The sequence below is a fragment of the Schistocerca americana genome, chromosome X (genome assembly GCF_021461395.2).
Source record: "Schistocerca americana isolate TAMUIC-IGC-003095 chromosome X, iqSchAmer2.1, whole genome shotgun sequence".
Classification (NCBI taxonomy): Eukaryota; Metazoa; Arthropoda; class Insecta; order Orthoptera; family Acrididae; genus Schistocerca; species Schistocerca americana.
The window spans coordinates 645,555,170-645,627,258 of record NC_060130.1 but is presented as its reverse complement, the minus strand read 5'-3'; the positions used below and the strand labels follow the sequence as shown (position 1 = coordinate 645,627,258).

The following is a 72,089-nucleotide window of genomic DNA, read 5'->3' as shown; positions in this document are numbered from 1 at the left end:
AATAATCACACTTTTATCCATTACGAATTTCTGGAAACGTTTAAAAGAATAGTCTGCTACTCATCCAATGTTGGTACATTTACACATATTTCGGTCGTTTAACTCGCTATCGTTCAGATTTTCTTATCGCTTTTTCACGGATCGGCAGGAAGAATTTGATTCAGAGTTACTTGATAAGGAGGAAATTCCAGGAACATCACCTGATAACTCTGTCTCAAAAGTTCCATCGTCACAAGCAAAACAGAGAAGTGGACGTCAAGCAATAATGACTCTTACGTGTGTTCTTATAATTTGCATAAATATAGGTTCAACGAAAGGGAAGCAGTTAACATCCTGATAGATACTATCAAAGAATTAGGTCAAAATATCAAAGATTTTACAGTTGACAGGAATTCTATTCACAATTCTCTAGAAAAACTAAAATAAAAATAATAATACACTTCAGGCTGCTATCGTGAATTACAGTGGCAAATTGCTCCCAGCATAAACATAGGCAGACGGTCTGTACATGACTGCTTCCAACTGTGCTCCTAAGGAACTTCTCTGAGTGCCAGCACTGAGCAGGGTAACAACTGACTATGAAACTCCCACTTAATCGGGTCATCAGTCCTGTGTTAGTTGTTAACACAACAACATCAATTCAGACAATTTCAGAGATGCGTGAAAACTTTTTGGAAAAAGATTTCTTACTTTTATCTCGCAGGTTTCACATACGGCGTGGTCAGAAACAGTCTGAAAAGCTTGTAAGGACGTTTCAGGGTAGATTGTGCTGAGAAATAACTGTTAAGAAAAAAGTTAGGTAGGTTGCGCCGTTTTTGAATTAATTAGCTTTGAAGTTAGTTAATCAGGGTGTCGCCAAACGTGCACTTCGTTTGGTTTCCTAAGTAAATTCATGGCCCTCGCTGAGGGAGTGATGATATTATTCGAGAAATTTAATAAACCCCCGTAGGTACACAAATCTCAAAATCTTAACCTCTAACGCTAATGGCGTAAAAACGGAAAAACAAGTGCTGGAAGAATTTCTAGACCGGCATGCGATCGATATTGTGTGTCTGACGCAAACTCATCTTCATCCCAAGGACAACTTTTCCATATGAAACTAAACGCTGCAATGAGTTGACCGTGTAGGTCGCGAAAGGGGCAGAGTAGCGATCCTCGCAAAAGGCAGAAGGTGTTTCCGCACAATAGACTTATCGCACACACACGGTATCGGGGTAGACGGTGTGAGACCAAAATTTTGCAAGTTGCTCAGGAGACGCTAGATGATGTCAACAACGAGCAACACAAAAATTGTACATGGGACGACAGTAAAGATCGAAACCCAGCTAAAGTCTGAGCAGTCACGCGCGCTATCGCCTACGCTATGAGAACAATTGGCAGTAATTGAGTCTGGCGAGCCGCTTGCGCGTGCAACGACCTGACTGGCTAACTTCAACGCTAATTGACTCGGAAACGGTGCAACGATTGGAATTTTTTCTTCATAATATTTCTCAGCACAACCTACTCTGCAACTCCTTTACTAGCTTTTCAGACTGTTTCTAACAACTCTGCATACGGAATCATTTTAAGAAGCGTTTTTGAGGAAAATATGAGTTGTAGAAGCACGTCTACATCTATACCAATCTAAAAATTCAGAACCTTGGTCTCGAATCAGTATTAATAACCACCAAACTTGAATTCAGAACGGAATTAATAAGATGTGCCTCTAAATCCTCGGTTTTGCTTAATATACGTTGAAAGAACAGCAAATTAAGAAGGTTTATAGAGTAGCTTTAGAATTAACTGCCATCTTTCTTAGCGAAGCACCACCTCACCTAAAATCTTACTGTGTTTCAGGGCTATCCGTCTTAAAAGGTGGATAGTGGAAGCCACTTATTACTTGAAAATGTGATGAATTTGAATTATAGCCACAAGAAGAGAAAGACATTTGTGATATCTCTAAGAGGTGTGTTTTAGAAGTAATGTTAAGTATAAAAATGGATCAGAGGGTTTGTTTTAAAATTTACTGTAGTAACAGAATAAAGTGCAACATTGTTTCAGAAGTGTTATATCTCGATTTCTGTGAGTCTGCAATGAGAAAAAAAATCATTTCGAAGAAGGCCGTGAACACACTGAAAGCGGTGAGCGCCCTGAGCGCCCGGGCACATCATCAAATGATGAAATAGTGGGAAAAGCGAAGGAAATTATCACAATCGGAGAATCGCTGATAACCTGGCATATCAGTTGGCTCATGCTATGGAATTTTTTGGGTGTTTTAGTTAGAAACGTGTGACAGTAAAATTTATTCCAAAATTGTTGAATTTCGAATATAAACGGCGACGAATGCAAGCTGCTCAGGAGACGCTAGATGATGTCAACAACGATGCAGCACTACTGAAACGTGACGTAACAGGTAATTAAATATGGGATTACCGAAAGTACATCGAAACAATTAATTAAAATGTAAATATCACGCAGATAATGTTGTGCGAGAGGCAAACCAAGGACTTCGTTTTATTGGCAGAACACGTAGAAGATGCAACAAGTCTACTTAAGAGACTGCCTACACTACGTTTGTCCGTCCTCTGCTGACCGGGAGAGGTGGCGCAGTGGTTAGCACACTGGACTCGCATTCGGGAGGACGACGGTTCAATCCCGCGTCCGGCCATCCTGATTTGGGTTTTTCGTGATTTCCCTAAATCACTCCAGGCAAATGCTGGGATGGTTCCATTGAAAGGGCACGGCCGACTTCCTTTCACATCCTTCCCTAATCCGATGAGACGGATGACCTCGCTGTTCGGTCTCTTCCCCCCAAAACAACCCAACCCAACGTCCTCTGCTAGAGTACTGTTGTGTGGTCTGATATCCTTCCCACATAGACTGACGGAGGATATCGAAAAAGTCGAAAGAAGGGCAGCTCGTTTTATATTAACACGAAAGAGGTGACAGAGTGTCACGGATATGATAAGCGATTTGGGGTAACAATCATTAAAACAAAGACTTTTCCGTTGCGGTAATATCTTTTCGCGAAATTTCAATCACCGACTTCCTCCTCCGAATATGAAAATATTTTACTGTTGTCAACATACATATGGAAAAATTATCATCGTAAAAAAATAAGGGAAATTAGAGCTCGTACAGAAAGATTTAAGTGATCATTTTTCCTAGGCGCTGTTAGAGAATGGATCGGCAGAGAAATAATCTGAAGGCGACTCGAAGAACCCTCTGTCAGGCATTTAGGTGTGAAATGCAGAGTGATCACGTTAACGCAGATGTAATCATCCCAGTGAAAGCATTCGTAATCGCCAAGACCAAAAAAAGGCCAACAAGTGCCGTCAAATGTGATGGTTATTGCACTGTGTTCTTTCATTTTAACGGTATAGTGAACTATGAGTTCTTGTTATAAGGTCGTGAGACCAATAAGAAGTACTGCTTTCCAAGTTCAACGCCGTTTGCGTGAAACAGTCTGAGAAAAAAAAATCCGCCGCGAAACAGTTCATGGCTTTTGCACCACAATAATGCACCTACTCACACTTCGTAGCTTGTTCGTGACTTTTTGGCCAAAAACAATACTGTAAAGTTGCACAAGTCCCCATAATCATCATAAATGGCCCCGTGTGCTTTTTCTGTTGCCCAAAATAAAGACAACTTTAAAGGACCGTTGTTTTAGAAGAATAAATGAGATTAAAAGCTCATCGTTGAGAGGGCTAAGAGCTGTCCCAAAGGACGAGTTCCAGAAGCGTTTCAGGGACTGAAAAAAACACTGTCATAAGTGTATACTATACAATGGGGATTAGTTTGTAGGGGATAACATTTTTGTAGACGAATAAAAAAAATTATTTCTAAAATTACAAGATTTCTTTTTTGAACACTTCTAGTATATTCCTCGTAGGTGAGTATGTCGAAACAATTTCTCATGCCCCTTCTACAGCTGAAGCACCATGTTTGGATGCCAACAGTCTTTCAAATCTTTGTAAATTTCAGGAGTGGCTGCATAAAAACGAAAAAAGCCTTTAAGGTACCTCTATTCCCCACAGTTATATTTAGGATCAAAGTTTTCATTTAGCTTTCAGGAAACGGAATCGACGGCGCTTCAGTCTGGAACCGCGCGACCGCTATGGTCGCAGGTTCGAATCCTGCCTCGGGCATGGATGTGTGTGATGTCCTTAGTTTAGTTAGGTTTAAGTAGTTCTGAGTTCTAGGGGACTGATGACCTCAGCAGTTAAGTCCCATAGTGATCAGAGCCATTTGAACCATCTTCCTTGGCAGCAAGCAACACTTTCCGCAATAGTCCACCAATGAGAGCATTGCAGTCTGCTCATAAGAGTGATTAACTGAAAGGTCGCAACTTTTAAAACTTTTCCTGGGAGTTTTGAGGACCTCGCGAAATCGAGGAGTCAGTTAGCAGCCCTGGACGACTGGAAACGAGTGATTTGGAGTGATGGTTCACGCTGTACCCTGTGGCAACCCGATTGAATCTTTTAGTTTGTGGAATGCGTGGATGACGTTACCTACCATATGTTTAGTGCCAACAGAAGAGTGCTGCACAGAGGAAGCGATGTTACAGTTTGGGGGTATTTCTCGATACCAGTGTGTAGTTCCCTTGTGCTTAAGAAAACGCTAAATATGCAAGTATGTAAAGTCATTTTACAGCATTGTATACTGAGAACAGTAGAGAAACAGTTCAAAGGCGATAACTGTTTGCATCAGAATGGCAATGCACCCTCTCATAAAGTAGCATCTGTCAAGCGATGGTTTGTGGACAGTAAAATTCCTGAAAAGGATTAGCTTGCTCAGAGTCCCAGCCTGGACCCAAATGGAACACCTTCGGAAAGAGTTAGAACGTCGACTTCGCTCAAGACCCCAGCATCCAATATCACTACCTTTTCTAGTTTCGGCTGCTGAGAAAAAATAGGATCCCATTCCTCCACAGATGTTGAAATATCTCACTGAAAGTGTTCCCAGCGGAGTTCAAGCTGTCACAAAGGTAAAAGGTGGACACACCCTATGCTAGTGTCCGCTAACAGTTCTCCAGATACTTTTGATCACATAGTGAAGCAAATTTCTTAAGTCGGCAGTTATTGATCCCATATCATCAAAAAAGTTATTTTTTCAACACAAAAATCTTACAAGACTTCGAAAGCGCTTTCCTCTGCGCAGACGTCGACTTGATGTGTAGTCGTTTTCTGGTTTTCTAGACGAACTTAGTGAGTGCGCGCATGCTCAATAGGACCATTCCTCTTGTGTGTGTCTTTTGAATTATTGACCTTGAACGGTTATCCTGTTGTATCTTTGTGAAGAAGTTGCTAGGGAACAGCCGGAGGCAGTGTATTGACAGTTGTCGGAGTTAGTTTTCCAGAACGGTGGACGAATCTCAGAATCTTGCTGAATGCTATCTATAGCTACAGGGCATTAATAATTGGTTTTGGAGTTTCTTAGGAGTAACAATTTTAGCCGTGTCTCGCGGGTCAGAGCGAGACACGCAGCCTTCATTTAGACTGGTTCAAAAATTGTTCAAATGGCTCCAAACACTATGGGACTTAACATCTGAGGTCATCAGTCCCCTAGACTTAGAACTACTTAAACTTAACTAACCTAAGGATATCACACACATCCATGCCCGAGGCAGGATTCGAACCTGCGACCGTAGCAGCAGCGCGGTTCCGGACTGAAGCGCCTAGAACCGCTCGGCCACAGAGACCGGCATTTAGACGGGTTCCAGTAGTGTGACAATATACAAAATTAATTTGCGCCTTCCAATAAAGTTTTCCTAGTAAATCTTGGGATTAACACATCGTGTAATTTTCTCGCATGCCACACATTGCTGCTAACTTGGGTAGAAACCTGTGACAAACTTCCTAGAGTACGGCTCCTGGTTCTCTATGCTCACACGTTTATACGCACCTCAAGAAAGTGGCTTTTCGCCGTGGCCACGAGTGGGTGTTGGAGCGATGCCATGATCTCTCCCAGGACGATATGAAAGGAACATTTCAGATAATCCACAATGGACACATATGGTGATATGAGATTTGTATTAGTGAATTGCAGAAACGCGTAAATTGCAATAGCGTACAACTGAAATAAGACACTATAAGCGTAACAAGACGTTCTCTTTAACAAATTAAAAAACTTAACGGCAAGCTTTTAAGAAAGCGCACCATCTGTACTCTTTCCGTAATAACCCGTCGGGTGAGCTGTCAGTGGTCTGAATCATTGTTCTGCTACAATAAGAAGAAAACAATCTAATTGGAAAATGACTTACTGAAGAGAAATTCCACCTTATTCAAGACACCGTTTGTAAATTTTTGCTTTATCCAAACAAGTTTCAGCACTTTCTGTGCTATCTTTAGCGTTTTTTTGGTTTATTGTTCCGCTGTACATGAGGATAGCAGTTTTTTGTGCTGGTACCATACATTCAGCAGTTTTCCTTGTTTGGCTTACCGTTGTTTTATATGTTAAAATACATTCTTCGCTATTTATCAGTTACACGCACGTTGTATTTTTTTTTTTTTTTTTTTTTTTTTTTTGTCACAAAAGCTCAAGGTACATGCCGTCAGCCCCCGTGTTATTGTAGCGATATACTAGTGAAACATTTCTAGGTAAAGCAAAAATAAACAAACTATGTCTTTTATAAGACGGAAAGTTCTCCCCAATTGTTATTTGTAATCATGGTAAGTAAAAAGAGTTAAAACTACCGAAGGAGAAAAATTACTTGCAGGTGCTGATCATTTATATGTAACTCATAAACTTCAGAGTTTTGGACGATTACGTTAATCAAAGAGCTCGTGGTTTCCTACATAACTGTTGCCTTTCCTCTTACTGTCAAGGAAGAAGGGGCTTCACCAATTTAGAAATGTCGTATTCATCTTCCATATCTTATTCATGGTTATGGGGAGTACCTACCTGATAGCATGTCGTTCCTGTTATTTGCTAAGCTTTATCGTTATCGGCTTTCATATTTTATCGGTCCCCAACACTACACTGGCCAGACGGAGCGACAAGACTTGCGCCAGACATACGAGGCACTGCTGTTTGAAAGTTATTCTGGCAACGGCTGAGAACCTGCAGCTCTCACTTTTTTTCGTTGTCGATATTGTCTAGTTTACAGAGTAGATAATTCATACATATAAAACTGTAACAAAATACGAAGTTACGCGCAATGACGTAAAGCAACCTTTGTTCTTGAGACAACGTATGAAATTAACTATTTATTTTTTATATATGCACGCTTTAGATGATGTCATTCACGATATTAAATTTTATGCAGACGAAGCTGTCTCCCGGCCGTCATATATATACATACAACCATGTTTGTCCACATTGCACCACTGTAAATGAATGATTACAGAAACCAGAGACAAGAAATTTACCTTACAAGTAATAGTGTCACGAATAAATCAATTAAACTTCAGACCTGCACAATCATGTTATTAAACCAAAATTAGAGTTTTCTTCCAAGCAGCTGAAAACTGCAACAAGAGTTTCTGCACACTTTGGAGACAAACATGTTGGCGACGTTTTTTGGGTATAGCGCCGGCCAGGGTGGCCGAGCGGTTCTAGGCGCTACAGTCTGGAACCGCGCGACCGCTACGGTCGCAGGCTTGAATCCTGCCTCGGGCATGGGTGTGTGTGATGTCCTTAGGTTAGTTAGGTTTAAGTAGTTCTAAGTTCTATGGGACTGATAACCTCAGAAGTTAAATTCCATTGTGCTCAGAGCCATTTGACCCATTTGGGTATAGCTTGCTCGATTAATTCATAACCTACAGTCGGTGAACGCTGAAGTGACCATGTCGTGTACACATATAACCTACGATACATCTAAGGAATCTCTAAGCCAGAGAAGAAGCAATATCTGTACGATCAACTGCAATTTAATGACTGTTCTGAAATAAAGACACAACTTCAGACTGCGTAAGTTTACTTGATGTTGCGATAGATATTGAGAATATCCACAGCTCTCATTAGGTGAGGTTGCATACCACAGCTGTTTTTTTTTTTTTTAACTATAAGGTGCACGGCAGAGGGTACGTTTTCTTGACATCATGCAAAAGTCTTCTTCCCTTTATGCAGGGTGTAATAAAAGCTACGGCCAAACTTTCGGAACATATTGCTCACAAGACGAAGAAAGTATATTACGAAGCATGGACCGCGAAATGCTTGATTTCTATGTCAGAACATATACTCCAAAGCTCTTCATCGCGCATTAATCATTGGAAGTAAACAAGAAAAGAAAGCAGCAAAATACTAAAGGAAACTCTGTCTTGTGTGAAATGGTCAAAATATTCTCCGTTAGCATTGATGTGTGCACCAGCCCGTCATCGCACTGTTTCCCAGATGCACTGATGTATCTCTGGAATATTGCGTGTAGCTTCGCAGCCATGCATATTTACCTCTTCTTTCTTGAAGAAGAAAATGTAGTGTCTAGCTTTGTGATAAAAAAATGTAGTATAATACAGTCATAAATAATGTCACCGTGTGTTCCGAAATTTGCAGGTTACAGTGTCTTTCTTTCTTTTTCTACTGCCTTTATCCCGCAGTATGCGCAGAGTCGGCAGGATTAAGTACGGATTTGGCATGCTTAATTTTAGGGGGTGGCCAGATGCCCTTCCTGCCGCCACCCCATACCCCCCGGGATAGAATTAGTGTACCCCAGCTGTCTGTGTCTAGTGTAAATCGTGTGAAAGTGTTTCAAATGTCTTCGAGTCATGTAACTGAGGCGGGACGTGGGGATCATGCCAGTATTCACCTAGTAGGATGTGGAAAACCACCTAAAAACCACATCCAGGCTGGCCGGCACACCGGCCGTCGTCGTTAAACCTCAGGGCGGATTCGATCCGGTGCCGACGCGCCTACCCAAGTCCAGGAAGCAGCGCGTTAGCGCTCTCAGCTATCCTGACGGGTCATTGCGGGTTACAGTGTATCCTGGTATTATTTTCAGGATGAAGAAATTCAAAAATGAAGGAAACTGTCTTCCTTTCCAGAAGATATTTTGTAAAATCTTTTACACAAATATATATTGTTGTCTGACAGACAAACAGTATCTCCACCCGGAATCACGGGCGGGAAGAGACAGATACTTGAAGGGGGGAAAATTTGATATCGGCTTAAGGACACATTAGAATACAGATATGTGTTCATCTTTCTTTTCGTTGATTCTTTTTGGCGCTGGCATGTTTATATTGCGTCTTTGCCGCGCACAGTGTTCCGATACATATTAAATGACATATGTTTTACAGCTAAACCAAAATAAGGTCTATCACAACATGCAGGTAACGGGTTATAGTTTGTTCATCACGAATTCAGCTGCAATTTAAACCAATACCAGTTCATTACACTCAGTACAGCTACACCAGGTGTTGTGACCATTAGAAATAAACGCTATTTACGCATTAATTATTTCGTTGCTGTTCTGGCATGAAAGACACAATGAGGCACGCTAAAACATTCAAAGTCTTTACTATTTTTGTCAGTCACTGTGTTAAATTTTTAACTCGTATAGCTCTTGTTTCAAAATTCCTGCACAGTCGCTTTCTCTATTCGACAGTCGTTTCCAAGTAGACTTGCTGTTCCTACGCGCTGTGAAAAGGTGTGAAAGTTGCTTCATGTTCTGTAGTGAGACATAGGCATGTAAAACCCAAAACAGCAAGAAAGAGATTGTACTTAACGTCTTCAGGTTATTTATAGAAGAAAAGTCTTTAGAAAAAAATCCGTCCCTAGCGATATAGCAAATTTCAGAAATAACAGCTGAGTTTACCGGAGTTTCTGACGGTTGTATTAGGTGTGCGGAAAGAAAAGTAAAAGACTGGTAAGTATTTTGTTGCAAAATGTGGAAGTGTTGTGCAGTCAATGTGCATGTATTGGAATTGGATGGCTTCATGGATGCTGTTGTTGATCGGTTCCTGATCAATACAGCAGATACAGCAGTCTTTGTCTACAGATAAACGATTAACTGCTGTCACGATTCCGTTGTGCAGCAGGAGGCACCCTTCTGAGGACATGGAGGACAGATGATGAGCACCTACAGGTATACTGCTGCCATGTTTATGATGCGCTGGGAATCCTTGCGCCTGAGTGCTGGACCACTACCTTCCTGCATGTCAACAACGGCTGTGTCAGGATTGAGTGATAAAAGACTGGAGATACAATTGAAGTACTGTTCTGTTTGAAAATACTATTATTGCGTAAGTCACAGTCGTGCTCATTAGATTTGCACTTCAGTGGATTCACCGACAGTCGTTGCTGTAAATATATGAGAATTTCGTCACAAATTCCGGGAGATTCCTATGGCTTCAACAGGACCACAATGCAGATCTATGCAAGAACGAAAAAGCTCGAGGATCAATAAGAGGGGCAAAAATTTTCAGTTTCTGGCAGCTCCTGCGATACCTTTTTTATTCAACAATGTCTCCATCCATTCCTAAACAGATTTGTCAAGTAGCTTATTTCAATTTAATTTATATGTTTACGGTTTGATTTGCCACAAACCAGCATCAAAATTAGGATTCATGTAATTCTGTGATGAAGTGACAACATATCAAGATCCCCAAGAAATTTGTGCCTTTTAGTAAAATACAACAAAACAAGAGTGCTATCCACAAAATGTGCTGCAATGTACAGTGGTGCCTTTACAGGGCAACAGAGGAATTGGAAAATAGCCATGACATTAATGGAACTTGTTCTAAATGAAAAGAATAACACTGAAATCATGGACACAAAGTACATGAAAAGTGACTATTCATATCTCCCCAATTATGGTGATTTTCCTTCAGTAGCAAACTGCAGTCACAGTAAGTGGTACAATATTATTGCCAAATGTAGGGAAAAAAATTTCTTTATATAACTATAATGACAATGGCTCCTTCTCTGTGGAAATCTTGCTGCAGTCAGTCAACCAAAAGAAAGCTGATACTTAAAAAATCCATTGTCATGACTATAGATGCAGTGGATTCAGTACCAAAAGAGTGAACGACTCACAATCTGTTTGCAGGAAAATATTTCAGTGGATATGAAATTTTACAAATCGGACTTCAGCCAGGGATCTAAAACTGGATGCTAAGGTTCTATGACTCACATACCTCAGCTGTACACAGGACAATAGGCTGTTACAAAAGAGAAGAAACAGAACATGGGAGACCCTTTGCCCCTCATCTCCCCCATTTATCACCTCTACTTTCAAAGCTTTCTTCCTTCTGACAATGCTGAAGACATTGGGGCTCTGCATGGAAATTGTAGTATTGATTATAGTTAGCAAAGTTTATGTAAAATTGAGGTGTTGGTGACTGCCATGTATATTTTTGTAGTAAATAAAATCCTTTACATGTTTGTACCACAAGTGGCCTAACTTCATTTGAGCCCTCAGATCAAGTCTGTGAATACATAAAATTTATTGAAGTTGGTAATTTCGAGCAGAATAAAGCCATTCAGATATCATATATTGTAAAAAAGTAATTTCAAAGTGCTGCTGACATATGTATAATAATCCTCAAAATCCATTAAACATCTCAAAACAAGAATAATGTGAGTTACATCACTTGGGATTTAAGAGGCTCACTTATAAACAGAACTGACAGCATTGTTAGTGCCTCATTCAAGGTCAGTTCACACTAGACTTCAACAGAATGAGACTAAACGTCAGGCAACTTAAATGTCAATGGTGGAGTGTTCAAATTAGATGTAATATCACTATAAGATCAATCTCATAGCCAACTACTCAACAGTGAAAGTGAGGTTATAACACAGAATTAAGGACCTAAGAAAGACAAAGTTTATTGATGGCAAAAGCAACTTCATAATGGATGTTCTTGAGCAATTTTGTATGGTAAACTGCGTAGATGTGAAATGAAATTTCAAAATATCACCATTTATTTGCTAGTGAAAATATACGCAACTCATACAATCACTTCAAACAGTATTTACAAGGGAATACATATAGTCTGTTTACCTTATCCATTGTGTTTTCTTCGTCTATGTAACAAATAACATCCAAAACAACTGTATTTCTCTCCATCAATAGAGGTAACTTTTTCAATTAAAAAATGTTTTAATGAAAATAGTTTTATCAATTTATGTTCTTGTTTCTACACTGTATAGCGCTCAGCTCTGTTAAGTAGCTGTAAAATATAAATAATTTATCATTTTCAGACATCTGGGCTCTCTTCTGGAACAACACACAATGTAAAAAATATTCAAGTCGACACTATAATACACCGTCCAGTCACATAACTAAAAAAGCATGCCAAATTTAAAAGAACGCTAAATCTGCAAGATTGGCAAAGTTTTACAGAAGTTCGAAATATGGCGCGTACTTCAATGAGAGATGCTTTTAATAATTTCCACAACGAAATTCTGTCTCGAAATCTGGCAGAAAACCCAAAGAGATTCTGGTCATACATAAAGCACGCCAGTGGCAAGACCCAATCAATACCTTCACTGAGCGGTAATAACGGTGAAGTCACTGATGACAGTGCCACTAAAGCAGTTTTTAAACACGGATTTCCTAAACTCCTTCACCAAAGAAAACAAAGTAAATATTCCTGAATTCCAATCAGAAACAACTGCCAAGTGGAGAAACATAGAAGTAGATACCCTCGGAGTAACGAATCAGCTTAAATCACTTAATAAAGGCAAGGCCTCCGGTCCAGATTGTATACCAGTCAGGTTCCTCTCAGAGTATGCTGATAAAATAGCTCCATATTTAGCAATTATATACAACCAGTGGCTCAAAGAAAGATCTGTAGCTATATACTGGAAAATTGCTCAAGTCACACCAATACAAAAAAGGAACGTAGGAGTAATCCGCTGAATTACAGGCCTATATCACTAACGTGGATTTGCAGTAGGGTTTTGGAACATATACTGTATTCGAACATAATGAAGTACCTCGAAGAAAATGATTTATTGACACATAGTCAGCACGGTTTCAGAAAATATCGTTCTTGTGAAACACAACTAGCTCTTTATATTCATGAAGTAATAAGTGCTATCGGCAAGGGATGTCAAACTGATTCCGTATTTTTAGATTTCCAGCAGGTTTTTGATACCGTTCCTCACAGGCGTCTTCTAACCAAACTGCATGCCTATGGAGTATCGCCTGAGTGATTTCGTGTCAGGAAGGTCACAGTTAGTAGTAATAGATGGAAAGTCATCGAGTAAAACAGATGTAATGTCCGGCGTTCCCCAAAGAAGTGTTATAGGCAATCTACTGTTCCTCATCTATATTAACGACATAGGAGACAATCTGAGTAACCGTCTTAGATTGTTTGCAGATGATGCTGTCATTTACCGTCTTGTAAAGTCATCAGATGATCAACACGACTTGCAAAATGATTTAGATAAGATATCTGTATGGTGCGAAAAGTGGCAATTGACCCTAAATAAGGAAAAGTGCGAAGTTATTCACATGAGTACTAAAAGAAATCAGCTAAATTTCGATTACGCGATGAGTCACACAAATCTGAAGGCTGTAAATTCAACTAAATACTTAGGGATTACAATTACAAATAACCTAAATTGGAACGAACATATAGGTAATATTGTGGGTAGAGCTAACCAAAGACTGCGATTCATTGGCAGAACACTTATAAGATGCAACAGGTCTACTAAAGAGACTGCTTGCACCGCGCTTGTCCGCCCTATTCTGAAGTATTGCTGTGTGGTGTGGGATCCGCATCAGGTGGGACTGACAGATGACATTGAAAAAGTACAAAGAAGGGCAGCTCGTTTTTTGCATTATCTCGAAATAAAGGGAGATAGTGTCACAGACATGATATATGAATTGGAGTGGCAATCATTAGAACAAAGGCATTTTTCGATGCGACGGGATCTTCTCATGAAATTTCAATCACCAGTTTTCTCGTCCGATTGCGAAAACATTCTGTTGGCACCCACCTACATAGGGAGAAATGATCTTCACGATAAAATAAGAGAAATCAGGGCTAGCACAGAAAAATTTAAGTGCTCGTTTTTCTGGCGTGCTGTCCGAGAGTGGAATGGTAGAGAGACAGCTTGAAGGTGGTTCATTGGACCCTCTGCCCGGCACTTGTGAATAGCAGAGTAATCACATAGATGTAGATGTAGACCACTGCCTATGTTCGACGTAACAGCCACTCGCAGACGGCAGATTGCAGCACTAGCAGTGGAGAGGATGTAAAAAGTGTCCGAAGGATCAGGAAAACAGTGCAGTTATTGTTGTAATGCAGAAACAGAGCCATTTATCTGCCATCAGAAAGATCATAATCATTCGCTTTTAGGCCAAGGGTGGAAGCATTTCGGAAATGGCAGAATATGTAAACTGATTGCATGCCACTGTTGTTAAAGTATACTGTGCATGGCAAAACAGCGCTATCCAAAATGGGCCTCGAGGCAACTGTGGTGCACCATGGGCCATAGATAACAGGGATGAACAACTGCTGTGGAGATGTATACGAGCGAATATACATGCAGCTGATGAGGAACTGACCAGCCAGATGAACCAAGGGGCTACCAACAGTGTCTCCACAACCACCATTCAGTGAAAGTTACTCCCCTTATGCTGACTGTTGCTCATCGGTGACGAAAGCTGGACTTTGCAAGCCACTATCGCAACTGGACGTCTGTCGAGTGGTGACAGATGGCCTTTTCAAATGAAGCACATTGTATGCTCCATCTGACAGATGATCTTCGGTGTGTACAGCCCAGCAACAACCACTGGAAGGCTGGAGGAGGGAGCGTTATGGTCTGGGAAATCATGAATTCTGGAAGGCACACTGGATCAACAGAAGTTTTTATATATCCTCTGGGACTATGTCCTTCCCTTCATACAGTTTGTTTTCTCTCTGCAAGGTGACATCTACCAACAGGACAGTGGAACATGCCACACAGCTCTCAGTGTACCTGCGTGGTTTGAAGAGCACCACGATGAGTTTACCATACTCCTTTGGCCATCAAATCGCCCTCCTATTAGGTTACACCCAATCGAGAATCTGTGTGACCAGCTCACTCAGGCTGCTTGCACCATGGCTCATTAAGTGTGAAACCTAGCACAGTTGGCCAAGGCCCCGGAACCGCCGTGGCTCCACGCCCCTGTCGATACCTTTCAGAATGTCACTGACTCCCTTTCTGCACGTTTTCGCTGCAGGAGGTGATTATCCATGCCTTTGAGATGTAGTCACATTAACGTGACTGGACAGTGTAAAAATAAAGACTTAGAAGACGCAAAGGCACAATGTCCACTACTATAACATAAGTGAGCACAGCTGAAATAGGTAGACTTCCTATGACTGCAGACGATGACGCCTTTTTCATACACGAATGTAAATGGCTAAATTTTCTTCTTGAGAATCCTCGACCTTGACATTCCTTTCTGTGCAGTCCCATTACGTTCCATTGATGTCATCTAAGAGTGCCTCCATTTAAAATGCATTGTGGGATGTTTTCATATTCGGTGCCGATCCTTTAAGTGTGAATCAACCTTCACACTTAATGGGATGAAAAGGGACCGAACGGATTGTTAAAACATTTCCCAGTGGATGTATAACAGCGGCAGTCTCGCAGGGTGTCAAAGGAAGGGGACATCAAAGACAAAGTCTCTCGAGAATAAAATCTGCTAACATCGGAAGTAAACGTATTTTGGCTCACTCGCTCTTGCTGTAGTAGTGGTTTTGCGTTCTCTTAGTCTTTATTTTATTATTTTGCGGTGTTTTAGCAACCTATTGCAAGTGTTTCATAACGACTTGAAATTTTTTTTATATTTGATGTTGTGCAATAAGAGATGCTAAATGTTTAAAAGTGATAAATTATTTATAATATTTAGATCTACTGAAGGAACAAAATGTACTTATTTCCAACGTTGTTTGTGACATAGGAAAAAAAAGATAATAGCTAAGTTTATCATTCTCCATGTATTCCTTTGTAAATATTGTTTTATGTAATTGTGTGTAGTGTACCACATATATTTTCGCTAGTAAATAAATGTCGATGTTTTTAAATGTCGTTTCACTCGGCAGCAGCCCATACAAAATTAATCAAGAACGTCTGTGACGAAGTTTGCTTTGACCATTAATAAATTTTATTGTCGTTAGTCCCTTAATTCTGATACTATATTCTGACGTTTTATCACGAATGTTATCTCGTAATCACTCCTCCACCGTAAGCTACTGGCCTAACTGAACTGACATCGTTTTGACGGTCCGCCTAGTGTGAACACTCCACCATGTGACTATGATGTTTCGTCCCATTCCGTTGACGTCTGTTTTGGATCGGCCTCGAATCGACCTGTATCTCATACATTTACAGTCGTTCATCACTGTACACTTTGTGAATCGACACATCATATCGCACCGCTAGAAATGCCAAGCAACATATTTCAGCCAGAATTGTACTGATTCATTTATAAAAGACGTTATTTATCCATAATAGTAGATGTTGTAGGGTAGTTTGAATGATTTGTTTCCTGTGCTCTGTTTAGTACGTACATTATATAATGGAGTTTAGGGGAATCCCCGTTATGTATCAACAAAGAGTCATTGAGCAACGCACTCATAGCGTCTCTGGATTCAGTTAAGGAGGAAAAGGAAAGGGAGTCAGTCAGCCACAAGCTCAGCCGGCGTGAGGATGGTGTTCGTGCGATGTGTTGTGTTGTATTCTCTTGTGGGAATGCTGTTGTTGTTCGGTAGATTTACCGAACAGCTAAGGTGAGATAATCGTCAATATATATTTACGTTATTCTGGTTTTGGTTCTCCTCTTTAGCGCAGAAAATAACAGGTAAATTTGTGCTATGTTTATCTTTCAAAAGTACCTAAATTAATTAATCCCAGTACAATAACTTATTCATGTAATATTTTACAACCCCTTGGCATACCGTTGGTATGTTGCCTGTAGACCAATTTACCTTAATTAGCCTACAGGTTTTACTTACAGCCGGTTGATTTAGGGGGGGAGTAAGAAAGAGTGTACAGATTGTAAGCTGTAACTTCACACCAAGCTGCTGTACACTGAAATCTAAATGAGGTTTCAAAAATCACTTCTCAGCTAAGACCTGGAGACTGCCATCAATATGGGATACTTTTGCATACGTAGTTGAATAATAAATAAACATAAATAATACTAACATGTAGGAGTGGGATAACAGAAGTCCTGGAGCTTAGAGTTCACTGATTGAATACAAACACTTATTTAGTAAGAAAGCTTTTAACTCACTGTGGGACAGCTTTACTTTGCAATTTTCAAAGGTATGTCACAAGTTTGTGAGCCATATCTGCCATCAAGGACTTTCATCTGTTATTTTTAATTTTGACCTCAGCCTGAAGTAGTTACCTATACTTCTGGTGTTGTAATTATATGTGTCACTGTCCTCACTTACTGTGTTTTTGCTGTTCATAAACATGTAAACAGTTTATACAAATATAAGGAATATATAGTTAAATATTTATGTTGGGCAAAGGATCCATAACAGGACTCACTAGTACTTGGACCATGCATTTATCTAATTGCTCTTTTCTGTATCCCAATACCAATAATCTATGCAGGTGTAGATCTGCCATGCCATAGAGCCCCACAATTCAGTACCATAATTAAGAAATGTGTAAGTTGTTCCATAGTAGATTACAGAGTAATATTATTGCTCTTACATAACATGGAATAAATAATAATTTTCTTTCTAGCATACCTCTCAAGAGGATGAAATCACCCCTACACATGATGATGGAAGTTGGGACTGATTTTGAACAAGTTGAAGAGCTAGAGAGAGCAATGTGGAACAAGCCACCAAAGCCCAAATATAATGATTCTGTTGCCTTGTTTAAATACCTTGATGTAAGTGTTTCGTAAGTGTATCTGTCACATTAACAATTTGTGTTGCATGGTATGTTGTGTGGTATTGCTCAGAACTGCCACAAGATTTACAAACGGTGTTAATAATGCCACTTCAAGTTGCAGTTGGAACTTAAGTTGAGTTTCTACTTTGAAAACTTGAAATGCACACCTCCACCACAAAAATTCTTACTGACATTATGTTGGACACTCTGTCAAGACAATAGAACAAATATTAAAGGATGTTTCACGGTCTGGTATCATGTCATTTCCCTCATCACTGTCGAGGAACTATTACTGCTGTCAGTTAGTACTGTCAGGTGGAAATTCATTCATTCTCCTTCCACATGTTCATATGCACAGTGCTTGATTTATTTAAGTCTGCTTAAGTAGGTTGTGTTAGGACTAGGGAGTGGCTTCATCTGTAACTACATGTTATGTTATGAGTGTCTTTGGAATTAGTGGAGAGAGTTTTATGGCAATAGATATTCAAAGAAGATAGAATTACAAGAGAATGTAAGGAAATGTTTTTAAAGACTGAACATAAGACCTCAGTCTCTGTCCTATTATATGTTTACTGCCCCTATGTCATCTACATTAAATGTGTATGATACAGAACTGAATACAGTAATTCTAATGTCAAAATGTACAGTTATTTAGTTGTGTGAGTGATAGGTGGCTCATTCTAGAATTTGACAATTCCTTTTTCATAATGTATTAGTTTTAATGAAACATCATTTGCTATACCCCCCTTACTAAGCTCTGTATGGGCTTACAAATGACAATGTGATTGTAAAGCCGTACCAGTTTTTTTTTAAAGCACTGTGAATTCAGCACAATAACTGTGGCTATTTAATATAAATGTTATAATGAAGTATCAATAACATATTTAATTTTTCTCTGAGTTTGGCTTCACAGTCACTTGAATGCACATTTTCATTTGTACACCAAACATTGAAAGGGATTCAAATTGTTTCTCCTTCATTCAACAATGATTTGCAAGCTACATTTTGTCAAATTGTATATAATTCTTTAATTTATGTATACATTTACCCTTGGTAGTTTCTGTTAGAAGTTCTCTCTGTGTCCATTTCAGTTTTATTAACACTACTCAAAATTGTGGAGCTATAATCAGCAATACTTCCACTGATGTGTGTCCATGAAATGTCGGAACAGTAGTTGGTGTTTAAAGCTGTTGGTGGGGATTGTGAATGTGCAGGACTTCAGTGCATTTGGAAATCCAACTTCATTCTTGTTTCAGCAGTCTCAAAGTGGAAGTATATTCCTAAATACTAAAATATTCTTGGGAATAATACAGATCACATACTGCCAGTGTTTCCCTATAAAAGTGTTTCTCCTTGCAATAAGAAACCTTTCTTCAGAGGACATCACATCCCATTTCCTTGTTCCACAAATGACAGTATTATGTACCACCTTGCTTGTGTTGTTAGCTGTTGTATACTTGAATATAAACAGATGACAGATATTCATAAGCCTGAGAAGTGCCTTTTTTTTTTTTTTAATAGGGAAAAACCTGTGCCTAGGAGATGGTACATACCAAGTGAAATGCCAAAAGTTCAGTTTGTGCCTTCAGTTTAAAAGCCTGAAATACATTATAAAAACTCGACTTAGTAAAAGACAACTATTTATCACTTGGTTCTGAAGTATTCTTCACTATTCTTTTGAGATATATTTGATACAAAATAACAATAGATTCCATAACAATTCAGACACTTCTTTTCATTTCTATTTCCTTTATTTATTTCATTGTGATTCTTACTACCTACTGAGATCAAAGGTGTGATCTATATGCCTTGTGTAGCAAGAATAGAAGAAAATGCTGAATTTTTTAACCACTGTTCAGATATTAACAACCACTTTTTCATCTCCAGACTGTCATATTAATCACCAAACCATTAGATCAGTTGCATTAAGTTTTTATTAGCATTTTAGGTTTTTACTCAGTAGACTGCAGATTATGAACTGTCAGAAAACACTTGAATTGTGTATCATTTCTGGAGCAGTTATAGTAATATCTTGTGTCATTTTCATTTGAGGTTTTCACTTATTTTTTAGCCCAGTAGTGCCAGGGATGTTGCAAAAGCATGTAACGACTCACCATCCTAGCATTTTCTTCATGAGCATTTTTGACACCTCTCGCCAGTAGTTCATAATTTCCTTGACTGCACACAGGTGATTAATAATTTGCTATTAATTCTTCAATGGAATGTAACTGTGATTTCATGAACCGTGTTTTCCATGAAATCTGCGAAACATTCCCCTCTGTGAAGTCACCAACCTCGTAGTGCTGTGCAGTGATAAGCCATCGACTGTTTTCTGGAACGACTGTGGTTCCAATCTCCCTTCAAGATTTAGGTGTGTCCCATGATTCCCTAAATGAATTAAGGCAAATTCTGGGATGGTTCTGCAAGGGTCCAGCCAATTTCTTTCCACAGTTGGAGCTTGTGCTCTATTTCTGATGATGTCTTCATTGATGGGACATTAAACACTATCTACCTTCATTACATAATACCTCAGCCCCATGCTTGCTATAACACATGTCAAAAAACATTTTTCTTCTTTTCTTTACTTTGTCTTTCAGCTGAAGTTTGATATTCATTTTACATTCATTGGTCGTTTAGTGTAGTCTTCACCCTAGAGATTGGTTTAAATTCAATAACAATTTTGCTGTGTGTGGTCATGAACCTCATAACAATGCATGTACACTTGCTAACTGTGCAGCTCATGGACTACTTGAAAGCCACCCCAGAACTAAACCTGTTTCTTCTTCTTTAAATTAAATAAATGCTAACCCTTTCTTCCATCATAGTTTTCAGACTAAACAGCCTCAAAAATTTTCGTACTATTGTAGTTGGAATTAAAGTAGATTAAGGAAACACCTATGCTTAAAGAATTTGGATGTGACACACTGATACAAAATTTCTGTGAGCTCAGCCCCCCCCCCCCCCCCCCCAAAAAAAAAAAAAAAAATCCTGGATTTGAGTCTGATACACACTTATCCATAAACATACATCTATACAGCTACAGTGTCCTGCCTAATTACTTTTTACGGGCACTGTAGCTCAACTTCGTGGTCAGTGTAGTGAACCAGGACACTCTCTCTCTCTCTCTCTCTCTCTCTCTCTCTCTCTCTCTCTCTCTCTCTCTCTCTCTCTGTGTGTGTGTGTGTGTGTGTGTGTGTGTGTGTGTGTGTGTGTGTGTGTGTGTGTACTTTTGTGGTATATAGAACATTTTGGGAATGTATGAATGAAAAGTAAGAATGATTTCTATTCTTGTTTTTCACAAGATTAAGGACTGAACAAGTAAATCATTTATGTACACTAACCCATGTGCAAAAGTTGAACGATATTTGATTTCTATGAAAAATCATTGTGACACTGTGTAGGAAGTGGGAAACAGATAAGAAATACACCAGTATAAGACCACATAACTGTTCCTGTGTGCAGAGGTCTTGTATTAGTTATAATTGCATGTTACTGGAAGTTAGCAAGTAGTATTTGAATTACAGGGAATATGATGTTATATGTGACTGGATAATTGGCAGATTAAAGGCCAGCCATCCACAGTAACCACAAGGTGGACTGAGTTGAATGTTACCTGTGGCACCATTTCAAGATTGTGGAGATGATTCCAACGAAAAGGGAACACTAAGTGGCCCTACGGGCAAGGACTGCCGCATAGTAAAGCCCAGTATTAGACTCGTTATGCTTACTTAACTGCCCAAGGATGTCCAGTTAGTACAGCAGATGTCCTGCCTGTAGACCTAACTGCAAATTCTGCGTCATTTATGTACCTTCAGATTGTGTTTCATCAGCTTGAAGAGGCTGCACAGTGACCCACCAGATTCATTCTCCTTGTAGAAAGATACTGTGCACCTCACCATTAAGCTATCCAAGCTCAACTCACGGCCAGACCCAAATTTCCATATGTCGACAACCATGTGTCTACATCCTGTACTCGTTCGTTCATTATGTGTCACATCCCCCCATATGGGGGAAATATTTTACTTGAAAGTTCCTTGCTCGGCTTTGGCACATAAATAAAATATTGCAGGCTCTGTATTATTTTGAATTACAATGTAAAGTTCCTTCTCTCTGTACTTTAATTCCTACTCCAAATTTTCCTTTTTTTTCCTTTACTGCTTGGTAACTGTACAGATTGATTAACATCAGGGATAGGCTATGACCCTGTCTTTATCCCTTCTCAACCACTGTTTCCATTTCAAGCCCTTCAACCCAGTTTCTGTACAACCTGTAAACAGTTTTTTGCTTCCTATATTTTATCCCTGAAACCTTTAGAATTTCAAAGACTTACTTTCTGTAAGTCTACAAATGTTATAAACATATATTTGCCTTTCCTTAACCCATCTTGTAAGATAAGTCATAGGGTCAGTATTGCCTTGCATCTTCCTACATTTTTCCGTAATCCAAACTGGGATAGGCTACGCCATCCCATGTGGGGTTTCTGGACCCCCTCAGGCACCTCCCCAACACTGATATTAGAATATAAGGAAAACTCTGTTCTGAACTTCAAATAGAAGTCACTACATCTGCAGCTACATACATACTCTGCAACCCACCACATGGTGCATGGCAGAGGGTACATTGTACCACTACTAGACATTCCTTTCCCTGTTCCACTCACAAATGGAATGAGGGGCAAACTACTACCTATACACTGCCATATGATTTCTAATTTGTCTTGTCTTGTGGTCTTTACGCAAAACGTGTGCTTGTGGCAATAGAATCTTACCATAGTCAGCCACAAATGCCAGTTCTCTGAATTTTCTCTATATTGTTTCATGAAAAGAACATAGTCTTCTCCCCACAGATCCTCATTTGAGATCACAAAGCATCTTTGTAATATTCACATGTTGATTGAAAATACTGGTAACAATTCTAGCAGCTCACATTCGAATTGTTTTGCCACCTTCCTTTAATCTGAGTTGGTGCAGCTCCCAAACACTTGAGCTGTCCACAAGGAAGGTCCTACTAGTGTTCTACATGCCATCTGCTCTGTGGATGAACTGCATGTTCCTCAAATTCTCCCAATAAACCTAAATTAACCATTCACTTTCCCTATTCCCAACCTTACATGCTTATTCCTTCTCATATTTAATTGACATGACTGTGTCAAGCAGCATTCCACTAATACTGTATTTGACCATAAAGGTTTGTTTTTCCTACTCATCCATGTTAATTACCATTTTTCTACATTTAGAGTAAGCTGTCATTTCGCATACCAAATAGAGATTTGAAATTGATTGCATATGCAAAAGATCGGGAATAAATAACTGGCAAGAGGCAGCACAAGACAGGAGCATCTGGAGGAATCATGTGAGATCGGCATGGGAGCTTCGAGTCCCTTTGAAGCCTACTACTACCACTACTACTGCTGCTGCTACTAATACTACTAATAGATATTTTGTGTAAGTGATCCTGTACCCTAAAGTCACTCACTGACATCACTTTCTCATACACTATAGCATCATCAGCAAAGAGTTGTAGATTGCTGCTCACCCTACCCATCAGATTGTCGATGCATACATAGAACAAGCAGTCCTATCACACTTCCATGGGGCACTCCTGATGATACTCTAGTCTTTTATGAATGTGCACTGTCAAGGACAACATACTGGGTTCAATTACTTAAGAAGTCTTCATGCCATTCATATATCTGCGAATCTATTTCATATGTTCAGACCTTCGTTAACTGTTTGGAGTGGGGCACAGATTCTGCCTGTTGTCCTCTATGCTAGTTCACAGGACATTGTGTGAGAAAAGAACGAGCTGAATTTTGCAGGAACAATGCTTTCTAAATCAATGCTGATTAGCAGACAGAAGCATTTCTATCTGGAGGTCTACATGTTAGCTAAAGATGCTAATATAAAATCAGGTATTACATATTACTGGGGAGCCAAATGTATTTATTCCAGTCTGTTTCAATCAGTGAGGAACTGACAATGCCGAAGTTGCAAATCTGGGAAAATGAACACTATTACTTCACATGTGGCATTCCCTGTATGCCTTAATGGTAGGGACGAGACACTGTATGTTACTGATAAGATGTGTGAGCCAGGATGAACTGCTTCTTCCGTTTAGAATGGGACCAGTGTCCCTACAAGATGTGAGAAGGCATGAAAGGGAGAAGGTGTTGTTAATTATAGGGAGCACCATCATTGTCCATTAAACAACTTGGTGCAATGGCTAAGGTGCTGGACTCTTTATTTGGGAGGACTGTAGGCTCAAATCCAAATCTCACCATACAAATTTAAGCTTTCCAAGGTTTCCTTAAATCACTGAAGTTGACTTCTGGAATGATTTCTTTGAAAAGGACATAGCCAGTTTCTTTTCTGAAATCTGAGCCAGTGTTTTGCTTCCAGTGATAATCATTGATGGAATGCTAAACTGGAACCTTCCTTCATGAGCGAGGTAATGAAGCCACATAAAATAGCTACTGTCCTGTAAATTCAGCATATGTGTAGTATGTTTGCTGAGTGGTTTTGCACAAGAAATTAATAGAATTTAGCAGCATTTCACTGACTATACCTTTCACCTCAATTCAGAGACTATCCTCAGCCACTTCTGAAATATGTTCAAAGTTATGACTGCCACTAATCTTGCTTGTATCATGAAAGCAAGAATCATAATTTGCAGCATTGTTCGCAGGGCTTATCATGGTCTTATATTTTGGAATGGGATGGGCCCCCTAAACCAGAGGCTCTGTCAACCGTGTGACAACTTTGGTTTAGCTTTCTGTAACTGCAGTATTTGGACGGAGAGCTACAAGGCTCCCCTGACTAGGTCAAGCATACATTACTCTCGTAAGAAATTGCATGCAGCACTCATATGATCAGAGTTATACTAAGTTTGACACATTGAGCACCAACTTGTAGACTCTCCCAGGGCAGTAAACTGATCTTCTCATTCATCATGGCAGAGGAGGAAAATACTTCCTTATAGGCCAGTCATAGAAAATAGACCTTATTGACTCAACACAGCTGTCAAGCATCCAAGCTTAAGTTCAAGCATTATTCACAAGAACAGTATTAATTTACACATAGTGCTGCAAACAGAAATCTAGCTACAACCAGATGTATGCTATAGTGAAATTCTTCTGTTGTGAATAGAACATAGGTAAGCTATATAGGCAAACTGGCTGCCAGTGTAGATTGTATGTTAACTACCGTCAAACCTCTGTTAAATTAGTTTTATATATGATCAAAAATGTTAAGTGGATGGCTCTGTTGCCTCAACTGTCAAAAGTGGTGGAATGCATCAAAGAAAATCTGAAGGTTATTGCATGTATAGTTCTTTTTTGTGCCATAGTAATGGGAGGTAATTTCAGTCTCTCAAAGGCTGATAGGAATGCACACATTTAGTATATAAAAATTGCAATACAAAGCAAAAATTGTAACTAAGTTGTTAGGTGAGGAACAAAAAGATTCTTTTTTCAAGCTCTTGGTGGTCAGACAGTTTTAAAACATTTGAGATGCTAATGCTCTGGACGTCCTGGCAATGAACAGGCCTGAACTAATGCGTTTCATTTGTGTAGAGGAAGGAGTAAACACCTGCAAGGCTATTATAGCATCAGTCTAGATGAAAAAAGCATTTACACTTATACTCCACAAGCCACCCAACGGTGTGTGGCGGAGGGCACTTTACGTGCCACTGTCATTACCTCCCTCTCCTGCTCCAGTCGCATATGGTTGGCGGGAAGAACGACTGCCGGAAAGCCTCCGTGCGCACTCGAATCTCTCTAATTTTACATTTGTGATCTCCTCGGGAGGTATAAGTAGGGGGAAGCAATATACTCGATACCTCATCCAGAAACGCACCCTCTCGAAATCTGGACAGCAAGCTACACCGCGATGCAGAGTGCCTCTCTTGCAGAGTCTGCCACTTGAGTTTACTAAACATCTCCGTAACGCTATCACGCTTACCAGATAACCCTGTGACAAAACGCGCCACTCTTCTTTGGATCTTCTCTATCTCCTCTGTCAACCCGACCTGGTACGGATCCCACACTGATGAGCAGTACTCAAGTATAGGTCGAACGTGTGTTTTGTAAGCCACCTCCTTTGTTGATGGACTACATTTTCTAAGGACTCTCCCAATGAATCTCAACCTGGTACCCGCCTTACCAACAATTAATTTTATATGATCAATCTACTTCAAATCATTCTGTACACATACTCCCAGATATTTTACAGAAGTAACTGCTACCAGTGTTTGTTCCACTATCATATAATCGTACAATACAGAAACCTTCTCTCTATGTATTCGCAATACATTAAGTTTGTCTATGTTATGGGTCAGTTGCCACTCCCTGCACCAAGTGCCTATCCACTGCAGATCTTCCTGCATTTCGCTGCAATTTTCTAATGCTGCAGCTTCTCTGTATACTACAGCACAATCCGCGAAAAGCTGCATGGAACTTCCGACACTATCTACATTAAGAGAGACAGGGAAGTAATATTGACAATAAATTACAGGATGGAACTGTGTGCTAATTTCTGTTGCTGTCAACAGCATACTTTCAGTTATGGGGTGGAAATATGAATGATGTATGGCAAGAATTGAAGTATACTGTAGGAACTGCACTAGAGAAGTACAGTAAAACTCCAGTTAACCTAACTCAGGTCAACTGAAACCTGCATCACGCAAAATGCCTCCAAAAATGACAAAACCAAAAATCAATATTGTACTGCACGGAAATAATTTGAGGATGAGAATGTTATGGAGGGGTGGGCGCCCGACCTTGAGTTGCTTCCCCAGCCACTAACTCACCAGTCTAAGTATAGCTACACTGCTAACAATGATGAATTCAAGTGGTTGTTTACTTCTGTTGCATGTGTATTTTTATGCTATGGCAACTAAGCGGAAGTGTTTTGCGATTACTTTCACTGATAAATTAGTTGCTATCAAAGAAGTTGGGAAAGAAAGTTTACTGAAAACTGTCGTGGATAATCACAGAGTTGGTGTTTCTATTGCTTTGGAGTGGGGGAAGTCTAAGTTTCTAGAGCAAGCTGTGATAAATCTTTGCAAAAAACACTGAAAATGTCTGACTCTGAAAAAGTAGGCGGAGCTCTTTATATTTGGTTCGCCCAAAAACAAGAAAAAGGCATGCCTGTCAGTGGCCAGATAATGCAATAAAAAGCTAAAATGTTTACTAACTTGTTTTCAAGCTCTCCGTGGTTAGACAGGTTTACAAACAGAGCATTCAGCAATGTATTGTATGTGGAGGAAAGTTATTAGCAGACCCAGATGGAGTTGACATGGTGAAAACAGAATTTTAAGATTACAGTCGATGTTAGACTAAGGGCTATATTTACAGTGCTAATAAAATGGTTGTTAACTTTAAGATATTAACTGCAGCACCACTAGCTTTCTTGAAAGGAAGGTCTACCTCAGGACACAAATTGAAAAAAAGAATGGAAAACAGATCTTTTGGCATCAGACATTTATGGCACACATAGACTGCCTCCAATATGTTATCAGGAAGTTAAAAACCTCGAGCATTGAAAGATGTTCCCAAAATACAGTATCAGATTTTTATAGAGCCCAGAAAACTTCTTGGGCATCTAGTGAACTCTTTGCCGAATGTTTTAGCAATCAGTTGTACCGAAAGTTGAAAAGTTTTTAACTGAAAAAGGCTTCTCTAGAGTACTGAAATTAAAAAGTGTGAATTTGTTGTGTTTTTTCTTCCCCAAAAAATAGCAGTATAATTCAGCCAGTGGATCAGGGCTTAATAGCAGCACTTAAATGCCACTGCTGTGGGCTATTTGTGAAAACCATCCTGCCAGGTAGTGACACACGAAACAAAAATATGAATTAAATGATGAATTGATTGTCGTGGATCATTCACAAAAAGTCATGAACCAAGAAATTGTAGAAACAACCTTCCAAAAATACGTACTAATTACGAAACAAACTACTGCAGTACTTATTAGATATTCATAGCTTAACCAAAAAAATTGATATCTGAAATGGCTTACCCCCTTTAGTTTGGTTAACCAGAGTTGTACTGTGATAGTGGACGGCAGGAAAAGTTGACCATGGTTTGGCATAAGTAGGTCTCCATATATTCAGCAATCAAATAAAAGCATTGTTGGAACAGTATGCTGGTGATACTCTTCCTGAATGAGTTCTTATCGTTTCTGACTGAGCAAGGCAATCTGTTATAAAGTATGCTTTCTATATCCCTCTGTCTCCATCTTTTCAGATGAATGTTAGTAGTCCCAGAAGTACACTCCGCCACACATCATTAGGTGACTTGTGGAGTATAATGTAGATGTACCACTAGTGCAAGCATAGTGATTGTGTACATCCTTTTTTTCCTCCATATCACTGTAGTTTTTATTCAGAAATGAAAGTTACTAAGACATATATAGGCAGTATTCCCTGTTCTGTGGAATTTAAAGAATGTTGGTTCTACATATGCTGTACAATTATTTGATGGGCAGAACATCATACGAGCTGTTTTATCCTTATTGAGCAAGAAATTGTTATCATAGAGCCATTGCAAGGATCTGTCACTGCTGCCAGCTACGTTAACTCCCACCTGCTCTGGAGAAATGTTGAGAGAGTGGAGGCTCGTATCATTGGTGATTAATATGCGTGCTGTTCATGAATATGGGTACTGTTGCTTGTAGGTTTTCTGGGAGCTCATTAATAAGAATAAAGAGGATTGATCATAGGGTTTGAGCTTTTTGGGACACCTGAAGTGACTGATATTATCTCTGAACGAGTTGTTCTTTTGTCCTGTGATGTTACTGCTACTGGCTGTCCACTTTTTGATAGGTATGACTGAAACTACTCATTGCAGACTCTTCAAATGCCTTTCAAGGTGAATGAAAAGCCAAGAAGTATCACGTGTTTCATTAAGTGTATATACACTATGTGATCAAAAGTATCCGGACACCTGGCTGAAAATGACTTAGAAGTTCATGGCGCCCTCCATCGGTAATGCTGGAATTCAATATGCCACTCTCGCAGGCATATGTTCAATCAGGAGCTGGAAGGTTTCTTAGGGAATGGCAGCCCATTCTTCATGGATTGCTGCACTAAGGAGAATTATTGATGTCGGTCGGTGAGGACTGTCACAAAGGCAGCATTCCAAAACATCCCAAAGGTGTTCTGTAGGATTCAGGTGAGGACTCTGTGCAGGCCAGTCCATTACAGGGATATTATTGTTGTGTAACCACTCTGCCACAGGCCGTGCATTATGAACAGGTGCTCGATTGTGTTGAAAGATGCATTTGCCATCCCTTAATTGCTCTTCAACAGTGGGAAACAAAAAGCTGCTTAAAACATCAATGTAGACCTGTGCCGTGGTAGTACCATGGAAAAAAACAAGGGGTGCAAGCCCCCCTCCATGAAAAACATGACCACACCATAACACCACCGCCTCCGAATTTTACTGCTGGCACTACATACACTGGCAGATGACGTTCACCGGGCATTCGCCATACCAACACCCTGCCATTGGTTCGCCACATTGTGTACCGTGATTCGTCACTCCACACAAAATTTTTCCAGTGTTCATTTGTCCAATGTTTATGCTCCTTACACCAAGCAAGGCGTCATTTGGCATTTACCGGTGTGATGTGTGACGTATGAGCAGCGGCTCGACCATGAAATCCAAGTTTTCTCACCTCCTGCCTTGCTGTTGTAGTACTTACAGTTGATTCTGATGCAGTTTGGAATTCCTGCGTGATGGTCTGGATAGATGTCTGCCTAATACTCGTTACAACCCCCTTCAACTGTCGGCGGTCTCTGTCAGTCAACAGATGAGGTTGGCCTGCACGCTTTTGTGCTTTACTTGCCACTTCACTGTCACATTGGAACCAGTGGACCTAGAGATGTTTATGAGTGTGGAAATCTCACATACAGACATATGACGCAAGTGTCACCCAATCACCTGACCACATTCGAAGTCCATGAGTTCTGTGGAGTGCCCCATTCTGCTCTCTCACGATGTCTAATGACTACTGAGGTCGCTGATATGGAGTACCTGGCTGTGGGTGGCAGCACAATGCATCTAAAATGAAAAACGTATGTTTTTCAGGGGTGTCTGGATACTTTTGATCACTTAGGGTACTATCAGGTCAATTTCATGAAAAGTGGGCTTCATATATGGCTTTATTTCTCCAAAAGCCAAACAGCTGTGCTGTTAGTGAGGAGTTACTTTCAAGAAGGTTCATTACTTGCCAAGGGAACTATGAGAGAAACAGCCAGTGGATGTGAAACCAAATGTCTCCCTATAATATTGTTAAAACGGGTTTTGAGAGAGAAAGAGAGATTTAAGTGTCATTTAAAATTCAATTATGTGACTGAAACCAACTGCACAGCAGTTCTCGAAGGTACAGGTACCGGTACCAAATAGGATAATGATGTAATGAAAGCTGTTAATCTGAATCATAGATGCACAGATAAGTGACTGCAGACTTCATGAGTAGTCACTCAGTAATGGTAAGAGTGGTGGACCAGCTGGTATACCTATTAGATGCTGTATAAGTGACACAGCATAATTAATCTCTCTTCTAGCAGCTCCTTATTGGAAGTTCCCATTATTAAACTGCCAGCATAGATTCTCAGATCTGCACTTATGCAAAACTCATCTTGCCCTTTTCATTCACGAGACTGGAAAAGCCATAGACCCAGGCTCCAGGTTAACACTAAATTTCTTGACTTCTGGATATCTTTAAATAAAGTTTCACAATGTTACTGTATAAACAAAGTATGTGGTTACAAAATATCAAAATGCTCATGCACCTATACTTCATAAGCTCGTAGCAGATAGAACTGTATTTCCTGTCCTCAATGAAGAGAAATCAATAGAAGTAGCACTGTGTTTATTTCAGGATAGTGTAAAAGAGTGTTAATGCTCATGAAACATATAAACAACTTAATGTTAGCTGTTTGTGACTGTTCATGGGTGAAATTTATATGTATTGGAAATTTGTATCAGCAGAAAATAGTTGCAAGATGCAGAAAAGTAGACAGTACTATCAGTAGTTAGTTCAAAGATTGGCTTGCTACAAGAACATGTTAATTTCAATAAGTGTGAACAGATGACAAGTTCCTGTATTATTGAGTTATACATTGTTCGTCATTAATGTCAGCTAAATGGGCAATTATTTTCCATCTACATTACTGAAGATGGAAAATTACATAAATCTAATTCCGAGAAAAGCAGATGTTGGGCAGTTTCATTGGAGTAATCTGATAAAATAGAACTTATCTGTGATTGCAGCTTCTGGCAAAACTCTGTATTCAGATCAGTTATTGTGCACAGTTTACCTGTCTGGGATTCTTACAAAAAATGGTAAATAGCAGGGAAGGAGCAGGAGATGGACAGACAGAGAGAGAGAGAGAGAGAGAAAGGGGGGAGGGGGAGAGAGAGAGAGAGAGAGAGAGAGAGAGAGAGAGAGAGAGATAGATATGTTTGATTAGTGTGTTCCTGTTACCCTTATGGCTTGTGTAGTTTGTGGATGCAATGTTACTTCTATTCTTGCTGAGTTTGTTGTTGCCAAAGGAACTGAATAAACACATGACCCATTGTAGTATGTCAGTGACATGGAGTGCATGAAAACTGTGCAACGAAATTTTCTCTCTTTTTGGAAGATTACTTTATTAGTTTAAAATGTGCAACATACGTCAACTCCCACTTGATATTCTATATCATATAAACAGACAATAAGTACATTAATTTTATTTTTTAGTCCTGTAACATTTCGATTTGTCGTAATAACCTTATTTGAATAAGTTTCGGGAAGAATTCAGTATGTGTCAAAAAAAAAAAAGAAAGAAAAAAAAAAAGAAGATGCATAGTAATTCTTGTAATCCCATGAGACATATTGATGGATGATGCCATATTATCGATACGTCTCGCTACACTTACTTCCAGAAGGGTCATTGTAAGTGGTGAGTAGGTTGGCAGGTCACATGGGCCCATCAGCCAGTCTTTTTAAGGCCAAATGAGCACAGGCCCATTCCCACTTTTGTTCGGTAGCAAATGTGTTCCTCTCTGTGACCAACTGAAATATCAATGATGACTGCACTACAGTCATTATACCTGGATATTATATTTGGACTGATTGTGTTATTTTTTCATGACAACTGGACCTGCTTGGGATCTGAGTATAATGATATCTCCGTCTGTGTAGTACTATTAAGTTCTACTTTGTCAGACTGTGATATTGTTTTAACCAAGTGATTGGTTTGAGCTTCACTTCAGAGTGGTTTCCATCACAATAATCCATGTTGTATTAATTGAGATTGTTTTCAGTTGTAGTCATGGAAAATTCTTAGGATCAATAACTCCTATGAACTATACATCATTTATTTTGTGTTACAGCATGTTCAGAAAAGTGTTAATTTATTTATTTTGTGATACAAACTAGGACTACAAAATCAGTTCCTAAAAGATACAAACCTGTTCTTACACTTAAGCGCTTTCTGGAACTACCACATTTATAGTGCTTGAAGTAGTCTTGTCAGATCACACAGAAATTTGAAGCCATCTGTAAATTTAGTGAATTTGATTGAACCTCACTGATCTTTAACTACAGTTTTTCTGGAAGTTTTGTTTACTTTTGGTGTTGTTTCTTACTCTTCAGAAGTGTGCCCTTTCATATTATGCGGAAGGCTGTGTTTGTCTTAAACATAAATCGTGTTCCAATATTAATTGTATTTTTGTAGCTTGATGAATCAATGACTGGCTTAAAATATGTGGTGACCAAAAACAGCAGAATGTACACCTCTGATTTAACCAAGTAAATTACTTAAAATCAAAAATGCCATCTACAACAAGTGATGAGTCTGATTACAGTTCGTAAGTTGAACTGGAAATAGTAGTATGAAATTATGCAGCTAGCACAATAAATAACCAATTTATTATGTACATTATAACATGACTGGTTGCAATCCCCTTTCCACCCATCCTGTTTTACATGTCTCTTAATTCTCTTTGTTAAGCCTATTTCTGTATCTGTTTGAACATTTGTTATAATAGTGAAATAAGAAATTATGTATCCTCCCACATACAGATTCATGGATTTCCCTCTCCCCCCCCCCCCCCTCTCTCTCTCTCTCTCTCTCTCTCTCTCTCTCTCTCTCACACACACACACACACACACACACACACACACATACACACACACATACACACACATGCGTGCAGAGAGAGAGTTTTACTGGATATATGTACATGTGTCATGTGTTGTTCTTCTTTGCAGAATGAATTTTATGGTGAAATTGGCCTTGGACACCCTGCTCAAAAAGTCAAAATGATCTTCGACACAGCTTGGGCAAATACATATGTAGCCTCAGAAAAATGCTCTTATTTTAATATTGCTTGCAGTAAGTAACTGGTGTTCTATATTTTATAACACAATACTTAAACAATTGGAATTAATATCAGACTGTGTAATTTATTTGCTTTAGGGCTACACAACAGATATGACGCAAAAAAGTCTACAACCTACGTGAAAGATGGAACGCCTTTTAATGTTGACTTGGGTTCAAGTAATCTTACAGGTTTTCTGTCAACTGACAGGTTGAATGTAAGTTATTACTCAAATTATGAAATTATGTAAATAAGAAGACTGAACTTGTTCACAATGTGAAATATTATGACAAGCATTTAGATGTAAGCTGATTTCAAAACTGTAACAGGTGGTGAAATGTAATACCATCTTTGAATTATTACAAGGTTTTTTCGTTAGTGTGCATACTTTTTTTTTTTTTTTAAGAATGGTAGCTTATATTGGTAGAGCAGAGAAAAACAATTAAGGCCACATTTATAATTAGTATAGAGGTAGAGACACCAGTTGAAAACTCCTTACATCTGCATCCAATTTAAACTAGAAAATTAATCATCTTGGAAATAAATAAAAAATTAAAGGCAATTTGCAGATGAAGTTAATTTGTAATAACATTTTTTACTGAAGGAGGAAGGGCAAGTATTACTCTTAATAGTTTTTACAATTCACCAAACCCCTCTTCCGGGGGCTCACCACTCTTCGGTGAGTTCATGCTTGGCTACTGCGGGGCCCCAGCCTTTGCAGCACCCCTTCCTTTCTCATTCTGCATGTCTATTCTCCTGCTATTCTTTTTTCCTCCCTTGGGGAACATGTCTTGGATAGTTTCGGTAATGCATTCCCAAGTTTCGCTAGTCTGCCATCAGGATAGGCCCTCATCTGTTTTTTCTTCCTTTCTTCATTCTCCATCTCCTCCTCTTCCTCCACTTCAGCATTTGAGGTTTCTCTTTGTTTCTTTTTCCTCCCTGTGCTCTCACGAAGGCCAGCCCATGCATTTGACACATAATAGGTGACTCGGTAATGCTTAAATCCCAGCTCCAGGTCAACAAGTATGGTTTGCACTTACCCCCTGGTATAGGCCAGGCCCAGGGAGGGTTGATTGCCTGAGCTTTTATCATCCTAATTGCCACTTGTGTCCCTCTGTCAGGAATTAAGGAGGTTTGACATGAGGTGTCACCTTAGGCGAGTGAGCCCCCAGTTGGAAGGAGCATACCATTGGAGTTGCTGGCAGTCCTAGGGGATTTTTTTTGCAATGAGCCAATCACAATCTCAGTCTACATCTACTAAACGTAAATGGAATGAGGCTTAAGATTCAAAGACTCTTCCAGCTGTACCTCGATTCCTCAGTGGTATCACATACCAAAGAAGGTCAGTCCTGCTACAATCAATCCATTTGTTATTCAGAAAGATCTTGATGCAGTTGCAGGCTCTGTGAAATCCTGCTCTCATTTACGTAATAGGACTTTGCTTCTGGAGACCAATTGCACTTTCCGAGCCCAATAACTGCTTACAGCTTCACTTCTCCACACCTCACCTGTTCATGTCAAGACCCATCGTACACTGAATTGTTCATGTGGTGTTATTTACACTCAGCTGCCTGATGGTCTGACTGAGGGAGAAATCCAAACTTCTCTCTCTGATTGGGGTGTCACTGTGATCCATCGAGTTGATGCAAACTTGGTCCCTACACACACTCGTTTTCTCACATTTGATCAAGAAGTGCTTTCATCGAAGATTAAGGCAGACTATGAAATCATCATGGTCTGACTGTACAATCCAAACCTGATGCGTTGCTACCAGTGTCAATGTTATAATCACACTCACGTGTCCTGTCAAAAAATGGCCAAATGTGTCACTTGTGGTAGAGGTGCTCATGAGGGTGATTGCCTGCCTCCTCCCTGCAGTATTAATATTAATAATGACCGTGCCACCTCGTCCTGTGTATCTTGATGAGGGGGCTATCCAGAAGATATGTATGAAGGAAAAAGTACCCTACCCTGTGACTCATAAGTTTTCGACTAGTCAAAATTCCTGCATTGTACCATCTGGCATGTGTAGTGTTCTTGCTACACCTCACTCCAAGAAGGACATGGCCATGCAGACTTTTGACCTCTAATTCAGTCGTGCAGTTGTGAAATCACCCAGTATCACAGTAGCACTCCCATCTCCTTTTCTTACATCTGTGCAACAAGCCACCAAATCTTCATCGCTGGTGGCAAAATCACCTGCTACACAACCAGCAGGCTGGAAAGGACAAAAGGAATACTCCCACAAAGACTTTTTATGTCACTCCAGCCAACAAACATCAGTCTTTGTCTGCCAACCATAAACACTCTAAGAAATCAAACAAAGCCAAATGGTCTTCTCCTTCCCTGACTCGAAGATCCTCTTCAGCGGTGTCGTCGCCTGATACCCTCACCTGGCCAACCTCAATTTCGTCAGTGCACACTGCGTACCATTTTTCTGCCCTGGAATCCCCAGGCCAACCCAGGGAAATGTTGACTTCTCTATAGATCTCTTCAGACAGAATCCTCGGGCCCTGCGCCCTATAGCAGTAAGTTTTCAAAGGCTGTCACTCGGCACCCACCACAGTGACTGCCCTTCATTTGTTCCCTCCTCCCCATTCCCCATTATGACTCTTCTTCGATGGAACATTTCTGGCTTTAGACCCAACAAGGTGGAATAACAGCCGCTATTGTAATTGCAGCGTTCACTTGTTTTCTCCCTCCAGGAAATGAAATTGTGTCCTCATGACCATTTTGACCTCTCGCGTTTTCTTCTGGTGCTCTTTGATCCCACCTCCCTCCCCAAGGATGGCATTCCATCTCATAAGAGAGTCATGCTGCTCATCCAGCTCGATGTTCATAGCCAGGCCATCTCATTGAACACCTGGCTGCAAGCTTTTGAAGTCCACATATTCCTTCCTTGTTTCACCTTTTTTCTTTGCAAAGTCTACATCCCTTTGTCATTCTCTGTCTCCAGGGAAGACTTACTCCAGCTTATTGGTCTGCTCCCTCACCCCTTTTTTGCTGCTTGGCAACTTTTATCACCCATCATCCCCTTTGGGGCTCTTTGAGACCCTTCCTAAAGGTTCCCTTTTGACTAACCTTTTGAATCAGCTCCATCTCATCTGCCTTAACACTGGAGCACCCATGTTCCTTTCAGACTGCATGCACACCTATTCCCATTTGGTCCTCTTGTACTGCCCAGCTTGCCCATTATCTCAAGTGGTCCATTCTTTCTGACACATACTCTAGTGACCATTTCCACTGTGCTATCCATTTGCTGACCCTTACTCGACCTAAGTGGTCTTACTGATGGTCAGCCTACCCAATTGGCAGCTTTCTAAGGCCGACTGGAGGCTTAATTCCTTCCTGGCAGCCTTTGATGAACAGCATTTCTGCAGTTGTGATGACCAGGTAGAGTATCTTTCAGATGTTATCATTATCGCCACAGAATGTTCCATACCTCACATTTTATCTTTACTGTGCCATGTCCAGTCTCGTGGTGGACTCAAGCATGCCATGACGTAATTCGCGCACTGAGTCATGCACTCCACATTTTTTACCGCCAATCCTACAATGGCAAACTGTAGTCATTGTAAACCGTTGCATGCACAGTGTCATTGCATTCTTCCCAAAAAAGATAGCTGGATTTCATTTACTAGTTCTTTGAATAGTTTCACTCCCTCTTCTTTCATGTGGGGCGAGCTCCGTTGGCTCTCTGGGACCAAGGTACATTCCCCGATTTCCGGTCTGACCATTGTGGAGCCTGTTGCTATCTCCAACACCTTGAGTCACTATTTTGCGGGACCGATGACCATGGCAGTCTGGTCCCTTTAATCCCCCAAACCAACCAACCACTATTTTGCGGGGATTTTGAGCTCCACCCCCTATCACCCTTCCATCTCCCCTCACAAATGAGTGGAAGAGGCTCGGGTAATATCCTTCCCATCTCAGAATCATGACTGTTTCAATGCTGCCTTTACTATGAGGCAGCTAGACCATGCTCTCACTTCAACCTGATCTTCCACCCCAGGGCTGGGCAATGTTCACATTCAGATGTTGCAGCACCTCTGTCTTGCAGCTAAGTACGTTCTCTCTGGTACATGCAATTGCATTTGGGCACTGGTGTGAAACCACTGTCATACCTGTACCCAAGCTCAGTGAGGACAAACAGCTTTCTTCTAGCCACTGCCTCATTCCTCTCACCAGATGTGTTTGCATGCTGATAGAACATATGATTCGTGGCTGGCTGGTATGATGGCTCGAGTCTCACTACCTACTAGTCGCTGCACAGTGTGGATTTCGAACGCGCCGTTCTGTGGTCGCTTTGTCAACCCATGTCATGAATGGTTTTGTGCAGAAATGCCAGCTAGAGGATTGTATCCTCCATACTCTAAACATGTGCGGCTTCTGAGGCCGCCTGCCTCATTTCCTTCGGGAATTTTTTAACAGATGGAGTTTTCAATGTATCTATGGGTTTTGCCTTCTCGGACCACTTTATTCACGTGAATGGGGTGCCTCAAGGCTCCGTCCTGAGCACCATCCTCTTTGCTATAGCCATTAACCCTATTATGGACTGTCCCCCGCCAGGCATCTGTGGCTGCTATTTTATCGACGACTTCATCATCTGTTGTGCTTCTCCATGGACTTGTCTCCTTGAGAGGTGTCTTCAGTGATGTCTCGATCATCTTTACTCATGGAGTGTCAACAATGGCTTGAGCTTTTCCACAGAAAAAAACTGTTTGTATGAATTTATAGTGATGCAATGGGTTTCTTCCACAGTCTTTACATCTTGGGCCTGTTGCTCTTCTATTTGCTGAAACTATAATATTCCTGGGGCACATGCTGACTGGAGACTTTCTTGGTCCTCCCACGTGTGTTACCTGTCCGCATGCTATACCTGATCCCTCAATGTCCTGTGTGTCACTTCATAGGGAGTGGATCAAACCACCCTCCTCCATTTGTAGTGATTTCTTGTCTGTTCAAAACTGGACTATGGATGTTTCATTTATTCCTCTGCATGCACGTCCATCTCACACCATCTGAACACAATCAACCACCATGGAATATCCAGAATGAGATTTTCACTCTGCAGCAGAGTGTGCGCTGATATGAAACTTCCTGGCAGATTAAAACTGTGTGCCAGGCTGAGACTCGAACTCGGGACCTATGCCTTTCGCGGGCAAGTGCTCTACCAACTGAGGTACCCAAGCATGACTCACGCCTCGTCCTCACAGCTTCACTTCTGCCAGTACCTCGTCTCCTACCTTCCAAACTTTACAGCACTTGCCCACGAAAGGCATAGGTCCCGAGTTTCAGTCTCGGCCCGGCACACAGTTTTAATCTGCCAGGAAGTTTCACCATGGAATATGTTTGGCCACTGGTGCCATGTACACTAGCCTGGTTGAGAGACTCTAAGCAGAAGCTGCCGAACTACCACTGTCATACCGGTGTGATGTCCTCCTCAACAGACGTGTATGCCATTTGTCTGCCATGCCCAGCCACCCATCCTATGCCCACTTTTTTGATGACTCCCTTGACTTCTAGGATGGGGTGCACCTTTCTTCTATGTTACCTTCTGAAGTTTGTTTTTGTCTACTGCTCCAGCAGCTTAACTTCACACTACCTGCCACATTCCCGATGGTCGTGAACCATTCACCGCCTTGACTTGGTGTGGCGGCCCACATTCATCTTGGACTTCATTTGCTTCCCAAGGACACTACTCCAAATTTAATCTATTGCTGTAAGTTTCTTGACCTTCATACAATAGCGCTTTTGTGTACACTGATGGCTCTAAGACTGACTGTGGTTTTAGGTGTGTCTTCTACATTGGTACTGACCATTTTCAGTATCGGCTTCTAGAACACTGCTCGATTTTTAAAGCAGAGCTTTTCGCCATCTATCAGGCTACGCAATACATCCGGTGACACAAGCTTTCTAATTGTGTTGTATGCTCTGATTCTCTCAGTGCCCTTCAGAGCCTCTGTGTGTTGTACACAGACCACCCCTTATTGCAATGGGTCCAAGGAAGGTTCAGCTTGTTTACTGTTTTGGAGCCATTGTGATGTTCGTATGGGTTCTGAGTCACATCGATGTGATGGGGAATAAGGCTGCTGACGCTGCTGCCAAGGTTGCAGTCTTCCTACCTCAGCCTGCTAGCTCTTTCATTCCTTCGGATGATCTCCATGTTGCTGGCTATCAGCAGATGGTGTCACTTTGGGATCACCACTGGTCTTCCCTGCATGGAAACAAGCTCCGGAGAATTGAATCTGTGCCAGCAGCTTGGCCAACCTCCTCTCAGCTCTCTTGTTGCAAGATCTTTTTATCTAGATTGTGTATTGGACACTGTCATTTTAGCCAGCGCCATTTGTTAAGTGGTGACCCCCATCACCTCATGCCCATTGACAGTTTCTGTAACTGTTTACATTTCAGTGTGTGTTTGCCGTCTCAGTTATCGGCCATTTTAGCGAATGACGCGCGAGCTGTAAACCACGCTGTGCCTGTGGCATATTTTGTGGTCCTTTCTCCAAGGGGAAATCCATGTTTTTAGCTCTCGTTCCTCCCATTGATTGGGATTAACATTTAGTTACTTTTAACTTCTTGTACTTATTAGTGTTCTAAGGTTATGACATGAGTGATTAAGACCACAGTTGTTCAGTTGTTTTTGCGCTATGAACCCCCACCCCCAAAGAAAAAGAAGAAGAAATTATCAAAAGAACAAATATTGTGGAAGTCAGTAGAAACTATGTTATTAAGACATAAAGTACTAAAATTTTCAGGAACTGAAAATGCCTTGTAATAAAATTGTTTATTGTGGAAACCAAAAGGTAAATAGACTAATTATTCACATTAGAAGTGATAAGTCGAAGAAAATATAGGTATATTAATAGCAAGAGAGCCTCAACTTTCTTTCATTAAAACAGTGAAAAACATTCAGTATTTTTTGTGACACAGTGGTGAATAAATGCAGTGGAACTAGTTGATATTTTTATAAGTTGTCTATTTATTAAAATTTGATAAGGGTTTCAAAATAAGTTCAATTAGGAATGGGTGACCCATTTCATTCAAAGATATGATGTGCCCTTATAAGACAAATCATACTGCCAATTTTTCAGCTGAAAATTTGAAATCAGGGTGCAAGACCATGCTTTGAATTGGCATCTGTCATCCCCCCCCCCCCGCCTCTCCTGCCTCTTCATTGTTTTCGTGTTTATAAGTATCATCTTCCCAGTACCATTTTAATTCATTCATTATTAGTTACAGTTGGCACCCAGTAGTTAGCAGTAATTTTCTGAGAAAAGCATCATAAACTAATCATTTGCTTAATTTTGAGAATAAGTTATAACTATGTCTTCCTTTCTTGGCATCATCTCTGCAGTCTTACCAAATAAAAGATCTAGTTCTTTACTTCTTTATGTGTATGACATTTGTGTGACGTTCTGGGCTAATAAGGAGAGATCCCCAGCAGTGGTATCGACATTTTGAAACAATCTATGTGCTGATGTAGATAAGGTCCAAGGAATTACACCCTGCAGCCTTGATCCTGATGGGCCCTCATTGTAAGTAATCGCTATTGTTATGCAATGAATTGGTTTACACACAATTTCTTTTATTTGTATTCCTTGGTCACATCATTTTAATCAACATTATAACTTCTTCGATGGCTCTTATTATTTCTTGCTATCATTCTTTTTCCTCTTGCAATCTTCGTGCATGTGAATGTTTAAACGTCTAAAAGTACCAATCTGTCAGTAAAAAAGAAAGAAAGATGAAATAATCTTTTATATTGACTGTACATTGGTGTCAAGAATGTATTTGTTGTTAAAAGGTGTATGTCTTTTTGAGTGGCAATCATCATGCAAACATTTAAAGCGTAAATTCTTATTGCACTATGCACAAAATAAAATGGATAATGATTTAAATAAAAGCAGGGAAATGATATTCAAGCAGAATGAGAAATAGAAATAATGAATGCAAAAACATGGATGCCAAAAATGTAAGATGATGTAATATAAGCAATTAAGTCAAAGTTAGTACATAACAATAATGAAAATCACACGAAGAAGGGTTCCCAGTGGACAAAGACTGAATAGGAAGAAAAATGAGAGCAGACGATTAATTTTATTCAGTGACTAATATGACGTGACAAAGGAATGGAAAAAAATTACATTTAAACCAATTAATTGAATTAAAATAGTCATTGAAGTCATTTTGATAAAGATTTAAAATATAATTCAAAGCACCTGGCAAGATTCAAACCCTCGGCCTTTTGCCTGACAAGGGCCCACCAGGATGAATGGCTGCGGAGTATGGTTTCTTGGGTCTTAACCTACAACACCATATACAGTGAAACCCTGCTTTTACACTTTTCAAGGAACTTCAAACAAAAAGGTGTAAAATGTGGGAAACAATGTTTTAAGCTGTAAAAGTTATGTATAGGATACCCCCTTGCATTTTCGCACTTTATGTATGTGCACATTATAGGCATCAAAATACTCATGCCAGGGACTTGTTTATTACCTAATAATGGTCTGTTATCTAATAAAACTGCTGATATAATGGGATCTGACTATTGGGAAGCAGAAACGTTTGACTCAGTTTCATACGTCATTATCGATGTTTTTGGAACGCCAGAGCTGTCATTCATTATTTAAATAATGAAACATTGCATCAGTTACATATTTTTCATGCTTAGCACAGTGCGTTTTGCGAACTTTTTATCGATATCAAGTGCAAATATTTACAGAAGTATTTTGTGTGGTGTTTGCATATGTGTTGTTCTGCGTCTCTTGAACTGTAGGCATCTTTCTGAGGTTATCTGGTACTATGCTTCCTCAGTTATGTAGAAAACCACACACACACAAACTCATTCATATTGCTTTTCTGCGTAACATCACAAAAAATACATAGGTAAATATTGCACTTAACATCAAGAATAAATCCTTGAAACACATTTTGCTCAGAATGGGAATATACGTAATTCACACCGTGCTTAAACCAAAAAAATTTGAGTAATGCAAACTGAATGAAGGTGTCAGCTAGCGCTACAAGTGGCCAAAAGATGAAAACATTAAATATGGTTTGACACAGGTGTGACAACAATTACAACAATCACAAAATTGTGCATGCACTGTAGAGAGAGTTTGCAAATGGTTGCGATTGATCATGATACCTTTATTCGTGTGAACCTAGTTACTTCTGTCATCCACCATGCAGAGTAGAGTTTGGCAGTGGCAGGAGATATGGCACGAATTGTTCCAACTTTAACATGTTTACTGGTTTATATCTGCTAATTAGAGCACCCTGGTGTCAAGAAACTTGACCACATGATGTTTGTAAACACTACTTGATGGTCAACATCATGCCAGTGTCATTTTACGTCAGTTTTTATTCCATGAACATTTTTTCATGAAGTGTAAATCACAGGAAAATTATAAATATGATGACGCAAAATTGGATGTGAATTAACATTGTGGACATAGGAAATTTGATGGGAGTGATAAAAAATGTCGTAAACAGCAGGAAAATGTTAATTTTGTGATCGTAGATTGTTTCAAAAAGTCGATCCCACCACTGGGGACCTCGTCTTGTAAGTAACGCTATCTCTTCTTCATCCAGTACATAGCTGCTTCCTTACACCTTTTAGGGCAAGTGGTCATTCCCAGAAAATCACCTGAAGTGTATCTGCTGGTATGGTACAAAACAGTCGAGAAAATTTTAGGAAGACTCTGTTGCACTCTGTTCATTGCTTATACCTGCATTACAAGTAGCAGCTCAAAATTCCACACACTTAGTACTTCAACTTACACTATTGGGTACTATGATGTTGAGTGTTCGCACATCACTTTGAAGAACCAGTCCTTGGGTGTCAATTTACTAATTGGCTCATGTTGTTAAAACTTGAAACTGGAAGGAGAATAGTCGTTCACTGCACTCAAAAAAGTGCTTTGTTCTCAGTTTTGTATACATTTCTCTTGCTTGTACAGAAAGTATTTGAAGGAATGCAACTGTATAGACTTCCACTACAAGCTGTTCTACTAATTTTGGAAAAAAAAACATGATATCATAATGTATTTTGCAAACTTCTGATGAAAAAATTGTCAAATAGTCTTCGATGTAATTCTTGAGGTAAGTTCTCAAAACGTTTTTATACTCTGTCGCAACAAATATTTCGAATGATTTTCTGACAAAAGCAAAATTTACATAAAAATAGGTATGATGTATTGTAGTTGGAGTGACAGTTTAGGCTGCAAAAATAATGATTTATTGTACAATTTCTATCCGCAGTTGTTTAGATGTAACTTTTGAAGACATGAAATGACAGTTCATTCCTACACTAGTAGGATTTCATCATTGCTTCTGGCACTGCAAAGCTAGTCAGCAGTCTGAAATTTTAACTTCTCTTACTTCACCTATTACTTTTACAAGTCTAGTAAAACACAATATTTCTAGGTCCAGAGCTTCACCTACACCCCCTAGAATATTAAGAAGTTTTTGGGTCCAGTGACAGCTGGCAGGCAGCAAATATAAAGGGACACATACTCTAGAACAGGGATCAGGATTCCTAGAAGTTCTCAATTCTGACTCTGTCATCTCTGTACATGTACCCCCTCATAGTATTTGTGGTTAATAATATGGACTTGTTCAAGGGAAACTGCAGCAGTCACTGTGCGAATACTGGACCCAAAAACAACTTGTATGTGAGTAACCAGTTTGTAATGATTGTGAAGAAAAGTGTGCACCATTCTACAGGTTCAGTTTTCAGGAAACTTCCAACAGAAATGATACGTGAATGATAAACCTCAGGTTTTCAGATCTGAACTACAGGAATTCCTTTGACACTTTCCTTCTATCCTTTACAGAAATTCCTAAATTCCTCACAGCAGCTTAGACATCCTCGTGTACACACACACACACACACACACACACACACACACACACACACACACACTATAAAACGTCAGTGTCTGAAACTACTCCAGATAGTCTAACTGAATCATACTCATCAACTTTTTCACTCAGGTAATGGTGAAAGAAATATATGTACTTTGTTTTGCTTTTGTGGAGCTGATGCACAGACTATGCAACCATTGTTAGCGTTACAATCTTTCTACTGTAGTGGCACCACCGTTTAGGATAGAGAAAGTTAGTTTTGTGCAATATTCTGAGCACAAGTTACAGCCAGGGGCAGGCGAGATTGCAGTGAGTTACGCATACCAACAGTTGCAAACTAGAATAGAGGCCACAGGGCCATCAAATTGCTGGAAGAGTATACGTAGCGGTGTGGCATGTTACAAATCACAGGAAGAAGGAGCCCACTGGCCAACCTAGCGTGTTATGAGTACGTGACGCGAAGCGGCGCATATGGCAAAACAGAGGTGCACAGCTGCATATAAATAGGTGCAGGTTTCTAACAAGATTCATTCAAGTTTGGCAGCTCTCCTGGACGGCAGGGTGTGTCACACCACCAGCTACACGCAGCAGCAGATGGGGTGCCAGCATTCCAGTCCATGGCAGGTTGCTGGTTCGACCCTCTGAGGCCAACGCGGGGTCCGTAGCCAGCCAGTGGTGGGCCACTCCACAGCTCACTACCGCGGGCAGTCATCCTGGCTTCCAACACACGCCGGAGGCATCCCGAGGCGAGGGCTGCAGATTCGGACACCGGATTGTGGGCGCTTGTTGTCGCCGCGATCTCATTCACGCCAGTGAAAAGCATGCAGCTGGCCGCCTGCGGCTCACACCAAGTGGCACTGAGTCGGCAGGGACGCCTACCGCTGAGTCAATTGCCAGCGTCCTGATGATGCCGCAACTACGCTGGCATACAAGGCCGACACACAGTGCGTGCACGGGTTGCTGGGGCAGCCATTGCGCGTCAAGCCGTTTCGCAGACAGCGAAGTGGTGTCCTTCAGCATTGCAGGACCCAGTGACGCAGATCGAGAGGAATGGGGGCACTGCAGTTGAAAACAATAAATCACTTGGAAAGTTCGGATGAGTCTTAATATGATGCCTTCTACCTCTTCCCACTATATTTGGTCATCCTGATACATTCAGTGGCAGAAGCTCCCACTATACAACATCTGATATATGATGCCTGTTCAAATTTCACACCAGTGGCATAAGAGTGGCACTAGTAGCACCACTATGAAGATGGAAATAGGATTTACTTTAAATACATACTATAATGGTCATGAGCATTTCCCACCTTTGAGGTTGGAGGTGGTGAGTTGATGTAAGTCAAGAATGCCTTTAAGGTAAAAAAAAAATAAAAATAAAAAAAACTATTATCAGCAGCTCATTTCTGCAGTACTGGAGACAGACTTGGCAAGAATGTAGCCACTGTACATGATTGTTGGCAGCAGTGGTCATGAGAATGTAATGATGCAAGAAGACGGATTCCTGATGGCTATGTGGCAGTACGGAGAAGGAAGACCATTGTGTTCTGGGTATGGCTCTGGCTGCACTGTACTGCACCTGCAGTAGCAATTTGAGCCGCATTTGGCAACACAGTGACACAACAAACTGTTAAAAATTTGTTACTTCAAGGACAGCTCCAAGCCAGACACCCTGTAGTGTGCATTACACTGATCCCAACCAAACGCCATATGTGACTTCAGTGGTGTCAAGCGAGAGTTCATTAGAGGGTATGGTGGAAGTCTGTTGTTTTCTAATGGAAACTAGTTCTGTCTTGGTGCCAGTGATGGCTGTTATGTTGGTTAGGAGGAGGCCAAAGGGCCTGCAACCAACCTGTCTGCATGCTAGACACACTGCAGCTACACCTGCGAATTATGGTCTGGGGTACGATTTCATATGATTGCAAGATCGCTCTCAGGATTATCCCATGCACCCTGACTGCAAATTTTGTATGTCAGTCTGGTGATTTGACTTGTTGTGCTGCCATTCATAAACAGCATTCCAGGGAATATTTCCCAACAGGATAATGCTCTCCCACATACCGCTGTTGTAACCCAATGGCCTTTACAGTGTGTCTACATGTTGCCTTGGCATGCTTGATCACCAAATCTCTCTGCAATCAAGCACATGTGGAATATCATCGAACGACAACTCCAGCGTCATCCACAACCAGCAGTAACAACTGTCTCTGTATTGACTGATCAGGTGGAACAGGCATGGAACTGCATCCCACAAATTGACATCTGGCACCTGTACAACAAAATGCATGCACATTTGCATGCTTACATTCAACATTCTGGCAGTTACACTAGTTATTAATATACCAGTGTTTCACATTTGGAGTGGCTTATCTTGCACTTACATTAGCCTGTGATCTTGAAATGTTAATCATTTAAATATGTGACGTAGACAGATGTACTCCCTATATTTCATTACTTTATGTTAAGAAATTTTTGATGTCGCAATTCTTTTTCCATCAGTGTAGTTGGAGCTGTTGTGTTGATTGTTAACATACTACATCATTTAACCAAACTATACCCCCCCAGGGAATCCACAACTCTTTTGTGGATACGTGCGTAGCGAGCACGGGGCCCCGAGCTAATGTGGCCTTCCTTCCTTTCCGGGCTGCATACCTTCCCTTTCCGCATCCTTCCCCATCCCCTGTCTTCACCCCCCCCCCCCCTCACCTCTTGCTCTTTCCTTCACTTTCTCCCCCTCTGGGAGTATGGTTTGCGCCTACGTCCGGAGACGGACGCTTGTAAATGTACCGCATTCTTCTTCTTCCTTGCTTGTATGTCTTCTTCCTTCCTTTGTCCATCTCCTTTCCTTACCTCTTGTCTTTACCCTTTTCTCCGCTGCGGCGTTTGAGACCCCCTCTTCTTTCCTTTCCCTTTCTCTTTCTTCCTCCCTGTGCGTGTCTGAAGGCCGACCCACGCACTTCCATGCGTAGCCGGTGACGGGGTAACGCGTAATTCCCCGCCCCGGGTAGACAGGTAGGACACGTACGTACCCCCTGGTAAAGGCCAGGCCCAGGGAGGGGTGATTACCCGAGCTGATACCTTCCGAAAGTGCCGATTGGTCCCTCCGTCCGTATGTCGGGAGGTGTGACCTGAGGTGTGAACAATCACCTAAGGCGGGTGTGCCCTCGGTGAGGGCCCCCACAAGGGAGGAGCGCGCCATCGGAGACGCCGGTAATCATGGGGGATTCTTCCGCAATGGTTTCCTCACCTTCCACTATGTCTGCTCACAAACGTAAGTTCACTGAGTCTCAGCCACAGACGGTTCTTCCATCGTTGCCACAGTTCCTTGTTGTTTCTCGGTCTGACGAAGGTCATGACTTTTCCACGGTCAACCCTTTCATTATTCAGAAAGGTGTCGACGCAATTGCGGGTCCTGTAAAGTCTTGTTCCAGATTACGGAATGGTACCCTGTTGTTAGAAACACACAGTGCCCTCCAGGCTCAAAAATTGCTGCGTACTTCTCTGCTCCACACCTTCCCTGTCCGGGTGGAACCGCACCGTACCTTAAATTCCTCGCGTGGAGTCGTTTATACACGCTCCCTCGATGGATTGTCTGACGAAGAAATTCAGCACTACCTGTCTGACCAGGGCGTCACCGCTGTTCATCGGGTTATGAAAAGGGTTGACTCGAACATCATTCCAACCCGCACTGTCTTCTTGACTTTTGACAAAGTTCAACTCCCATCAAAAATCAAAGCAGGCTATGAGATAATTTCCGTTCGCCCTTATGTCCCAAACCCTACGCGTTGCTATCGATGTCAGCGGTTTAATCACACCAGCCAGTCCTGTTCCAATCCGGCCAAATGTGTTACGTGTGGCAGGGATGCCCATGAGGGTGCTTGTCCACCTCCATCCCCTCGCTGCATCAACTGTATGGGTGACCACGCTGCTTCCTCTCGAGATTGCCCTGTTTTTAAGGACGAAAAGCTGATCCAGGAAATAAGAGTGAAGGAAAAGGTGTCGACCTTTGCTGCTCGAAAGTTACTCGCCAGTCGACAGCCCACCGTGCCTCAGAAAGGAAAATACAGCGCTGTCCTTGCTTCTTCTCGGCCAACAAAGGAGGCGGCCACGCAGACTTGTGACCTCACATTTAGTACCACGGTCGTCAGATCGGCCAGCGCAAAGATCGCCCGTTCAACCTCACCTCTTTCGCCTGCCCACTCTATGGCTCACCCTTCGTCGGGTTCTGCTAAATCTCGAGCCCAAAAGTCAGACGCCAAGTCTACAAAAAAAGAGCATTCTCGTGAAGAGTTTTTACGTACTGCAACTTCACAACCATCGGTTCCTCCTTCATCTAAACATACCTCCAAGAAGGCTACGAAGAAACACAGTTCCTCTCCTTCTCCGCCAAGGCGTGTCCCATCTACAGCACCACCTGGCGGAAATCGCCCTCGGCCATCTTCTGTGTCGCCGAGGCGCACTGTTGGTGGCCGGTCAACTGGCCGATCGTTGGTGGCAGGAGCTGCTCCTGACCAACCTATGGATCAGGATCTTCTGCCTTCGACTGAATGCCATTCCATGCTGTCGGTCGCAAGCTCTGAGCAGTCGTTGAGTTGACAGCACCCTTGGTGCCGTTCCTCCATTTTCTGTTCACCCTATGTCCATTATCCACTGGAATATCCGCGGCATTCGCGCCAATCGGGAGGAATTGTCGATCCTCTTACGATCCTACTCGCCGGTCATCTTCTGTCTTCAGGAAACAAAGCTGCGTCCCCATGACCGCTTTGTTCTCCCTCATTTTCAGTCCGTCCGATATGACCTCCCCTCAGTTGAAGGCACTCCAGCCCATGGAGGACTCATGATTCTGCTCCATGATACTCTCCATTATCACCCAATCCCCTTAAACACTTCCTTCCAAGCTGTCGCCGTCCGTCTTTCCCTTTCTGGATACACGTTCTCTCTTTGTACGGTATACATTCCATCGTCTACACCAATGGCACGAGCTGATCTCCTTCATCTTCTTGATCAGCTTCCACCCCCCTATTTGCTGGTTGGGGACTTCAATGCCCACCACCCGCTTTGGGGATCTCCACATCCTTGTCCACGTGGCTCACTATTGCTAGACGTCTTCCACCAAGCGGATCTAGTCTGCCTCAACACTGGGGTCCCTACATTTTTGTCTGCCTCCACGGCAAATTTATCCCATTTGGACCTTGCGGTCGGTACTGTTACGCTAGCTCGGCGCTTCGAATGGTTCGCCCTTGATGATACACACTCGAGTGACCACTTTCCATGTGTTCTTCGACTGCAGCCTCAACTGCCATATATGCGCTCGCGACGCTGGAAGTTTGCCCAAGCCGATTGGACACTTTTTTCGTCTCTAGCGACATTCGATGACCGTCGCTTTCCCAGCGTCGACGATGAGGTCACACATTTTACCGACGTTATTCTCACAGCTGCGGAACGTTCAATACCACGTACCTCCGAATTGCCCCGGCGCCCTCCAGTTCCTTGGTGGAACGAGGCCTGCCGTGACGCAATACGTGAGCGGCGACGTGCTCTTCGCATTTTCCGTCACCATCCAACTTTGGCCAACTGTATCCGATATAAGCAGCTCCGTGCGCGATGCCGTCGCGTCATCCGCGATTGCAAGAAGGCAAGCTGGAAATTCTTTACTAGCTCATTTAACAACTTCACTCCCTCCTCGGAAGTTTGGAGTCGGCTTCGACGGTTCTCAGGCGCGCCTAGTTTCTCCCCGGTCTCTGGGCTCACTGTCGCGCATGATACCTTAGTGGACCCCGTCGCAATTTCTAACTCATTGGGTCAGCACTTTGCTGAGATTTCGAGCTCTTCAAATTACCCGCCAGCGTTTCTCCCGAAGAAACGTGCAGCAGAAGTGCGGCATCTTGCTTTCTCCTCTCAAAATCGCGAAAGCTACAATACTGTTTTCTCCATGCGCGAACTCCAACATGCACTCTCTACTTCTCGCTCTTCCGCCCCAGGACCGGATGGTATCCATGTCCAAATGTTGCTGCATTTATCAACCCATAGCCTGCGTCACCTCCTTCGCCTTTATAATCGAATTTGGACCGACAGTACCTTCCCCAGGCGATGGCGGGAAGCTATTGTCGTTCCCGTTCCGAAACCTGGAAAGGACAAACATCTCCCCTCTAGCTATCGCCCCATTTCTCTCACGAGTAGTGTCTGTAAGGTTTTGGAGCGTATGGTGAATTACCGTTTAGCTTGGTGGCTGGAGTCCCGCAGTCTTTTAACACCAGCCCAATGCGGATTCCGAAAGCATCGTTCTGCTGTTGACCATCTTGTTGCTCTCTCCACTTATATCATGAACAATTTTCTCCGGAAACGCCAAACGGTAGCAATATTTTTTGATCTGGAGAGAGCGTACGATACCTGTTGGAGGACAGGCATCCTCCGCACACTGTTCTCTTGGGGCTTTCGAGGCCGGCTGCCCCTTTTTCTTCGCGAATTTATGGCAGAGCGCACATTTAGGGTGCGGGTGAACACTACTCTCTCCCGTACTTTCTCCCAAGAAAACGGGGTACCCCAGGGCTCCGTGCTGAGTGTTGTACTGTTTGCCATCGCCATTAATCCAATTATGGATTGTCTCCTTCCTGATGTCTCGGGCTCCCTCTTTGTGGACGATTTTGCGATCTACTACAGTTCTCAAAGGACCAGCCTTCTTGAAAGACGTCTTCAAGGATGTCTCGATCGCCTCTACTCGTGGAGCATCGAAACCGGCTTCCGTTTCTCACCCAGTAAGACCGTTTGTGTTAATTTTTGGCGACGTAAGGAGTTTCTTCCGCCCTCCTTACATCTAGGTCCTGTCAACCTTCCGTTTTCCGACGTCGCTAAATTCTTGGGTCTTATGTTTGACAGAAAACTGTGCTGGTCCTCCCACGTTTCCTATCTTTCGGCTCGCTGTCTGCGTTCCCTTAACACCCTCCGTGTCCTGAATGGTACCTCTTGGGGAGCGGACCGGGTGGTCCTTCTCCGCCTCTATCGCGCCTTAGTGCGCTCGAAATTGGATTATGGAAGCATAGTCTACTCCTCTGCTCGGCCGTCTATTCTTCGGCGTCTCGACTCTATCCACCACCGTGGATTACGTTTAGTGTCTGGAGCTTTTTACACCAGCCCTGTGGAAAGCCTTTATGCTGAGACTGCTGAACCTCCGCTGTCCAATCGGCGGGCAGTCCTTCTGAGTCGTTATGCTAGCCATCTGTCTTCCATGCCTGCTAATCCAGCCCATAACCTTTTTTTCGACGCCTCCTTTGATGTCGGGTATGCAGGCCGCTCCTCCTCCCTACTACCCCCGGGAGTCCGCTTCCGTCAACTGCTCCATTCTCTTTCCTTCCGCTTTCCTAAAACCTTCTTGACAACTTGGGGTACAGCACCGCCTTGGCACCGTCCCCGGATCGACTTGCTCAGAGACCTATGTCAATTTCCCAAAGATGGTACCCCTACACTTGTTTACCGTCGGGCATTTGCTGCTCTATGTGCACAAATGACGGAAGCCACATTTATTTACACCGATGGCTCGAAAACATCGTTAGGTGTAGGGAGTGCCTATATTGTTGGCGACACCCCAAATCACTTTCGGCTTCCCGACCAGTGTTCGGTTTATACTGCAGAGCTTTACGCTGTTCTCCAGGCTGTCCACTACATCCGCCGCCATCAGCGGATACAGTACGTAATCTGCTCAGATTCTCTCAGCTCTCTCCTAAGTCTCCAAGCTCTTTACCCTGTGCACCCTCTGGTCCACCGGATTCAGGACTGTCTGCGCTTGCTCCACCTGGGGGGCGTCTCAGTGGCGTTCCTCTGGCTCCCGGGACACGCTGGTATCTGTGGAAATGAGGCGGCCGATATAGCGGCCAAGGCTGCAGTCTCTCTTCCTCGGCCAGCTCTTCAGTCTCTTCCGTTTACCGATCTACGGAGCGGTTTATGTCGCCAAGTTACTCATTTATGGCATGCGCATTGGTCAACACTTCCCCACAATAAATTGCGGGAAGTGAAAGCCGTTCCTTGCGCTTGGACCTCTTCCTCCCGAACGCGTCGTCGGGAGGAGGTAATTTTAGCTCGACTCCGGATAGGGCACTGTCTTTTTAGTCATCGACATCTTTTAAGCGGTGATCCTCCCCCACTCTGTCCCCACTGCTCTCAGCTGTGGACGGTCAGACACCTTTTAATTGAATGCCCCTATTTTAATCCGTTACGCTCCCGTCTACAGCTATCGCCTGATCTATCGTCGATTTTAGCAGATGACACGCGCTCAGCTGACCGCGTTCTACAGTTTATTAGTGACAGTGAAATGACGTCAGTCATTTGAAGCTTTTTTTTTTGTGGACAACCAACCCCTTTCTATAGTGGACTTTTAAGCATTCCTTCTGCCTTTAGTTTCTCCAATTTTCTGACTATGTTTCCATTGCTGCTGATTTTAAATTTCGTTTTTTTCCTGTTTTCTACGTCACGGGCTGGGCGCTAATGACCATAGAAGTTTTGCGCCCTAAAACCACAAAAAAAAAAAAAAAAAAAAAAAAAAAAAAAAAAAAAAAAAAAAAAAAACCAAACTATACATCAACTCCTCCTGGCTACACCATAATTACACAAAACATAAGATTGTTGATTTTAATTCATATGGGGAAGACGCCAAGACCTGAAATCTCACTTTATTCCAGTGATGTAATATTCTGTGTAACCTATATTAGATTGCCTCTTATGTTGTCTCACTTTAACCAGCCATATTTTTAGCAATGTGTCCTTTTATGAGTGGATACCAAGTGTGTAAAAGAGTAATGATCACTAAATCAAGGGAGGGAGACCAGATTAATAGATGATTGCATTCTTTCTGTTTATGTTAGTGTTTTTTTCAAATTACATCTTCATAATTTAAAGTAAATATAAATTAGTATTTCAGCATACATGAAGCAGATGTGATTACTATGAAAGAAAAATTCACTCAAGGGAAAGATTACCAAAGTGGTATAAAATTTATTGAGCAAAGAAATAGTCAGTTTTCCACTAATACTAGCTGTGTCAAAGTGGGATAATAGATTGTTTTGTAGGGCGGGCAACCACAGCCAATCTTCAACATTTTTCCAAAGAAAATTCTACACTGACTGTATGAATGATTTTTATTAAATCTGCGACTGGTTTCGCACCACATTTTTCAGCATCGTATTTTATTTTTATTTTCTATTTTTATTTTCATTGCCGTTCGCATCATTTAAAAAAGATTTTTAAATTTTAACTACTGATTTCACCAGATGACAGTATATTGGACGTGAATGGTGGGGAGTGGCTACAGGGCAATGTTCAACATTACTATGTTATAAATAGTGTTTGTGAGTACTTTTCTTGTTTCATTTAAAAAAATGGTTGTTTAAAAGTTTAATTTGTACCTCAGAATTGGGGGAATAGTTTATATGAGCTCTTATTATATTATTTTTTGTACAGATTGCCTGAGAATGCACCGATAAGTGGTGCGAAACCGGTCACAGATTTAATAAAAATCATTCATACAGCCAGTTCGGAATTTTCTTTGTAAAAAAGGGATAATAGAGCCTTTGATCATAATTAAAATGAAAAACAGCAATTGCAGAGTTTGTATTTGTATTTAATAAACATTATATAAAAAAGTGGACTAATTTATTCTCTCTAACCACTGGTCATAGAGTTCTTCTATAAATTAATAAGCTCTTTGGGAGTCTGGTGGAATTTACAATCCCATTGGCACCTATCACTTCAGAGTCTGTGTTATGTAATAAAATGAAAGTGAACTTTACAACAGAGTTAATACTGTAGGGCATACTTCTTTGGTATGACTAGTAAATTTGTTTACTGTTATGCGTCACATAAACTTTTGTCACATGAACTCTATTATTCTGTTTCAGATTGGTCATCTTGTAGTTGAAAATCAGACTTTTGCCGAAATTGTGAAGCTGCCGATGATATACTTATTTAGTATTGCAGATGGGGTAGTGGGACTGGCATATGACAGTCTTTCCATAGATAATGTTGTTCCAGTCTTTTACAATATAATGAAACAAAACCTGATCAAAGCCCCTCCAATATTCTCTTTCTATATAAACAGGTAAAATAAAATAGAAAAATTATTCTGCTTTTTAGAATAGGCAGAACTCCAAATAATAGAAATCAATTATCTTTATAGTGTAGACATGTCATTATATAAGATTTTCTTTGTCCCACAGAGACAGGACAACAGACAGAGGTGGCAATCTAATACTAGGAGCTTCAGAGAAAAAACATTACAATGGAAGCTTTACATATCTGCCAGTAACAAAGAAGGAGTATTGGCAGTTCCATATGGATAAGTTAGTGTCAGAGAATTTTTTAATTATCAACTTATTATGAATATAGAAATACAAGACAGTATAATCAGAAAATGTTGAGAAATTTGCTGTTGCAGCACCAGAGGACACCAGTGAAGCATTTCTTCATATGTAAACTGCAGTTTGCATACTGAATTAAGTGCTCCTGCCCAACTTTCCCCACTTATTCCATTTGTCTCTCCTCCCTCCCCCCCCCCCCTCCCCACTCTCTCTCTCTCTCTCTCTCTCTCTCTCTCTCTCTCTCTCTCTCCCCCCCCACCCTCTGTCATATTAGAAATTTTTGTAGCATGTAACAGAATACCATGTATATCTACTTCAGTACATGATATGTTACTGCTTTGTTCCATTATCAACACATTGTTTTTGTCTTACTTTCTGTGCATTACAATCTTTAAACTACCAAGTAACAAACGTACCATTAATCAGGGATTCAGAATAAAAACTGCAACAGAATAATATAAAGAGCTCATACAATTTCTTTGGGTGGAAAGTACAGCTGAAATATCTAATCCCACCCTTTTCGGGTTATAGTGCAGTTTATCATTAATAACATGCAACTCTTGGCCAATCAATGTCAATTTTGTTCACTTATGACAAAGTTGGAATTGAGGCACAAACTAACATGTAACTGTTAAATTTTGTTGTCTAACAGATTTGTTGGTTGCTAAGACAATGGAGTTGGTCCAAATATTTATGGAATAGGACTATCATTTTCATACGGGTCAGGCTTCAGTCATTTATGACAAGCACAGAGGCTGTTGCACAAACATTTGTACCTATGACAACAGTGTCAATGTTACCTAAATGGTCAAAGATTTTTAAAAAATTACACTGTAAATGAGAGTGAACTGTATGCTCAGGAGTATGAATTGTCAGCTTTGTCTCTGGAACAACTATTGTCTTTGAATGTGTTTTATGAGCTGGGAGATACATTGTCTATGTGTCTCACGTAACAATGTGGAAGCCATAGTAGAAATGGCACTAAGTTCATGTCAATCTGAGGCATGGATGTAACAATATGAACAAGTGGATAATAAAAAAACAATGTATTCACAACAAGAAAACAATGTCATGCAACATATCAGCCCATTTCACAGTTTTAATCTGTCAGGAAGTTTCATATTAGCCTATTTACTGCAATATACTCTTTATTTCAAGTTCACAGTGTTATTTACCTAGGTACCCACTGCTACTACAACTATATTTCAGACATAGTCAGGTGTTGGATTGTATGAGAGACAAAAATAAAAACAGGATACAGCGTACAGACAAATTTTCCACCAGGAAACCAGCAGGATGGATGATTGTCTCTGAGAGGAAGACTCTTGCAATTGTAGTTTATGACAAACACAGTGGCTAGTGTAGACAAGTGACTATTGTATTAATTTTATGGGACATTACATTACATACAGAAGGTAGCCTGGCCAAAGTAGAGTTAAAGCAACAGATCTTTATGAGAATGCAGTATTGGATAATGATGGTTATCTTCCCTTACTATAAAACATGTTGTTGAAGAATGTTCATTCCAAGAAAGCAAATTGACAGAAAAGATTGAGCAAGGGTAAAGGAAGATAAATGGTTTTATAATGTGTTTGTGACTCCATCTTGAAGTACTGTGAAAATAGTCAATAGATGTGTTAAAAGACATTTAAAAAGAAATGCAGTTTTCAAGAGTAGGTGTTAAAATTCAATTACCATATCTGTAGTGAATTATTTTGCTACTCACATATATCAGTGTCAGACAAATCAGAACTGGGGCCTGCTCAGATAGTTGTTTTTTTCCAAGCTCCAGCTCTGGTAAGATTAGGAATACTTAATACTGGAGTCAGTTACTGTCACATACTATACAGTGTGTATCTAATGGGCTATTAAGGCATGTGTAATGTTTCTCAATAAGACAGCTTTGAAGTTTTGTGCATGTTTCTTCCACCATCACTTTCAGTCATCTAGTAAATGCTTTGTACATTGAATGTTAAGATTTATTTCAGTACATGATGCTATCCAAACATGCTAAGAATTTTGTAGAAAAAAGTAGTAAAAGTTCTTGTTTACTAAATTTCTCTATGATTCTACTTGTTTCTCTTCATTGGAATTGAAGTGTTGGTTTCTCAACTGGAAAGGAAGAGATGTATATCAAAAGAGTGGGTGTATGTCGAGTGGTTAAGAGCAGTGATCATGTTGTTATTTGTCAGGAAGGCACTAGTGTTCACTTGGCATTGTTACATACTCAGTATGCTTTTTCCAACTGCAGAGAGGACAGTGAAAATTGCATATTTATTCCATATGTGGCATTATTAGTCACTTACCAATCTCTGATAAGACTTAGGTACCTGTAAGACGGGTGCTGCATCAGTCAACTGCTGTAAGAAAAGAAATATTAACTGTACTTTACTCTCGGCTTACTCTTCTGGAATTAACAGACACTGATAGAAGATGGTAATGGCAGTCTTTTCTCATAATATTTAAAATTATTCAAAGAAGATAGTTCAAAGGGGGAGTTTTAACATAGAGAGTGTTTCTTGCACCTTCTAAGATTGAAGCACTACTTTGCTTTCTCAAAGATGATTTGAGACGTAGGTGGATAACTGAAATATTGATTCATCACGTAGCATACATTATATTAGAATGCTGAAATTTATAGCAAACTTCTTCATGCCTGTGGATATATTCAACTTGTTGACATAACTGTTCTTTTCATTCATATGTACAGAATAGATGTTGACCTTGGAACAAAACTGATTCCATTTTGTGAAAATGGTTGTGAAGCACTTATTGATACAAGTACCACAACAATAACTGGTCCAGCATCGGAAATTGAAAAAATTCATGAAATATTGCCAGTGTCACCATTTGTCCTGGGACGGTATCGGGTAAGCACGGCTTTTCCTTCCTCATCGTGTAATGATATAAGGAGTGTTGCATTTATTTACTGATGTACATGAGAAATTTGCATGTTAGGACATAGAGTAATTTTGATTAGGACACCACGTTTTGACTACATGTGCTTTTCTGGAGAGTCAGTAATTTGTATTAAAAATTTTTCAAGACATTCACATCCTGAGAGTAACTGTTATGAAAACTGTTTGTAGAAGTTGTCTTCTGACAGTAAACATGATCAAAATTTGCAGGTAAAAGGTGTCCTGATCTTTGTTCTTCTCATGTTTTATGTGCAGGAAGTTACTTATTTGTGTTTCTAAGATTTCCCAAAATTGAAAATGCTGGCAACAAAACAGTCTGGATCAATGCAATAATTGAAGTTTTGCAAGTGATGGGCATGACAAGAGATCCTGCAAAGCAAAACTAAATGCCTTCTCTCAAAACCACTCATCATGAGAATTCATTCAATCTCATAACAAAAAATAGATCTGACATATTTGAGGAATGTTATGTAACTTGAAGGTGGAGGGGGAGGAAAAGGAAAGGAAAGGAAAGGTAAGGTAAGGAATTCATGACATCAGCTGCATTGGGACTTCATGCGGAATCGGTGCAAACGAGTGTCAATTTTGTGCCAGATTAGGATTTGAACCCAGGCTCCTCTGCTTAGTAGGAAGTTATGTTAACCATTGCACCACCCAGACACAGCGTTTATCACAATTGCGTCGACCATCTCAGTATGCCCCTTGGCTGACCAACATCCCCACCAACTGCACCTATCAGGTTTCCCCATCCATGCCCCCCCCCTCCCGGTCGCTACTTTGAGATTCTCACAGGAGGTCAAATGTGATTGTGCATATGCTCTGAAGGTGACAGATTCATAGGCCATCGAGGCAAATCAGTTATATTAATGCATGATGTCTTTTCTTTTGGACATGCCCGAACATATTCTGACCTCAAATATAATGAGTTACCTTGAACACAAGGTCTTCTCCATCAAACCCATACGGATTCCAAAAACATTGGCCATGTTAAATGTAGCTTGTGCCTTTTTCACATGACACACTGAAATCCATGTATCAAGGCAGTTGTGTAGCTGCAGTATTTCCTGACTTCTGAAAAGCTTTTTGAGTCTGTACCACATTAACATTTATTAACAAAAGTGCATTCAGATTGGGTTCCAAACTAAATTTGTAGCTGGATTGGGTATTTGTTTGTAAGGAGGACACAACATGTTGTGGATGGCTAATCATCGACTGAAGTAGAAGTAACTTCAGATGTGTCCCAGGGAAATATGTTGGTACTCTGTGTTTTCACCTATACAGTTGGCAGTAGTATCACATACATGAGGTATAAAAGGGCACTGCATTGGCAGAGCTGTCATTTGCACTCATGTAGATCATGTGAAAAGGGTTCCGACATGTTTTTGGCTGCGCAGTGGGAATTAGCAGACTCCGAACACGGAATGACATTTGGATCTAGATGCATGGGACAATCCATTTTGGAAGTCATTATGGAAGTCAGTATTTTGAGATCCACAGTGTCAAGAGTGTGCTGAGAATACCACATTTCAGCTATTATATCTCAGCACAGACAGTGCAGTGGCTGATGGCCTTCGCTTAATGACTGAGAGCAGCAGTGTTTGTGTAGAATTGTCAATGCTGTGTGAAATAACTGCAGAAATCAATGTGGGACAAATGATGAATGTCTCGTCTAAGACAGTGCAGCAGAATTTGACATTAATGAGCTATAGCAGTAGATGACTGCCAAGAGTGCCTTTGCTAACAGCACATCATCAGCTGCAGCACCTCTCCAGGAATTGTGACCATACTAGTTGGATCCTAGATGACAAATGAATTCCAATTTCAGTTGGTAAGTTTTGCTGGTAGGGTTCGAGTGTGCTGCAGACCCCATGAAGCCATGGACCCAAATTGTCAACAAGGCTGTATGCAAGCTAGTGGTGGCTCCATAATGGTGTGAGTTGTATTTACATGGAATGGATTGGGTCCTCTGATCCAGTTGAACGAATCATTGACTGGAAATGGCTATGTTCGGCTGCTTGGAGACCATTTGCAACCACTCATGGACTTCATGTTCCTGAATAATAATGTAAGTTTTATGGATTACGATGAACCATGTTACCGGACCACAATGTTCACGTTTGGTTTGAAGAACATTCTGGACACTTCGACCTAACAGTTTAGCCACCCAGGTTGCCCAACATGAATCCCATCAAATGTCTATGGGACATAATTCAGGGGTCAGTTTGTGCACACAGTCCTGCATCGGCAACACATTCACAGTTATGGATGGCTGTAGAGGCAGCATAGCTCAGTACTTCTGCAGGGTGTTCCAACGACTTGTTGGGCCCATGCCATGTCAAGTTGCTGCGCTACACCAGGCAAAAAGAGGTCCAACATGATATTATAAGTACCCCATGATTTTTGTCACCTCAGTGTATTATTGTATTTTCAAATGTAGTCAAGTTTTATATAAGTCGGCCAAACATTAGCTGTGACCAGTGTATTATTGTATTTTCATATGTAGTCAAGTTTTGTATAAATCTGCAAAACAAACAAACTCTAAATAGTTTTCCATTATTGAACTTATTAATTATGTGTTTATTTATTTATTTATTTTTTTTTTTTTCAAAAAGGTTCCATGTAACAAGGTGATCAAACTCCCTGCTATTCATTTTGTCCTGCAGGGAAAAAATTTTACGCTCAAGGGTCCTGATTATGTACAAGAGGTAAGGTTCAATATGTAATAAATTACTTTTCCGTAGTATCTGTATTTAATTAATGTAAAGGTTTGAATAAATGTTACCTTGGTCTGGATTATCTACAGTGGCTCTAATTTCCAAGAACGTTGTGTGAATTTACACTCTATAATTTGTTGCTTCTCTTTCAGATAATATAGCTTTTCTGAAAGTAACTGTGTTATACATTTAGGAGCGCTAAAGGTTCTGAAAATAAGATGCAATATAAGTTCATGTAGAGGGAAAGAAACTGCATGTTGACCATAGTGGAAACTAATATTTTTTAAAGTAAGCTGAAGTTATATGAAGCAACACTGTAGTAATGGAATCAGAAGTCAACTTGCTCACCACACTATCAACTAAAAACAGCAAAATAATCTCAGCCTCAAGAAATAACAATATTACTTTCAGAGAGTATATTTCAATGTTGTCAGCTTCGTTTTAGTAGCTGTTTATGGTAGGTCACTGTTGCAATACTGAATAGGTCAGACATTGCAAGAATAGTACGTTCCATGATACCTGAACATAATTAATTACATGTAGATTTCAAAAACAAACAAATAAATAAATGAGTGCCCTCAAGCTGTCTATCCTCTTACAGAAAACCCGAGCTGGTATTTATGGATGCCAAGCACATCATGTTTCATTATTTTCAGTGTGTTGTGACTGCCCGAAGGCTGACAGACACAATTTCAGAATAGGTACCAATTTTATTCAGTTTGTATGAAAGATTCAAACTAAATGAGGAGATGCCTGGGATTTCAGGCTTTCAAATGCAGTGAAGACAATAATATTGAATGTGATACGAAGAGTGGCTGTGACTCAATAAGTTACAGAATAACAACTGGCACTAGCAGAGATATTGATCAGCATGCTGATGTAGCATGCTGTGGACAATGCAAATAAAACTAGCACTCTATATAAATTCCACTCAAGGCAGATGACACTTAAAAGGAATAACCACTGGAAATGCAGACCACATGACATGACCTGTCTCTTTGGCTATTGGGATTAAGATGTGATCTACCTCATGGAAATGAGGAGAATGAGTGTTAAACCATTGTAGATCTAAATTTAAACTGTGATGCCAGTCATATCACATGTAGCGGTAAGTGCAGTATAATGTGTAGGCTCTCACTTTTGCATCTGCATTGAACCTTTAATGGAAGGGTCACAGAGACTGATCCTATGGCTGGCAGTAAATTTCCACTTTAATGTCAAAATTGTTATTACCTGGCTAGAAAATGGGACAAGGTATCTGCATTGATGTGGCAGGATGTATGTTTAAAATGAATACAGTGATTTTAATAACACAATAACAATGCCTTAAACTGAAGTCATTCTGCTATGTGATGAGAAATATATCAGTCAACCCCAGAAATCATCAAAAGGGCTTGTGGATGATAACCAACTTGAAAGGAACTCTGTAGGTGGACACCAGGTGGCTCATGTGGTTTTCTCTATTTGAGAAAAGCTCTTTTAAGATGTCTGCTGGTTCTTTCAGGTGTGTGAAACAGAATGTGTACATCAATACTGTAATTGTGCCTCCATCTGGGATGAATCCTGAGATATTAATTAATGTTCCAAATCACAAATTTTAATTTGGCAGTTCTACAAGGTATGGAGACTCAAAGGATGGCATTTAGTTGAGGAGTAATCAGCCATAGCTCCTATTTAATGAGAATATGTTCCAAATACTCTACCTCTGGCTTCAAGAACCTAGCTGTTCTGTCGGTTTCAGTACGGACTTGTCTGCACTAGTGGTGAGAGAATGTTTATATTGCCGATTATTCTATCCACCTGTAGCTCTGATGTCGGCTGCATGGTTTACCTGGTGCTGCTACGACATTCTGTGTCATATAAAGGGGCATTTCAGTTAGGGCATTTTGATCTTGTGTTGCTTGAGTACTTGGAGCAGCATGACAAATAACAGTGATGCTGGTGACTCATATGAGAATGGTGAAATTGAACTGGTGATGATGTAAATGGTATTTTCAGCTGCCTGCATAATTACTGCTGATCAACAATTTTGTGGACTTGTTAGAGTGAAGGACAATTCAGATTCAGCACTTCAACACATGACTTTAGGTCTATCACATTTGGTATAAGACAATGTTATATGAGACACATCATCCTGAGCTTGAGCAGACAAAATGCCAGCATCAACTTATGCCTTGTTGCTAAGTCCCTCATTGTGTGCTTAGCACACTGGACTTGTTACTGGGAGGAAAATGGTTCAGATTCATGTCTGACCACCCAGATTTAGGTTTCCTGTAATTTCCCCATATCTCTCCAGACAAATGCCAGGATAGTGCCTATGAAAGAGCATGTTTGTAAAATCCTTGAGACAATCTGAGCTTGTGCTCCGTCTTTAATGACCTCAATAGCAGTGATACATTAAACCCTAATTTTTCTTCCTTCTTTCCTTCCATCCTTCCCATTACACACAAGTGTGGCGCAGTGACAATTCCTACTGAATACACAAAACCTCTCAAGACACTTGATTGTATGAGTTGTACTGCCATAAATGAAAAAGACTCCTCCTGAGGAGAAAACTTGTCCACCAGTGGAGTGAGTTCCTGAGCACACCAGGCTAGAAAGTAACGGCAGTGGCAGTATGTTCACAACTGTTCCTCAGTGAAGATGCAATCTACGTAACTTCAATCATAGATGAATAATAATGTTGTTATGCTCTAAAATCCTTGTAACCAATTTGTTGTATCAATTTTATTCAGGTTCTACCAGAAGTTCAAGCCAAAGAAGTTGTTGCTTGGTATTTCAATTTAACTTAAGAGGGTAATCAAGAATAAAACAGTGAAAATATAGGTTTTGTTTCCAAGTTGGATTTAAAAGGTAAAGAGCAAAAAATGAGGGATGCTGAAATATGATTAGCAATGAAAGCTGATACCCTAATTGGGTGTAATGGATAAGTCCTAGAGTGGCTGTTGGCAGTGGCAAAATTGGGTAGGTGTTATGAAGACAATGTGGATAGAACTGGCACTCGATGTAAATTCACTATGTGCCGATGAGTGCTGGCTTATAATCGTAGTGAAGAGGAATTAACTCTCAGTAATGCAGCCTACACATTGTAATGACCTCCTAAGTTGATAACATCTCACAGTCTGCCAAGGGGCAATGACAATAGAAGTCTGATACTGATGGATTGCTTTCCATTGAAGAATTCTGAAATGTGTAATTTATTCAAAAATGAGGTGGTCTATAGATATTTTTTGTGCAGTTTATACTTTAGTTTAGTTTGAATATGAGGAGACCATACCATTTAAAATTATCAAAAAGGCTGAAAATAAACAAGTGTTATATGATTCACTGTGTCTGCTCCACGTTGTTTGTAAAATGCTTGGTTAATCATACATCTAGGATGCTACAAGAAAGGCACTTTTCCTACAATAACAACCTCATATTAATTTCAAAGTTTATTCTTGTATGAGGGCAATTAGGTGCCCACACCCTCCATCCACGTGTTTGATCCAAGCACCACAGTGAGAGAGTTGAAAAAATTACAATACTTACATTGTAACTCTGATACTCTGATTTTTTTCCCTTGCACATTAGATGTGAATATGAAAAAGAGAAAGGCAAGTGGCACTGTAAAAGTTGCCCACAGCAGCACATTCAAAAGTTGCTTGTGGAGGGGGGGGGGGGGGATAGTAGTACTAACAAGGACAAGAAGAAAATATTTTGGCCTAATTAAAAGATGGTACTGATATCAGTGAAATAAGCTTTATATTTTTTGGTATATGTTGCATAATAATGGAAGTAGAGAGGCAACTTGAGTTTTGCAAGTCTTTTCAAAGAAGCTCAATTGTGTATGCTATATTTAAATGGGCAAACTGGAACATGGTCCAGTCATAAAATTCTTTTGTCGTGAGTGGCTCATAATTGACATAAATTTATCCAAAACTGGTGGAAGCTTATGTGCAGTTTTCATTTTCAACAGATCAGAAATGGGTGGCTAAATTCAAACATTGCCATACTTTGCTTGAAAATTATCAGCTTGAAGGATGTCACAGAGCTGTAACCATAGGTGAAAACATGGAAAGTACACTTTTCCTTGTAACTGTTGTGTCCTGATACAAAAGTAGTGTGCTTTTCGATATGTTGGAATCCATTTTTTGTAGGCTTCCTGGGAAAGTTTCTGTTGAGATACTAGTATAGTGAGGGAAGCTAATATTGTTCTTCAAATATGTGTTTATAAAATGTCAAGTATAATGCCACATTTGAATAACCATAGCTTTCAGTATCACGTGCCTACTGGTACGTAAAAGTGAAAGAGGGTATTTTACAATCATATGATAAATGGGCATTATGATACATAAAAGTTTATTTTTCTTTCAGATTACAAAGTGGGGCTTCACTGTCTGCCTATCTGCACTGGTTGGAAATGAAGCAAGTAATATTTGGTCACTAGGAGCATCATTTATTGCACAGTATTACACAGAGTTTGATATGAAGAGTGACCGTATCGGATTTGCAAAAGCTAATATATAGCATAAAGGCAATGATAAATTTGCAGTCTCCTAATTTGTGTTCATTTCAATTATATCACTGTTTTTCTGGCTGAAACAGGCTGCTGTATTGTACAGACTGATTTACTATTCATTTGTTTGATAATTATGTGATTTATTATAAATAAAAATGCCATTTTAAAAAAATCCTCTGCAGCTATAGTCATTATTACAAATGATTGAAGCGATTTCACGTGGTGGCCGTGCGGTTCTAAGCGCTTCAGTCCGGAACCGCGAGACTGCTACGGTCGCAAGTTCGAATCCTGCCTCGGGCATGGATGTGTGTGATGTCCTTAGGTTAGTTAGGTTTAAGTAGCTCTAAGTTCTAGGGGACTGATGACCTCAGATGTTAAGTCCCATAGTGCTCAGAGCCATTTGAACCATTTGAAGCGATTTCACAGCTCTACAATAACTTTATTATTTGAGATATTTTCACAATGCTTTGCACACACATACAAAAACTCAAAAAGTTTTTTTAGGCATTCACAAATGTTCGATATGCGCCCCTTTAGTGATACGGCAGACATCAAGCCGATAATCAAGTTCCTCCCACACTCAGCGCGGCATGTCCCCATCAATGAGTTCGAAAGCATCGTTGATGCGAGCTCGCAGTTTTGGCACGTTTCTTGGTAGAGGAGGTTTAAACACTGAATCTTTCTCATAATGAAATCGAATGAGAGAGCGTGGAGGCCATGACATGAATTGCTGATCATGATCTCCAGCACGACCGATCCATCGGTTTTCCAGTCTCCTGTTTAAGAAATGCCAAACATCATGATGGAAGTGCAGTGGAGCACCATCCTGTTGAAAGAGGAAGTCGGTGCTGTCGGTCTCCAGTTGTGGCATGAGCCAATGTTCCAGCATGTCCAGATACACGTGTCCTGTAACGTTTTTTTCGCAGAAGAAAAAGGGGCCGTAAACTTTAAACCGTGAGATTGCACAAAACACGTTAACTTTTGGTGAATTGCGAATTTGCTGCACGAATGCGTGAGGATTCTCTACCACCCAGATTCGCACATTGTGTCTGTTCACCATTAAGAAAAAATGTTGCTTCATCACTGAAAACAAGTTTCGCACTGAACGCATCCTCTTCCATAACCTGTTGCAACCGCGCCGAAAATTCAAAGCGTTTGGCTTTGTCATCGGGTGTCAGGGGTTGTAGCAATTGTAAACGGTAAGGCTTCTGCTTTAGCCTTTTCCGTAAGATTTTCCAAACCGTCGGCTGTGGTACGTTTAGCTCCCCGCTTGCTTTATTCGTCAACTTTCGCGGGCTAGGCGTGAAACTTGCCCGCACGCGTTCAACCGTTTCTTCGCTCACTGCAGGCCGACCCGTTGATTTCCCCTTACAGAGGCATCCAGAAGCTTTAAACTGCGCATACCATCACCGAATGGAGTTAGCAGTTGGTGGATCTTTGTTGAACTTCGTCCTGAAGTGTCGTTGCACTGTTATGACTGACTGATGTGAGTGCACTTCAAGCACGACATACGCTTTCTCGGCTCCTGTCGCCATTTTGTCTCACTGCGCTCTTGAGCGCTCTGGCGGCAGAAACCTGAAGTGCGGCTTTAGCTGAACAAAACTTTATGAGTTTTTCTACGTATCTGTAGTGCGTCGTGACCATATGTCAATGAATGAAGCTACAGTGAATTTATGAAATCGCTTCAATCATTTGTAATAGCCCTGTGTGTGTGTGTGTGTATATATATATATATATATATATATAATTTTTTTCTTCTTTTTTTTCTAATTGTTGTGTATGTTACAACATTGGTATCAGTAAAAGTAACAGCTGACTTTGTAAAGGAATTATTGAGCTGTCAGTTGGTATATACTGTAAATTCAACATTGTAGCTCAGCTATTAAATCTGAATGGTTCTTTAGACCGTAGCATACAGACATAACACAACTATATTATCACAGCCTTTGAGATGAAATGAGGTGATAAATCCATCTATTTGATTGATGTGGAAGTGCTGAGGCTTAAGGTAGTGTGAGGATAAGGAAAAGGGATGGACAGCAAGGAAGTAGACATGAACGTGGCGACAGAGGAAACTCATTCACATGCAAACAGGGAGAGTTTCAATTTCTACACGAGGAAATAGGTTGCAAAAGGGTTGGGGGAGGGGGGGGGGGGGGTGGGCAGGAGATTGGTGGTTAAAGGAGCAGAGGTAAGTGGAGGATGGGGACTAATGAACTTGTAGCCCAGGAGAATCGAGAGTAGAAAGACTAAGGAACTGTTCCCAGTTGTATAGTTCTGAAAAGTTGGTAGAATGAAATTTTCACTCTACAGTGGAGTGTGCGCTGATATGAAACTTTCTGACAGATTAAAACTGTGCGCCCGCGAAAGGCAAAGGTCCCGAGTTCGAGTCTCGGTCCGGCACACAGTTTTAATCTGCCAGGAAGTTTCTGAAAAGTTGGTTTTGTGGCATAGTTTAGTAAGATGCCATTGTAATCAACCATTCTGTATTGAGTTGCATGCTCTGCAACCAGTCAGTCAGAATTTGGCTGTGGCTGTTCATACCAGTGGAAGAGTTGCTTGGTGGATATGGTAATATATCAATTCATTACTACTGGTTGTACAGTGAATTGTCCCTGGAATGGGTGTTTGTCATTATTGTAAATGGAGTTGCTTTGAACAAGGTATACACCTTACTAAAATGCAATTTTTGCGTAGCTGATTGTCTTGAAGTTGGCTTCCTTGTCCTCACATAGAAGTATGATAATGGCACAGGCCTACTTTGTATGAATAAAACCGCTGTTGGTAGGATTCTGAAAGCCTTTTGAATCTCTGTTTATGAAACAAAATAAATATCTGTAAATATTTGTATTTTAACCCTTCAATCATCAGAATAACAAAATGTAACATTCATTTGCTTCTGTGAGCTGTCAGGTCCAACTACAAAGTGTTTGCTTTCTACTGATTCACAAACACGACATTTCTCCATTACTGGACAACTTTCCACCAAGCATTCCCAAAGAACTAGTAAAAAGATAACATTTAAAGCCAGTAGATTGACATCATTATCAAAGCTGTTAACTGATAACTATTTAGCAAAATTTAGTATATTTAAATTTACAGTTTTTATGTTAAATCTTCTAAACATAGAAGATATAAATAATTTCTGTTATGTTGGAAGTAATCAAGTTTAATGGGTATAGTTGTATATGAACACACAAATTTATAAAAAAAAATTACCAAAACCTCGCATAAAGATATATGGATGAGAATGTGTCAGCACAGTGATTGCAGCAAGCCAGTACTAACAGAAACTCCTTTTTCTTCCAATATTGCAAGACAAACTGGAAAAATTTTCAAAATTTTAGATTACAGCTGTTTACAATACGTACAGTCTTGTCTTCTGGTCTTGACTTACAATCAGTTCTTCTGACTTCTTTACCCACAGTCATGGTCTTCACTCTGTTATCCATTAGTTTATTACCTCTTCATCATAGTGTCTTTTGCTCAAGCATGGTAATAGTAGTCTTTCACTTCGTTGAGGCACCATCAGTTTGTCCTACAAAATATTCCTTGCATTAGTACACAGAACCAGGTTTCCCTAACACATAACAAAATATATTAAAGCAAAGCTTAGTTGGAATTGTAGGAATGAGAAGACAAACTACTCAAAGAATGTGAGGTAAAATTTCTTAACATATACCACTTAATTTGCAACAAAGCAATTGTAAACAATTATTACATTGAAGATGTTTTCACGTGTAAAGTTAGACAATCAATAGCATCTTCAGATGACAAACAATGTAAGTGAAGATAAATTTTATATACAAGAAACTGTCATCATGAAATATCATAAGTTGGTGTGTATACCAAAAGTTAAACGACCAATCATACCCATGTACTGAAACATGAGGATATGAGAGAGTGTTTCGCAGAATGTATGTTGATCATATGAAATAACTTAGCAAAGCTTTTTCATATATAATTTTGCAGTAATATCGACATCCCATATCTTTTGATTCATTTTTGTAGTAATTTAACATTAATACAGTTCGGAATACAGACCATTATGCACATAAGTAAATAAATCCTAAGCTGTGCCTAGATGCATTGCCATGGTACAAAATACAAAAAGGTTGTCACTTGACAGAAGTAACACAGTGAGAAAACTGCATAAATAAAAATATTAATAAAGCTAATGGGATTGATGTGTCATTCCATATCTGTGATCAGTATTTTCATTGTGAAATTCTTTTTTGGAAGAAAATAGACAAGCTGCCTCCATATAGTGAAAAAAGAAGTATAATATTTCATGAGAAAATTAGTAATGCACACAAATATTATAGCAATTAGTGTATAACATGTGACTAAGTGTACGGTCAAACCATATCAGTGCATGGTAAAATATTGAAAACTACAAATAAGTACAAATTGAACTAAAATGTACAGCTCCTTAACCACTCATGTATGCTGGTGATATTGAATGTTCATTCATAAGTATTCATTTCCTGAACTATATTGAAAGTCAAGGTAGTATGTTTGCATTCTTACACAGCAAAGTCAAATAATGTAATCACTTTGCACAAATACTGTCATGGTAACATTGTGCGTTTATAACCACCACAAACTGTCATGCTCATTGCTGAGCATCATGTCCCCATGAATCAAGCATCTACATCCTGGACTTTACCAGCTTCTCTTAGAGCCTGCTGGAGGCATGAGGGACTAGTTTTTGGAGGAGGTGACTGAGGCTTTGAAAGGCCTGTGGCCAGGTTCCTCAAAGCAAGGGCTGCCTGTCTGCCACAGCCTTCTGAGTTGGTGGTCACTCATGGTACACACTTTGTCTGAAACCACATGGACAAACCTCGTAGCGACAATGCGGCCAATGTCAGTAACACCTTCCAGCAGAGCAGAAGATGCCCTCAGCCAGAGACAGCATGCATGCCACCTTCCCTTGAATGCTGCGCATGGATGTAATTCAAATGCTGTGCCCAATCAAATTGCATTCCACTAGACCTACACAGATATGCCTTGTCCTGTTACAACAAGCTGTGTCTGAATTTAGTAAATGTCCATTATACAGCTAACAGTTCTTTTCTAGTTACTTTTTGATTCTTTCATGTTTTTGGAGCATCGTACATGCAGAAGCAACCATCAAGTGTTTATGTTCCCATCCAAAATTTTTATATAGAACAAATCCATAATCACTATCATCATAAAATAGACAAAATGTTAAGGAAGAAAGATTGTGTTTAATGTCACATCAACATCAAGGTGATTAGAGACAGAGCAGAAGCTCAGATTGTGATGAGGATGGGGAAGGAAATCGACCATACCCTTTGAAACCATCCCGGCATTTGCCTGGCGTGATTTAGGGAAATCATGGAAAATCTAAATCTGGATGGCCAGATGCAGGCTTGAACCATCCTCCTCACAGATGCGAGGCCACTGTGTCAACCACTGCCTCACCTCACTCGATAAACAAAATGCTAAGGATAAGTTGAGTCTGTACAGAACGTTGCAGTTACTGAGCACTTGTTATAGAATGAAAAGCTTCCTCACACTCTGTCCCATATCTAGACAGAATTCTTTTTCAGTAAGTTGCAGAAATGTGATGCATTTGTACCCTTGACTACTAATGTATTTTCTATGATATCCATACATGACGAAAAAGGATTTCAATTGATCCTTATTGTTGGGTACTGGAAACTCAGCAACAGCTTTAGAAAACTGTGTCCAAACAGGCCTCAGAAGGCCCAACAGTACCAATAGACTGCCATATCATCCTCAGCCTAATGGCATCACTGGATGTGGATATGGAGGGGCATATTGTCGGTAGATGTACTTTTCTCAGTAATGCAGTATCCCAAAAACTTCAGTTTATTAACTACAAATTTATATTTTTCTTATTTTAATGTCATCCCTCCTGATCGCAATTTGTCAAACACTTCTTTTAATAACAGGAACTTCTCATCCCAACTCTGAATGTAAAGCAAAATGTCATTAACATATATGGTTAACTTAGAAGACAATTCCTGACCTAAAACATGATTCAAAGCTCCGATGAACTCAGGTAATTTAAACCAAAGAATACATCACAGTGCTGGTAACCTTTACCATTGTACAAAAATGTCATATATTTCTGAGATTCTGGAGCAAGTGGAACCTGATGAAATCCAGAGATCAAATCTAAGCTTGTAATCAGTTTAATACACTCCTGGAAATGGAAAAAAGAACACATTGACACCGGTGTGTCAGACCCACCATACTTGCTCCGGACACTGCGAGAGGGCTGTACAAGCAATGATAACACGCACGGCACAGCGGACACACCAGGAACCGCGGTGTTGGCCGTCGAATGGCGCTAGCTGCGCAGCATTTGTGCACCGCCGCTGTCAGTGTCAGCCAGTTTGCCGTGGCATACGGAGCTCCATCGCAGTCTTTAACACTGGTAGCATGCCGCGACAGCGTGGACGTGAACCGTATGTGCAGTTGACGGACTTTGAGCGAGGGCGTATAGTGGGCATGCGGGAGGCCGGGTGGACGTACCGCCGAATTGCTCAACACGTGGGGCGTGAGGTCTCCACAGTACATCGATGTCGTCGCCAGTGGTCGGCGGAAGGTGCACGTGCCCGTCGACCTGGGACCGGACCGCAGCGACGCACGGATGCACGCGAAGACCGTAGGATCCTACGCAGTGCCGTAGGGGACCGCACCGCCACTTCTCAGCAAATTAGGGACACTGTTGCTCCAGGGGTATCGGCGAGGACCATTCGCAACCGTCTCCATGAAGCTGGGCTACGGTCCCGCACACCGTTAGGCCGTCTTCCGCTCACGCCCCAACATCGTGCAGCCCGCCTCCAGTGGTGTCGCGACAGGCGTGAATGGAGGGACGAATGGAGACGTGTCGTCTTCAGCGATGAGAGTCGCTTCTGCCTTGGTGCCAATGATGGTCGTATGCGTGTTTGGAGCCGTGCAGGTGAGCGCCACAATCAGGACTGCATACGACCGAGGCACACAGGGCCAACACCCGGCATCATGGTGTGGGGAGCGATCTCCTACACTGGCCGTACACCACTGGTGATCGTCGAGGGGACACTGAATAGTGCACGGTACATCCAAACCGTCATCGAACCCATCGTTCTACCATTCCTAGACCGGCAAGGGAACTTGCTGTTCCAACAGGACAATGCACGTCCGCATGTATCCCGTGCCACCCAACGTGCTCTAGAAGGTGTAAGTCAACTACCCTGGCCAGCAAGATCTCCGGATCTGTCCCCCATTGAGCATGTTTGGGACTGGATGAAGCGTCGTCTCACGCGGTCTGCACGTCCAGCACGAACGCTGGTCCAACTGAGGCGCCAGGTGGAAATGGCATGGCAAGCCGTTCCACAGGACTACATCCAGCATCTCTACGATCGTCTCCATGGGAGAATAGCAGCCTGCATTGCTGCGATAGGTGGATATACACTGTACTAGTGCCGACATTGTGCATGCTCTGTTGCCTGTGTCTATGTGCCTGTGGTTCTGTCAGTGTGATCATGTGATGTATCTGACCCCAGGAATGTGTCAATAAAGTTTCCCCTTCCTGGGACAATGAATTCACGGTGTTCTTATTTC

The 72,089-nt window shown here is 40.9% G+C and overlaps 1 protein-coding gene across 1 annotated transcript; it reads left to right on the top strand.

Annotated features, from left to right (window-relative positions):
* Positions 1 to 16,490: 16,490 nt before the first annotated feature.
* LOC124555657 (lysosomal aspartic protease-like) lies at positions 16,491 to 64,662 on the top strand. Its single transcript, XM_047129641.1, has 9 exons — positions 16,491 to 16,649; positions 17,620 to 17,770; positions 33,030 to 33,153; positions 33,238 to 33,356; positions 53,899 to 54,098; positions 54,217 to 54,339; positions 57,068 to 57,227; positions 59,888 to 59,980; positions 64,346 to 64,662. The coding sequence occupies exons 1-9, from the start codon at positions 16,570 to 16,572 to the stop codon at positions 64,496 to 64,498; spliced, it is 1,203 nt and encodes a 400-aa protein (XP_046985597.1). The 5' UTR covers positions 16,491 to 16,569; the 3' UTR covers positions 64,499 to 64,662.
* Positions 64,663 to 72,089: the final 7,427 nt, after the last annotated feature.

Coding starts and splice junctions, on each gene's coding strand:
- LOC124555657 (XM_047129641.1), top strand. CDS start 16,570: ATGGTGTTCGTGCGATGTGTTGTGTTGTATTCTCTTGTGGGAATGCTG. Junction 33,154..33,237: donor TTATTTTAATATTGCTTGCA/GTAAGTAACTGG, acceptor TATTTGCTTTAG/GGCTACACAACAGATATGAC. Junction 54,340..57,067: donor TGGCAGTTCCATATGGATAA/GTTAGTGTCAGA, acceptor TCATATGTACAG/AATAGATGTTGACCTTGGAA.